The 53,828-nt window shown below is 38.3% G+C and overlaps 3 protein-coding genes and 1 pseudogene across 8 annotated transcripts; 2 read left to right on the top strand and 2 right to left on the bottom strand.

The window, feature by feature from the left end:
* Nucleotides 1–4,760: 4,760 nt before the first annotated feature.
* On the bottom strand, nt 4,761–10,660 carry LOC148847656 (uncharacterized). The gene is made up of 4 exons (XM_088948717.1): nt 10,532–10,660; nt 10,007–10,108; nt 8,881–9,041; nt 4,761–5,124 (listed from the first exon to the last, which is right to left on the bottom strand). Exons 1-4 carry the CDS (start codon nt 10,623–10,625, stop codon nt 5,017–5,019), a joined length of 465 nt encoding a protein of 154 aa, XP_088804843.1. The 5' UTR covers nt 10,626–10,660; the 3' UTR covers nt 4,761–5,016.
* Nucleotides 10,661–16,776: 6,116 nt separating this feature from the next.
* LOC148847655 (uncharacterized) lies at nt 16,777–17,298 on the top strand. Its single transcript, XM_088951278.1, has one exon. The coding sequence runs from the start codon at nt 16,777–16,779 to the stop codon at nt 17,296–17,298; it is 522 nt and encodes a 173-aa protein (XP_088807404.1).
* Nucleotides 17,299–39,844: 22,546 nt separating this feature from the next.
* Nucleotides 39,845–41,051, top strand: LOC148847654 (RING-H2 finger protein ATL70 pseudogene; annotated as a pseudogene). Its single transcript, XR_016101278.1, has one exon. The product of XR_016101278.1 is annotated as an RING-H2 finger protein ATL70 pseudogene (transcript).
* Nucleotides 41,052–42,572: 1,521 nt separating this feature from the next.
* On the bottom strand, nt 42,573–50,392 carry LOC148847653 (Protein kinase superfamily protein). Of its 5 annotated transcripts, XM_088950524.1 has the most exons (9): nt 50,103–50,236; nt 48,145–48,437; nt 47,787–47,866; nt 47,045–47,300; nt 46,615–46,667; nt 46,467–46,534; nt 44,177–44,266; nt 43,966–44,035; nt 42,573–43,872 (listed from the first exon to the last, which is right to left on the bottom strand). In XM_088950524.1, exons 4-9 carry the CDS (start codon nt 47,167–47,169, stop codon nt 43,562–43,564), a joined length of 717 nt encoding a protein of 238 aa, XP_088806650.1. In that variant the 5' UTR covers nt 47,170–47,300; nt 47,787–47,866; nt 48,145–48,437; nt 50,103–50,236; the 3' UTR covers nt 42,573–43,561. The 5 variants fall into 5 exon arrangements, with proteins under 5 accessions (XP_088806650.1, XP_088806649.1, XP_088806652.1 ...); XM_088950523.1 differs by having other exon boundaries at nt 47,787–48,437; nt 50,103–50,259; XM_088950526.1 differs by lacking the exon at nt 48,145–48,437 and having other exon boundaries at nt 50,103–50,247.
* Nucleotides 50,393–53,828: the final 3,436 nt, after the last annotated feature.

Raw genomic sequence — 53,828 nt, 5'->3', positions numbered from 1 at the left:
AAGCCTATTCACTAGTACATAGTAAAGAGAGTAAAAGGAAAGTTATGTTACAAATTCCACCCATGGAATCAGCATTGGCAGTAGTTAAATCAAAGCCTGTTGGTGAAGGAGAGGGAAATGAAAAGGGAAGACAAGAGGGATATGGTGTGTCATTATTAAAGAAGCCAAAACACACTAGAAATACTTGTTGGAAGTTGTATCCTCATCTAATTCCAACAAGACTCAAGAATAAGAAGGGGAATGCCAATGCAACAATTCCTACTGATTATGCATCTTCCTCTGCTATAGATGCATTAGCTACAGTAAGAGTTGCCTTAACTTAGTTAGAGTATGAAGTTGGAGCCTTAGGATCATCTCAACCTTCCTCTGCTACATCTACTACTACTCCCACTCCGGCTTTTGCTCACTTAGGTACAAGAGCTACTGTATATCATGCTTCAGCCCCAATTAACACTAGCATTTTTTGGATTGTTGATTCAGGTGCTTTTAACCATATGACTAGTTTATCCTCCATATTACTTCATACTTCTTATCTTTTGGTAGAGACAAAGTTTTTATCATTGATGGCTCCCTTGTACCTACTTCAGGCAAGGGAGATATTAGAGTGTCTAATACCATCTCATTATCCTTTGTCTTGTATGTCCCTAAACTTAGTACAAATATGATTTTAATTAATAGCATTACTAAAAATCAGAATTACTCAATAACTTTTTTCCCTGATCATTATGACTTTCAGGATCTGATGACAAGGAGGGTGCAAATATTTCCTAATATTTGTTGATGACTATTCTCGTTTTTTATGGGTTTATCTTATGCATTCTTGAGATGAGGTATCTACTATGACTCATGCATTCCACCACATTGCTTTAACTCACTTTGGAGTCAAAATCAAAATTCCAAGATCTGATAATGCCAATGAGTATTTTGTAAAGCCCTTGGCCTCATATCTACTTGACTATGGAGTTATTCATTAGAATAGTTGTCCTTATACACCTCAATGGAATGGAGTAGCTGAGAGAAAGAATAGACACATTCTTGAAATTGCTAGGAACATCATGCTAAATTCTAATGCTCTTATTTGTTTTTGGGGGGATTACATCCACACAGCTGTCTACCTTATCAATAGAGTTCCTTAATGGGTTTTAGACATGAAAGCACCTTTTAACCTATTGTACCCCGATAAATACTAGTTCACCATTCCCCTTAAAACCTTTAAGTGCATTTGCTTTGTACAAATCCTTGGGACTCATCATTTTATATTTGATCCTAAGCCACCCAAGTGTATTTTTCTTAGGTATGCACAAAATCAAAAGGGGTATTGTTATGGTCTAGTCTCCACGACTGGGTTTGTGTCTATGGATATTACATTCTTTGAGGATGTCCCTTATTACTCCAGGATTTCACCCCAAGGTGAAAGTGGTGAGAAGGGTGTTTTTGCTTAGGAAGCTCCATTGTCTAATCCTATTAATGAAGGGGAGTGTAGTGAGGGGGTTGTCTGAAGTGTAAGGAGTTGAGATTGTTCCATAGATGATGGTGAAAGCATGTTGGTTCCAATAATGAACAGTCCGAGCTACATCCAATCTCCTCTGTGGCACCGAATTCAAGTATTTCATTCTTGTTACCTACAACTATTGTAGATGAACAACTACTATAGATGATATGTCTACTACCACCATTGAACATCAACCTCCCACAGATGATCTTAACATTACTATTACAATACGCAAAGGAAAGTGCCGCTGCACCTCATTTACTACCCATTGCATTTCTCAGTTTCTTTCTTTTGACCATCTCTCACCATCATATAAATCCTTTTTGGTGTCCATTACTTCCATACCTATCCCTACAACTGTGCAAGATGCCTTGGTAGTACCTGAGTGGAAGGAAGCAATGAAGGTTGAGATTGATGCACTTATAAAAAATGATACTTGGGAGTTTGTAAATCAATCAAAAAGGAAGAAACTGGTTGGGTGTAGGTGGGTATTTACAGTTACAATGCAGATGAGTCAATTGAAAGATACAAAGTTCGACTGGTTGTAAGGGATACATACAGACTTATGGTATTGATTATGTAGAAACCTTTGCACTAGTTGCCAAAATGAACACAATCGGAGTGTTGTTGTCTCTTGCTGCAAATTTCTCATGGTTGTTGTTCTAGATGGATGTTAAAAATGATTTTTTGAATGGCGATCTACAGGAAGAAGTGTATATAGAGTTCCCCCCATGCTTCTATAATGAAGATAGTGGAAAAGTTTGTCGATTGAAGAAGGCCTTGTATGGCTTTAAATAGTCTCCAAGGGCGTGGTTTGACAAGTTTAGATATACCTTAGAAAATTTTGGCTATGTACAACTCAATCTAATAATACTCTTTTTCAAGAAAGTAGGTTCAACTTTAACTCTCTTAGTTGTATATGTTGATGATACTGTGGTGACAGGCAATGATAATAATGAGATTAATTCTCTCAAGAAGTTACTTAGTAAGGAGCTTGAAATAAATGATCTAGGGGATTTAAGATTTTTTTGGGAATTGAAGTGACTAGATCAAAGCATGGTATATTTGAAAGGAAATATGCCATTGATTTCTTAAAAGAAATGGGAAAATTGAGAATTCAGCTAGCAAACACACCAATTGAGCCAAACCATAAGATAAATGTAGAAGGGGGTGAACTACTTAAAGATAAAGCCATGTATCAAGACTAGTTGGAAAGCTTCTCTACCTCTGTCTAACACGTTCAAATATTTCTTATGCTGTTAGTGTTGTTAGTCAATATATGCAATCTCTCAGAACATCCCATCTTCTTGCAGTTGAGAGGATATTTGCTTATTTAGAAAATGTGTCTAGGCAAAAGGTATACTCTTCAAGAATAATGGTCATATGAAGATAGAAGTATACACTGATACAGACTAGGTTGGATGTGTGGATGATAGGAGATCTACCTCAGGGTACTATGCTCTTGTTGGATGCAACTTTATTTCTTAGAAGAGTAAGAAACAAATTATTGTTGCTCGCTCCAATGCTGATGTAGAATACAGATCTATGGCTAATGGGGTGGCTGAAGTGTTATGGTTAAAATTACTATTTGAGGAATTGGAAGTTGAATATAAGAAGCCCCTAATGTTGTATTGTGATAATCAGACCGCTATTAATATAGCTCATAATCCAATACAACATGATAGAACCAAACATATTGAAATGGATCGACAGTTTATCAGAGAAAGAGTTGACTCCAAAGAAGTGTGCCTTCCTTATGTTGCCTCCGTTATGCATCTTGCTAATCTCTTCACCAATGCAGTTACAAAGGGTCAAGTTAGAGATGGACTTATACAATTTGGGAATAACTAATATCTATTCCCAACTTGAGGGGGAGTGTGGAGAAACAGCCTAGTAATTTAGTGAAGTCCTTGCCATATTAATTGTCTTTTTTATTTACCTGCTATTAGTATTTTGGGCCTTGTTATTAGTTATTTTGGGCCTTGTTATTAGTTTTTTTGGGCCTTACTGGGCCTACTATAGTTGCAATTACTATTGCTGTTATTGTTTATTAAGGAGTGTGTTGGGAGGCAGGGTCATAGATGTCATTGTAAATCTTGTTATAATAGAAACATATATTGGTATCTGGGCGGCAGAAACTGATTGAGATCTGCTCTCTTTCTCTTCTCATTCTTCTTCCCTTCTCTTCCTCTCTTCTTTCTTCTTGTTTTTCTCTTATTTCTCTTATGGTTTTCTTGCTAAAACTACATCAGAATACTGATTGACTGTGAACAACACCAGCCATCTAAAAGTAACTTTGTTGAGACTCGAGAGAAAGAAACAAAAGAAGAAGCTAAAGATTTTAGGCCCATTGGGTTAAGCACTACAAAATTGTAGCGAAAATTATCACTTCTAGGCTTTGGGCTTTACTTCCAGATATTATCTACCCCCTACCAATTTGCCTTCACATCGAGCAAATAGATTAGTGACAACTCAGTAATCTACCATGAAGTGTTGGACACCATGGAAAAGCAAAAGGGTAAGGTGGGTTATTTTATACTAAAACTTGAACTATCCTAAGTAAAGCCTATGACAGGATTGAATGGAAATTTGTCGCATTGTTCTGTTTCTCCACCACCTTTAGCGATTTGATCTATCAGCGCATCTCCACTACAAGTATTGCAGTCATATTAAATGGTTGTGTGGGGCATTATTTCACCTCTTCTAGGGCCCTTACCTCTTACGTAGGTCTGTCCACTCTCCCCTTGTTTATTTTCTGTATTTAGGTACTTTCGACTTTCTCACTTGCTCTCTTTAAAGCAACAAAATAGAGAACTACATGGTATCAAGTTCGGCAGAACTGGGCTCAGATTAAATCACCTTCTCTTTGTAGATAATGTGCTTATTTTTGGGAATTGCTCGATGTCTGAAGCGAAGTGCCTCCGATAACAGTTCAGTGCATTCTGCAGATGATTTGGCCAAGAAATCGTGCAGTCGGCTTTTCTCTGACCATTGTAAAGTGGCCAATTGGAAATTTCTAATTGATAAGATCAAAGGAAGATTGCAGGGTTGGCAAACAAGCAGGTCTAACGGTTTTACTCAAAACTACTGGTGTATCACCTCACACCTCATGGTAGATACTAGATGCACACCATAGTTTCAGGGCTAAAACTCCTGAAATCTCTCGGGCTCCTCAAACTACTAGTTACAGGAGTCGTAATAAGAAGGCATTTGAGCAGAAGAATTTTGATGTGCTCTCAATCATTATTTGCATCATGGATCGATTGGGTTTTCAGAACTAGGCATTTATACAGCTGATATGTATGCAACGTACAAAGTAAAAGTTTCAAGAATTGCTTTCTCAGGATTCAACAATTAACGGATAGGTCCAGTTTGTGAATTTAAAACAATCCTAGGAATCCAATCCTGAACTGCAATAATCATGCATGTTTTCAAACCACCATAGAAAACTAAGTTGTGCATGCATGAACCTAGCAAAGTTGAGAAGGGGCGTGGTATAAGGCTAGAAGGGGAGATCTAGTTTCTCAACTATCAGCCACAACAGCTCCTACCCCGATGTTGAAATCAAAGGCAATGCATGTCAACTGGTGCCCACTTTTGTCGGTCATCTTCATCTTAAGAGTATAGGATCCCTGAAAATGCATCAAATGTTTGTTAATCATATGAAAAATCTGAATATGATCGATAGATGTCACTACCAAAAAGAAAATTAAGCGGACATTAGAAGAGAGAGGAATGCTATGTGTATGGGTTGGTCAGACTGATTTTTATATGTGATGCCTTGAACACCGGATACGGTTTAATGTGTGGGATCAAGTGTTTGAATGAAATCTAAAAATACACTAGATCCATGATGTTCTAGTAACTGTACGTTTGACAGTTTGATCAATCTATATGCTTAGTATTGCTCTAGAAAATAGCAAGGCAATAGAGATTGGGGAAGAATAACTTCATCCATGGTTATCATATTTGAAGATTATCACACTTAAAGCTTTGGATAGCATAGAAAGTTGGTGTTGAAATCACACAAAACAGAAAACAGTTAAAGTGGTTAAAAGAATGCAAATGAAAACACACAAATAGAAGGCAACTTATATAAAATGATACAACAAAAGTTAAAATCACAAAATAGTTGCTGCAAGTATGATAAAATCACAAAACAGGTCAAAAACAGAGGTAATAGAAGGCGACTTATATAAAATGATACAACAAAAGTTGAGAAATAATTAAAGAAATAAAACTTGTGGAAAGTATCTAAAAAATTGAGAGGATGTAAGCAGCAAATATGTGATTGTTAAAGTGACTTTGAGGTATTAAAACAATAGTAATAATTATATAAGAAGCACCACAAACAGATTACTAACAGAGATAGCAGCTACACCTGAAACAAACCAATGAATAGATTTAACCTAAAATGAAAGGTGATAAAATAGAATTCTACAAATAGTCTAACCTGAAATGATAAAAAATAAATCATAAATTTGCCAAACTCTGTAACACAACAATATGAATGATGAGTTGAAAAAAATAAAAAGATTTAATAATCTACAAATCAGATAATTGAGTTCTGGACTAAAGAAACGAATAGATTTAATAAATAAATTACTAATTTCAGATTGTATAATTCTAATAATCAGAAAACTACAGAATCTGAATTAAAAGAAATTCCACAAAATCTTGAAATGTCAATAGCACACTGAAATGTACAATGATTTGAAACTAAACCAGATTCCAAATGGGTAACATGCAAGTCTTAAGTGCTCTATGATTTAAAAGAGAAAAAAAAAAGGTTCTAAATAAAAAAATCCCAACAAAAGGAGGTATCCAACTAACAAATGAACCTGAAATCTTAAAAAAAAAAAAGGCTAAACAAAAGTAAGACAAATGGGTAATATGTGCAGAACCAAATTACAGCAGGGATGGAATCATTCAAAATTAGAATTGAAATTTTAGATGTTGACTACGAGTATCTAAGGGGAATTACCAAAAAAGGCAATCAAATTGTGGGAGCATATTTGAAAAGTTAAATGCTTATAGTCAAGAGATCTCAGTAAGTCACAAGACACAAAATAGCAGTAATCAATATACAGACAGAAATTTCCAGAGAGATCCCCAGTAAATCACAGAACACACAATAACAGTAATTACAGGACACAAAAATCCAAGGGTTTGAGTATTTCAGGTCTTTGGATTCTAAAATAAATAGAGTATGAATACAAGGTTGTTGAGAACGGTTTCACAATCCACATGTCACTAGACCTAAACAAAGTTAACAATAATTATAATAAGCAGTTCAATGGTTCAATGATCAAAATAAAATGAGAATATTAAATTAAACAGGTATAGGTCTACCCTGTTAATTGGAGATGGACTGTTGCTTGTGTCAATAGGGGCTTTTTCTCCCACATATGACATCTGCAAGTGTAAGGGGTTGAAGGTGGGCTGCAAGAGCCCAATTGTGAAGCTACATGAATAGTTAGAACTATTGTTATCCCAATGAGATCAAATGAAAGAGAACATATGGGAGATAAAACTGTATTTCACTGGGTTGAATTAGAGAAGAAAATCTGCTGAGTTTATTGAGTAGATGCTGATCTGTCCAATGGAATCCTTACAAAAGGTTTTTAGCTAGGTTTTTAATAGAGATTCAAGGAAGAATGTGGGGGCTTGGCTCCAAAAAGAGGGGAGAAAAACAAGGGAGCGATTATGGAGGGAGGGAGAGAGAAAAGGGGAGAAGAAGGAAAAGTTGAAAGAGAAAGAGGAAAGGAGAAGAAAGGAAAGAAAAGAAAGAGAAAAAAAAGAAAAAAAAAAAGGAAAAGAGGGGAGGAAAAAAGAAGAGATGGTTTTCACTATATATTTGTAAATTGAGATTTATCTGTATATTTGTAATAGTCAATGTACCCTCATATCAGTAATGAATGTTTAACATTCAGTGACATTTTCATTGATTTATTTTAATATTTACCCCCCCCCCCCCATCAAATGAGAACAAGAATTAAGTCGAAAGTAACCCTCTTAGTTCCCAAATTCTGTTTATCAAGCTTGTTGAGTTTGCCATCTAGTACTCTCACGCTGGATTCTGATAATTGTTCCCAGACCTGGAGAACAAGGCAGCTATTTTTTCATGTCATCGCTTCTTGGGACTAGTGTTTTCAACCTGCTGTTGACCTGGGGAGTTGAACCGTTCAACCTGTCACCTGGAGGTGAAGGTGGTTCAGTCCAATGCCAAACCTGTCATATGGGGAAAACCCACCAGTTGATTTGGTCAAAGAACCGCTGACCTGGATGGGTTGCATGGGTTGCATCATTGAACCGTTTAATGGGTCATGGTTTAACCAAACCCATACTTTGTTTACATTTTTTAGGCAAAGAAAAAAAATGGAAAATAAAAACAACAAAGAAGCAATTTAGAACAAGTGCAGAGTTCAACACGTGCAGCAAATAAGTAAAGATAGCCACCAGAAAAAGGGGTTGCCAGCAATGGAGAAGAATAGACATACATGTGTTCTTCATTAGTTTCTATTGGTACCAACATCCCTGATCACCCATGCCATTCAATGGCCAGATGCTCATTGCTGCTACCATCTTCTTGCCACCCACTTTCTCAGTTCGCCCCCTCCCCAAACACTCTGCCAATCTCTTGCCTCCCACCTCATCTCTCTGGATATCCTCCCCACCACCCTTTCTCCCTCCCTCCCCCCTCCCCTCTAGATCTCTTCTCCCCACCAGCCTCCCTCTCTCTCTCTCTGCCCTTGTTCTCAATCTCTGCACTCTCCCCCCTCCCTTAAGTTTTATTATCATTTTTTAATTATATTACGGTCAAACCATTTGACTTCCCAGTTGAACCGGTGAACTGTCACCTGGAATGGGAAGCAGATTGTTCACCAGTTCAGGTTTCAAAACACTGCTTGGGACTATGATTTTTGGGAAAAAAAAATATTTCAACCATGTGTCATGCTCTATAGGTTATATCTTCCTTCCTCTTAATACTTGTGGGCTCCAATGTTATAAGTCTAGTTTAAAATTTTGTCCAATCACGAGAAGGAAAATATTAGTTAATTATTTATTTCTTTGTGCATTCTATCAAAAGAAAGGAATTCTAATTTATATATTGGGATTATATTAGCAGATTAAAACATAGCCTATTTTATAGTAAATGTACAGACAATTAGCTTTTGGGTCTAACTAATATTGTAACACATTTTTTTCATACTGCAATTATCATCAGATAAGTAAAAAAAGAATAAAAAAGAAAAAACTAAGCAATTTCATGCATTAGAAGTTCATATCAGCTAGTTGATGGGTGAACAAGCAGATCAGAACATACATAAGTGGAGAGGTTGGAGATCCAAGGTTGACATTGAAATATAGGGGGAAGGATGACTTACTGGGGGAGTGAACGCTGGTAATGTCTGGGTGTGTGCAAGAACAAAGTCACCAATTGCCACAGGGCAAGAAGTTTCTGCACAGAGATCATGGTTCTCAGTGTGGATGTGCACCCCAAAGTATGAGACCTCAATCACAAGTTTCCCTCCATTGATATTTTGACCTGCATGGAAAAGAAAAACAAAATATTGTAATTCATCCAAAAACCATGAGCATGTGAGAATTCTCTATGTTCATTCATGATGACCTCACAGTCTACTTGTGAGAATTGTTATGAGTTGAATTAGACATGTCCTTGTATGCAATATCAAAAAGACAATGGCTAACAATCATCAGACAGTGCCTACTGTCTCCATTCAATAATTTTGATGGTTCTAAAGCCTGGGAAACAAAAAGGGAGAGAAAACTCCAATCCAATCCAATCAACTAATCCATAAAAAATTATAAATATTTCCGACTCAATTATAAGTAGCAGAAATTTTAATATGCTATGTAAAACAGGAACATGTACAAAATACACAAGACGAGCTAATTATCTAAAATCCTTCAATGAGAAAATAAAGGAAACTTATGTCTATGCTTAAAAGTATTTACATTTGACACATGTTTTTCCAATGCTTTCTGTCTATTATAAATGCAAAATTAATAAATAACAATTATGAAAACAATAAACTCAAACTAGTAGAATCATGGCAACTTCTACAGGCTAAGACAAGGAGAAGGCACCATAAAAGAAAAATGTAGAATTTGCTTAAAAGACATGGAAACTCATTTATCTAATGTGATAAAAGGATCTAGATTATTTAGTTAATGTTTGGATCTTTGACAGAACCATAGTTTTCAAGGCACCTAGGCAATTATGGGCAACACTAGGGCGCCTAATCACCTAGGCATCGCCTAGGCAATAAAAAATTTATAATATAAAAAACTAACTTTTGGCTAGTTCCCTAGTTTTCAGAGGATGCTTCTTTAATTACAGGTATGACCATATAATTTCTTGGTTGCTCTCCCACCCATAATCAACGAAAGAGATTATAAAAGAAAACAAATATTAAGCCTAACCGGGGGGAAAAAAGATGTATCTGTAGTCCAAGAAAAGTACAGATAACATATAAACCGAGAATTCACCTGTGGTAGCGGCGAGACTGAACGTAGCAGGTTTGCCTCTCACCACTGGATCCGGGGACATCTCGACTCCATTAACCTTAACAGCATAGTTACCCTTCTTATCTGCATTTGTTTAAGAAAGCCAATATAAGACATCAGCTAACCATCCATCTTACCACCCAAAACCTAACTTTACATTAATCCGACGCAAGTAAATCCAGGTCAAATTCAATAGAAAACACAGTTTCTACAATTAAGCCGACACAGAGCTAATAAAATCACTGGAAAAATTCAACTCAAACGTCCTTCATGAGAATCTTCCCAACTAAACCAACCGAGTATTGGATTCTTTAAACTCCTCCATTATTAGAATCGCATTTACTAAATCCCCTTATGTTCAAACGAACCGAGTAAAGTTTCAATTTTCAAGGAAGTAAATGATCGATTTTAACCGAGCGGCCAGAACAAATCCAATTCAAGCTTCAATATTCTCGATTAAACTGAAGAAAGAAACCCTGGATTAAAAAATAAAATAAAATAACTCACCGCAGTACTTGATTTCCATGGCTCGAATTGAAGGAACGAGCAAAAAAGCCACGAAAAAGAGTGGCGGAACGAGCTTGAACTGGACTCTCTCCATGAATACACCGACCGGACAGAAACTCGGAAAAGCAGAGACGAAATTAGTTTTCTTTTTCTTTGTTGTTTGGTTCAGTCCAGCGTTGAAAGCAAGAATTTCCGTCAGTTGGCACTTGGCGGGGAAACGTCAGCTGGGAAGAAAGAGAGAGAATTTGATATGGAATTATGCTTTCTCACTTCTGATTTACTTTTACCTACTCAATTTCATATATCCGAATATACCCCTATAAATTTCAGAAAATGGCATCCATGTCCCAAAAGGTGATAATGATAAATTGATAATGACGTACTGAAATAATAGTCTCAGTAAACGATTTAAGGATGCCGATAGATCTGGGCCGTTCAAGCATAACGAACTTAAGAGGAAAGGGACATTTTTGGGTTGGTAGTGTTGGAGTTGGGTTCGCTTGTCGTTTTCGTTTGGTGGAGCATCATCATGACAAAAGTTGATGTACGGTTAGGATGGAAGAACAAAGATGGTGTATAGATATAGGGCCCGTTTGGAAGGGCTTTAGCTTTTGAAGAAGCTTCATCGAGAGGCAAGTGGCTGAAAAATAGATGGTTTGGGCTGTTTTGGACCTTTCGTCAAAACAATAAAATCCCTAGATTTTTTGGATGGGCCCCATCTACCCTAAACATAAACAAAAACATTGATGTGAAAGTATTTACTGTTGTGTTTTTGGGTTGATCCATAATGGTTGAAATAATTGCAATGGTTTTGTTTTTGGGTCATTTTAAAACCTGGATTTTATGTTATTGGAACTTGAAGAATTGGATATAGATTTAGTAGAATTTATTTGTGAGAAAAATGACTTTAAAATATGATTTAATGAGATAAAATATCAATTGATACCTTAGATATAAAACTTAATGAAAGAGAATTAAATAATAGGGGTGTTCACATTAAATGTCAAACCGACCAAACTGGCCCAACCCAACCCGAGTTGGCCGGTTTTTCAAAACCACCAATCGGTTTTGATTTGTATGAGAAAATAAACGACAACTCGATCTGGTTTTGGTTTTCATACAAACCAAACTGAACCAATCCTATATATTTAAATAATTATTAATTAGTCCCTACCCTATATGTTAAATGTTGATATATTTTATTTGTGTTTTGTTTGAAATTTGAAAAAAAAATGGTTATTTATGATAAAAACTAAAAACATAAAACCAATACAAATATAATACAATGATACAATATTTAATTCAGTTTTGTATATATTTAAATATATATTGACAAAAAAATCAGTTTTGCATAAAAAACTAATCAATTTAAATATATATTTTGATTTTGCATAAACTAAAAAGAAATAAACTTAAATATAAATAAATATTTAGAAATAGATATTTTAGTTTAAAATATATATAAAAACCGACTAAATCAATAAACTGACCCTTCATGTTTGGGTCGGTTTTGCTTCAAGGTTGGTCGGTTTCAGTTTAATCAATAAGTAAATCAACTAGGTCGGATCAGTTGAAGAAAATGACTCAAACCGACCCAACCCGACCCGTGAACACCCCTATTAAATAAGGTGAGAAGTAGTAAATTAATAATTCAATTACATTTTCAATCCTCATAATTAAAAAAAGGACTAAATTAAAAAACAGGGGAATTTCAAATGTGCATGTGCATTTTATGTGGAAATTTCAAATGATGATGATGAATGATAATAAATGAATAAAAATTGATGATAATAATAATAATAATAATAATAATAATAATAATAATAATAATAATAATAATAATTTCAGTATTCCTATCAAAACCTATGTAATAAAAATAAGCAATTAAAGCATGGTGTGTTGTGGATTTATAGCCCATTCAACGTAAAAAGATTGATTGACATGTCTAGCAAGCAAGTTTCAAAATAAGACAATAATTTTCTTTTTTTCTTTTTTTGGTATTTTAGCCATTTCCATCATTAATAATAATAATCCTCATTCCTTACACATATTTGTGTTTCATATAGTGAATATATAATATTAAAGGCATGCTAATTTTTTCTATAAGTTTTATAATGTTTTCTATATTTTTATTATATTAAATATTTAATTTTTAGAACATTGGTTTGTAATCAATGTTTTTTATCGTGTAGTCAAAGCAATTTTGGGTACTAGATAATCGAACCACTGAGCCGGTAGTTGGGTCACTAGCTAGACATTAATTCTATTTTTCTTTTTGAATTCCATTTTCATCAAAATAAAAAATAAAAAATAAAAAAACTTTTTATAGTTTTGAATATTGAAGCACCTCCGAGTAAAGGGATCGAATACAATTTACGGTCTGAATTTGGAACTGGGCTCACAAACCATATCCTGGTTCCCCTCTTCGTACCCCGTACTAATTTGATCGTTGGAGACTCTGCCTCGAGTTCTCACCCGAGGCCTCTAATATATTCTGTCTTGCTGTACCTCGGCTACCCCCCTTTGGCTTCTACAGTGCTCAGAGCCTCCTCCGCCTCGACCTACATACCTCGGCTTCAGCAGCAACCTCTCCGAACCTCGAAGCGTTCGGTCAGTCTCTAGAGCCTAGGGATGAAATTACTTTGTTGTCCTAGGCCAATCCGAGCATCAACAATTGGCACTGTCTATGGGAAGCGTTGCTAAGATGTTCCCTAAAAAGAACTTTGACAAGCTATCAGGTCCTTAAGCTCCAACCAACCAACATGGTACGAAGAACAAGGAACACACAAAATCTTGTCACCAATGAACAATTCCAGGCCGTGCTCGACCGCCTGGAGTACTTGACACAACGAGTTGAGCAGAACTATCCCTAGGCAGGAGGTCACCCCCAGGGTGATCATCCCGCAGGGGAGTCGACACAGCTGGGCCGGCATGGGTCCACCAGCCAATCGATCCCCAACCTCGGCCATGCACAACTGACCGAGCCCTCTGAGTCTGGTAGCAGTCATCCAGCTGACCCGCTCTCCCAGACCTCCGGACCTCCCAATCGAAGGGAGGACAACTCCAAATCTCCTAGCCGAAGGGAGGAAGAACTGAAACAATCAAAGGATAGCCGCCAGCCCTCTGAGCAACATCACCAATGCCGAAGGACCAAGCCGAGGGACGAAGGCGGACGCCACGGTCACCCTGGCACCCACTCCAGGGCTGAGGGCCGGCGTCGAGCCTCTTCCCCTCACGTCTCGGACCTCCAGGATATCTTGAACGACCGTCATGCTAAGCGTGAAGCACACGGTCTCAACTCCGAGCACTCTAGAATCCACGTCGATTTCCATCATGCCCATGAAGACCGGGATGGCACACGGACCATGCCGGATCCCATGTTCGCCAAACTCCGAGTCGAGCTTGGCGCTGTCAAAGCCGAGCTCTAGTAAGTTAAGGAGGGTCGAATGATACCTCGGCCGGACAGAGCAATTCCCTTGGGAGAATGGATGCCTTCTCCCCCGATATCGTCGCTAAGCCTCTACCCTCGAACTTTAAGGCTCCCACCTTAGAAATGTACGATGGGAACATAGACTCGAACGACCACTTGGAGAGCTTCAGGGCACTCATGATCATGTACGGATACTCCAACGCCTTGACATGCCGGACTTTCCAGGCGATCTCCAAGGGAGCCACTCAGTAGTCATTTTCTAGCCTCCCACCTCGATCAATCACCTAATGGGAGCAGTTTTCCAGCATGTTCCTCGTCCACTTCATCGGTAGCCAGCGCCCCCAAAAAAGCGTTGTCTCGCTAATGATTGTTAAGCAGAAGCGATGAGAGAGTTTGCAGTCATACATCGATCGTTTCAAAAAAGAACTCTAGGTCCGTGACCTCGACCCTTGGTCTCTATGCATGCCACTATCAGCGGGCTCCTCCCCGGCTCGGCTCTTAAGTGCTCTGTTGCCAAAAGCCAAGCAAAGACGAAGATGGAGTTCCTAGAAAGGGCCTAGAAATACATTATCGTCGAAGAGGCTTTGGCTACAGACGCCCATGAGAGAGGCACAGAGCACCGAGACAAAGCTTTCGTGAAGAAGAGGAAGAACAGAGACCAAGGCCACAGCAACAACCACAATAGGAAGTCACTGACCTCGACCTTGGCTTACAATCAGTACACACCACTCAACTCCACCCGCACATAGATTCTGATGCAAATTGGGCAGGAGAAATTTATGAAGTGGCCTAAAAAGTTGAAGAAGAACCCCCACCGGGGGAACCCCAAAAAATACTGCAAGTTCCACAGAGGTACCGGCCACGACACCGAGGATTGTTATGATCTCAAAAACGAGATAGAGTCCCTCATTCGTCGGGGCCACCTCAAGCAATACATCAGAGATGAGGCCGGTGCCTCGTCCTCCCAATAGTAGTAGCACCACCACCAACAAGCAGCAAGCATCATCGACGTCATAGTGGGAGGCACGACCTCGGGTGGAGCCTCGGTCTTGGCTCACAAAGCCTACGCCAGGCAAATGAACATACAGGGGCCGGCCCCCAAGAAGTAGAAGCAAGAACCCCTCTCCTTCACGGACGAGGACCTGGAGGGGGTAGCAGTCCCCCATGATGACGCATTGGTGGTCTCGGCCGTCATTGCAAAGTTCATAGTGAAAAGGATCCTTGTTGACAGTGGCTCCTTAGCTGACATTCTTTTCTACGATGCTTTTGAAAAGAGGAAGATAGCTCCGAAGCACCTGGAGGGGGTAGCAGTCCCCCACTAGTCGGCTTCTCCGACAGCATCGTCAAACAAGAGGGCATGATCTCCCTACCAGTCACAGTAGGGACGGAGCCCCAACAGGTGACAAGGATGACAGAGTTCCTGGTCATGAAGATTGACTCACCCTACAACGCCATCATGGGGAGACCAACTCTTCATGCACTCCGAGTAGCCATCTCCTACCTCACCTTAAAGTTCCCCACCAAGCACGGCATCAGAGTTGTTTGTGGGGACCAGCATGCTGTTCGTCAGTGCTATGTGGCAACGTTGAAGGGCAAGAATAAAGAAGCTCTGCCACTAGAGGGGCTTGACCTCAGGGAGGAGCCAACGAGTCGAGGACTTCGTCTCGGTCCCCCTAGATAAGGACGAGCCCGACAAGACAGTCCGTGTCGGGTCCAACTTTCCCCCCGAGAGTCTATCTGAATTGGTAAGTTTCCTCAGACTCAATGTCGAGATCTTTGCTTGGTCCACCGCTGACATGCCCAGAATTGACCCCTCGGTCATTACACATAGGCTGAGCGTGGACCCGAGCTCTAGGCCAGTTCGACAAAAGAAGATGAACTTTGCATCGGAGTATTGAAAGGCCATAAAGGAGGAAGTTGAAAAGTTACTCGATGTCGGCTTCATCTGAGAGGTACGCTACCCTAACTGGTTGTCAAATGTGGTTATGGTAAAGAAAGCTAAGGGGAAATGACAGATCTGTATTGATTTCACAAACCGTAATCGAGCCTACCCCAAGGACAATTTTCCTTTGCCGAGGATAAACCACCTCATTGACCCCACTGCAGGGTACAAGCTACTTAGCTCTATAGATGCCTTCTCCAGATACAATCAGATAAAGATGGACCCAGATGATGAAGAGAAGACCTCGTTCATCATTGAACAAGGCACATACTGCTACCGTGTGATGCCCTTCGGCCTCAAGAATGTCGGGGCCACCTACCAGCGCCTTATTAACAAGGTGTTCAAAGAGAAGATGGGAAGGAACATCGAAACCTATGTGGATGACATGGTAGTGAAGAGCCTGAAGGCTAGGACCCACATCTCAGACCTCGCCGAGACCTTCGACACCTTGCTGAAGTACAATATGAAGCTCAACCCCAACAAGTATGCCTTCGGTGTCACATCAGGCAAATTCTTAGGTTTCGTTGTCACTCAGAGAGGCATTGAGACTAATCTTGAGAAGATACATGCCATACTAGACATGGCACCCCCGTAGACGGTGAAGGGGACCCAAAAACTCACCAGCCAAATAGCACCCCTCAATCGCTTCATGTCAAAGTCAACCGACCACTGCCTACCCTTCTTCCATGCCATCAAGAAGCTGAAAGAGTTTCAATGGATGGAGGAGTGCCAACGTGCCTTTGACGAGCTCAAGACATACCTTACTTCGCCTCCTCCCTCACCCGGTCGGCCGAAGGGGAAACCTTGTACCTTTACCTCTTGGCCAGAGATAAGGCATTCAGTTCAATCCTCATCAAGGATGATGGCGTGTAGATGCCAATTTACTATGCCAGCAAGGTCCTTTGCGACGACGAAACTAGGTACCCTGAGGTAGAGAAGTTGGTTGTCACCCTTGTGGTTTCAGCAAGGAAACTTCAGTTGTACTTTCAGGCCCACACTATAGTGGTCCTAACGAACCAGCCCCTCAAGGTTGTCCTTGCCAAACCCGAGGTCTCGGGATGCCTAACGAAGTGGGCCATCGAGTTATCTGAGTTTGACATCCAGTACCATCTGAGACCCGCGATCAAGGCACAAGCCCTGGCAGATTTCATTGTAGAATGCACCTTCAGTCGAGCCCTTCGCCAGCCCCCAGAAAATCCTAAGTGGGATCATGTGGACGACGAGGCTCAACCCCGATGGAAGCTTTTTGTTGACGGCTCCTCTAATGCCAAAGGAAGCGAAGTGGGCCTTATCCTCCTCACCCCAGATGATGTTATCCTGGAGTATGCACTAAGGTTTGACTTTCCAGCATCGAACAACGAAGTTGAGTACGAGGCCTTCCTCGCTGGTCTCTAGCTTGCTAGGGACCTCGACTCCTCACACGTCGAAGCCTTCAATGAGTCTCAGCTAGTGGTGAATCAGGTGAACGACGAGTATGCACGTCCAAGTACCTCGCCAAAGTCCAAGATTTAGCCTACCACTTCCAACGCTTCTCCTTGCAATGGGTCCCGTGAACCGAGAATGCACGAGCCGACACTCTCTCCAAGTTGGCAAGTACCTCGAGCGGAACTCCCGGCTAGGCCGTCCACGTCAAGAAGCTACTTCGGCTTTCCAATGAAGAAGTCCAAGTACTCCCCATAAAGGTCGAACCTTCATGGATGGATCCCATCGTCAACTTCCTATCTACTGGATGGTTGCCCGAAGACAGAAATGAGGCAAAACGACTCAAACGACAAGCAACCAACTATACCCTACTAGAAGGGAAGCTGTACCGAAGAACCTTCACCTTGCCTTACCTCCGATGCCTTTGTCCGGAGGAGAGCAGCTATGTGCTACAAGAAATTCATGAAGGCATCTGCGGTAACCACCTCGGCGGGAGATCCCTAGCCCAAAAATCCTTAAGGCAGGGCTACTTCTGGCCTTCCCTCCATAAGGACGGAACTGAATTTATGCAAAAGTGTGATTCATGTTTGAGGCACGCCAACTTATGCCACCGACCGACCACCACTCTCTTAGCCCTCAACAGCCCATGGCCCTTTGCCAAATGGGGCATGGACCTCCTTGGCCCCTTTCCTCCAGTCATGGGGGGCAGAAAGTACATCGTTATTGCAGTAGACTACTTCACCAAGTGGGTAGAGGCCAAGCCTCTGGCCGCCATCACAGCGTGAGTCATCCAAAATTTCTTTTGAAAAAACATTATTTGTCGCTTCGTCCTACCCTACATGCTAGTGATTGACAATGAGAAGCAATTTGATGACACCAAGTTTCGGGAGTGGTGTGCCTCCTTCGGTTTCAGGCAACAGTACACCTCGGTAGGCTATCCCCAAACCAACGGCCTAGTCGAGGTCACCAACAGGACAATACTGGATGGATTGAAGACCAGATTGGACCAAGATAAAGGCCTATGGGCTGAAGAATTGAATAGTGTACTCTAGGCTTACCGAACTATGCCTCGGACAGCCACGGGAGAAACTCTCTTTGGCTTAACTTACGACATAGAAGTTGTAATCCTAGTAGAGATCGGCCAGCCGACACTCTAAATTGAGGCGTATAATGAACTTGAGAATGATGAAGCCCTTAAATCAAACTTAGATTTGCTGGAAGAAGCCCGAGAGCAAGCACAGATACAGGTAGCCTCTTACCAGCAGCGAGTGGTCCGCTACTACATCTCCAGGGTAAAAGAAAGACATTATTAAGAAGGAGACCTTGTCCTTAGAAAAGTCATGGTCCCCGAACCCGGAGTAGGGAAGTTGGGTCCCAACTGGGAAGGCCCCTACAGAATTAAGTGAGTCGTCGACCCCGACACTTTTCACCTGGAACACCTAGATGGAAGACCTGTACCACGGACATGGAACTCAGAGGATCTTCGAATGTACTACAAATGGTTGTAATATCTTTTTGAAACTATTGGATGAATGAAGCAAAGTTCCTCTTCAGCTCAATGCTCAATGCATGTACCTACTAAGTTCCTCCACGGCCCCACGACTGGTAGGGGTGCATGGCCACCTCTAAGGACTGTACCCCCTTGCTATACCGACGCCAAGACTTAGCGAATAAATAGCGAACACCCTAGCTATGACTTAATGCGTCAGAAAACACCAAGACGGTCGAGGGCCTCATGTGCCTCAGCACCCCACCTCAACGGCAGCTAGCCTCCTAAACCTTCACACTTAGCGCTACCAGCAAAGGAAGCCTGCCTTAGAGCGTTGCGCTCGACCTTGCCAAAACAAGTACGCGGGGATATGGGAGTCAGGCGAGCTTCAGCTCTGCCTAGGCCCCACGGATCCAGACGAGCCTTAGCTTTATCTCAGCCACCGGGGCTTTACCAAAGCTAATGCGCAGGGATACGAGAGCAAGGCAAGCCTCAACTCTGCCTAGGCCCCATGGAGCCAAACGGGCCTCAACTCTGTCTCGGCCACCCCTCAATCTGGCAGGCCACTTTGGCCTTGCCAAAGCCAACACTTAGAAAATTGGGAGACAGGCGAGCCTCAGCTTAGCCTCGGCCCCACTCTCACGTCGACAGGTCATCTTGCTATTTACTCGAAGGGAGGAGAGTCAGGTGAGCCTCATGCTCTGCTTCTGCCTACCCCCATCACAGGCCTCTTCGGCCTTGCATAAGTGAACGCTTAAGAAGGGTGGTAGGCCAAGCTTGCCCCGACCCAATCGTGGAGGCTTTGCCTTGACCACACCTCTGCCATCCTCCTAACGCGTAAAGTAAACCAAAGAGAACTATACTTGTCTCGTGCTGTGATTTTTCTCTTGAAGGGGCAAGGACCCTTCGACAACAAAAACATAAGTGCAAAAAGTACAAGGAAAAACAACACAACGAAGCACAAGTACAATATTTGAGGCAAAGATAAAAAATGCCTCCAATTTTCATTATGTACAAAATTTTTGGCTTTACAAAATTGTCTCACGGCCCTCGAGCCGTACTTATGTACAATGTCAAAAAAGAAAGAAAGAGAGAGAGAGATAGAGAGAGAAAGAAAAAAGAGAAAAAGCCTAGCCTAAGTCTTGCCACTAGCCGGAGGAGGAAGTGCAGAACCGGCAACCTCTTCAGGAGAATCAGGGATCACCTTCAAAGATTCGGCATCAAAATCTAGAAGCATCGTCGCAAGTGCCTTCTTGGTGTCCTCAATCCCGTCCAAGTAAGCCTTGGAAGCGAGATCGGCCAACTCATCAGCTCATTTTCCTTCCTCCTGAGCCCTCTTCTCAGCCTCGGGTGCCTTCTGTTTGGCCTCTGCAACCCTCTTAGCTGCCTCCTCGGCCCTCTTTTCTGCCTCAGCCGCCTGCTTGTTCACCTCGACGATGTCTACCTTGGCCTACTGGAGACACCATACGGCCTCAGAAATGAGGCTCTCTGCACGAGCTCCCTCCATTTGCTCTTGGGAAAGCAGATCCTGCATCTTCTTCAGCTTCTCTTAGGCCTCCATGTGAAGCTTTTGTTTATCGCCGAAGTATTGCTGGAACTTGCAGCTCTACAACCCCTGCTCGTACAACCTGTTTGGGGCCATCCCTAGCATCTAGAAGCAGTCTCATGCCAGGAGAGCCCCAATCACCAACATCGGGCCAACTCTTGCATTGCGGATAGAGTCCCTCTCATGGATCTCCTACTTAGGGCAGAAGATTTGATCAGACCGATGGAGTTCCTCCAACGGCGTGAGAGTAGAAAATGGCCCCATTCACTTCTTGTGGAGCCTCCTCGAGGTGTCATTTGCAGAACTCCCAGTGCGGGCCACCTTCTACTGCGGATGACCCCCTACGACCTCCTCGGTCGGCCTCTTTCTCCCTGACTGGTCCTATTGACACCTCGATCGGCTGTTGCGGCACTTGCTCCTCGCACCGCAGTTGGCCCTCCTCAATGGGCCCCTTCCCCTTTGCGGGGATCTGTGGAGTGGCTCCCTTCGGGGGAGCTGTTGAAGAAGTCCCTTTGGTAGGGACTTGTGCTCTCATCCCCTTGGCAGGGACCCGGTGGGAAGAACCCCCTTTGCAGGGGCTGTTGCCTTCTCCTTCTGGGGCTGGCGTGCCCCTGGTGGGCCTCTGAGGCATCTGTTTACCAGCCTTCGCCCGCTCCTTCTGTATCACACGGGCATAGTCAAATATGGCTTTCTGAGCATCCATCGGCACTTCTGCAAGCAAAACAATAGTTAGTACCATTACACAAAGATGGAGGCCAGGAAAACGTGAAAAGGAGTTGCATGGTCTATCTTACCGAGGGGGTAGGGCTAAGTCCCACGAAAACCAATAGGATCTCCTCCTCCACTAAGGGATGGGCTCGGACTCTCCCCAGGTTGAGCAACCACGCAAGATCGTCACTTTCCTCACTCATAAGCAAGGGGACACTTTTCTCTGCAGACAAGCTAGTCTCTCCCCACCCCGACTTAAAAGGATCAGTCCTCGGGACAAGACAAAAAAAAAATATTTACTCTTCCAGTTGTGCATGGAAGAGGGGTTATCTAGGGGCTTGGACTTGCGGGGTTAGAAGTAGAAGACACCAGCTTCGGAAGAGTGTATCCTCAACACGAAGATCACTCGGAAGAGCTTCGGCGTCAGCTCCACCCCCTAGAGTCGAGCCGCCACCAGCATCGCCACAATGGATCCTATCGCATTGGGCATCAGTTGGCTAAGGTTAATCCCATACACCCTTAGCAGCTCAGAGATCAACGGATGAAGGGGGAACCGAAGACCAAATTGGAGAAAGTGCTGATAAACACAGATCTCCCCCTCCTTGGGAGTCTACAGCCGATCACCCACCTCAGGCGCCCTCATCCCATAGGAAGAAGGGGTGAAGTATTCCCTCGTTAGGGCCTTGACCTGATCCCACTCCAAAAAACCTTCAAACTCTGGGCGAGAAGGATCAGCCCCAGCCACCAGCCTGACAACACTCTCAACCCTCATCCCGGGGATAAGGTCCAGGTCCTACTTCCCCTTGGCCTCCCTCGGTGTCACATATGCGGCACTCTCACAGGGAGGGCCATTGCCTCTACGGATGCCTTTGGCTCCCCCGGAGGTTACCCTCTCCCAGAGCACCTCCACCTCATACCGAATGGGAACGAAAACAGAAGGGCTTAAAGGGGAAAGGGGAGAAGGGGTTCGAATGGAGCTCCCCTCCGATACATTCGGAAGTTCATAGCACTCTAGTCCAGAATCTGATAAAGACATCATTGGAAATTACCTAAAAAGGGGAGTGGAAGGAAAAGAAGTGAAGGTAGAGTGTTGAAGACTGGAGAATCTAGGAGCTGAGTTCACTCAAAGGCGAAAGCACTTGGAGGCAAAATGACAAGAATTATGTTGTCGAAGCACCTATTTAAAGATGAACGAATGACCCAGATTTCTCGAGATCCAACGGCTGAGAAGCTACCACCTCCACAACCCAATCATGGCATGTCGCGTGACGCTTAGCCTCGGAAGGCGAAGCGACGCACTAATAACGGCTCAAATCATCTCAAATCTAATAGATGAGAAGTACCTTCGCACCTGCGAACCAGCCGTGCCGCATTCTTGAGCGCCCACCCTCGGAAGATGAAACAATGCTCAAGATAGACCAACGCATCTGCCCAAAGAGACCTGTCAGTCCGGGTGACCCGCTCCTGCGAGCGCGCACACCGGTTCAACTGAAAAACCATCCTGCACACGAATCCTCTAGCCCCACAGGCCCTCGGCCTAAATGGCCTTCAGCTTCACGGGGCCTCGACCTAAATGGTCTTTGGCTTCACAGGCCCTCGGCCTAAATAACCTTCAGCTTCACAAGCCCTCGGCCTAAACAGCCTTCGGCTCCATAGGTCCTCAACCCAAATGATGGCACTAGAGCATCTGCACTGAGTGTGCCTCCCGAGTCCCTTGTCCAAAGCAACAGTGCCATAGACCACTCGCAGCCTCAGCCCAACTTATAAAGATGAACCAGGCATAGACGAGAAAGAGGACGCCATTGCAGGGTACACCTCGGCTACCAAGCCCAGTGGCACTCACCCTTACTACTTCCATCAGCTAAAGCCAAATTTTTCTCTCGGCCTCGAGAGTAGGGGGCAAGTGATGTGGGGTGACCCAACCCAGGCCATTTGAGGCTAGGAGGCCCAGCCCACGAGCGCCAGATTCAGGAACGAGATCTACTACAGTAGGGGTTACCCTGCTCCCCTTGTACGGAGCCAATCGCGGGGCCCCTACACGTCCCTGTAGAGCTCTTTGATTGCCCTCGTACAACACCCATCTCAGGTATTCATCTCCACCTACCTCTAGGTAGCTCAAGTATAAATAGGGGAGCCCCCCTCCAAGTATAGGGATCGAATACAATTTACAATTTGAATTTGGAACTGGGCTCACAAACCATATCTTGGTTCCCCACTTCGTACCCCGTACTAACTTGACCGTCGAAGACTCTGCCTCGGGTTCTCACCCGGGGCCTCTGACGTATTCTATCTTGTAGTACCTCAGCCACCCACCTTTGGATTCTACAGTGCTCGGAGCCTCCTCCGCCTCGGCCTCGACAACAACCTCTTCAAACCCTCGAAGCCTTTGGTCAGCCTCCGGAGCCTAAGGACAAAATTACTTTGTTGTCCTTGGCCAATCCAAGCATCAACAACCACCTAGAAAACCAATTTTGTTTTGAATTTAGGTTTTTATACTTTTTAATTATTATTTTGAGATTTAATTCGTATAAATTAATGTTGAGAAACAAAAATACCTTAAATATGGGATTTAATGAGAGAGAATATGGGGGGAGGGGGATTAATACCTTTAATATGGGAACTAAAGAGAGGGAATATAATGCATTAAATAATAGTATTCGAATTACAATTTCTTTCCTCACAATAGAGAGGGATCAATTTAAAAAAGAGGGATATTTTAGTCTAAAAATAGTTATATAAGCGCTAAATAACCAAAGGAATCAAAAGTGATACTAAAAAACCGAAAAAGGGGCATATTAGCACTTATCATTTTATCAACACCTCATCACTTTAACGCGTAAGCTGCTTATACGTAAGGCTCAGTTTGTAATGAGTACAAATACAAATACAAAAATATAAGGTTTTGCACTCTACATATTTGTATTTTATACTCCTTCCAAATTGAGCTAAAGATTGTTTGTAACCTATCAAAATGATTGTTGCGCTACATCAATCATAAAACCTCTGTTGAGTTTTGAAAAATATTTTAAAATCAACCATCAATCTTTTTATTCTTTATTTTTTATTTTTTTGAATTCCAAACCAATTCAACTTCAATTTTCATCAAACATTAAAATCCAATAAAAAGAACTAGTCTAACAAGTTCATCAAATAATGAATTTCAAACCTCATCAACTTTGTAAATCACAAAAACATCAAAACCATCAAATCAAAAGCCTCAATTAAGAGAATCAATGAGTTCAAACGATGATAGATGATAGGGGTTGTCCCAATTTTGAAAACACTAGTAGCCTAGTAGGTGATAGGTTGATCAGTACTAGATGTAGTCATTCCCTCTAAGAACCATTAGGCTGTGTTTGGAAACAGTGCAAATGGAGTGTAAATCCCGGTTCAGGGTAAATATGTACTCTGGTTCATTTTTGCCTGTGTTTGGCAACATTACATTTATGCATTAACAAATGACAGACCAATGCATATTTACATTGATAATAAGATGTAAAAGTACATCAATGAAAAAGAAGTAAATTTGCATTCAAGTGGATTTTTTATTTAAAAAAAGCATATGCTTTATTGGAATTCATTTTTGCATCCATTACAACTAAAAATATGTTTGATAAGAAGGTAAACTTATCGGTGCAAAACTAACCCAATTTTGCAATTTATATGAATCGTTTTATACTCTACATATTTACATTCACACTTATTTGCATTGTTTCCAAACGCAGCATTAGAGAATTTTGGAAAAGATGTTAGTGTGTGGAAAGTGTGTGTATGTAATGAGAAAGAGATGATGCAATGGATGTCTTAGATGGTTAGGGGTTCTAAGGTAGTGGTCCAATGAGGTTGGAGAAGCCGAAGGTTGGAAGATAACTTTTGATAAGGAAGGTGGTTTTTTTTTTTTCATTTTATTATATATCCAGTTTGTACCCAGGCGCCATTGCCGAGATTGCCTACTTTCATGAGAGATTAGACCAGTTGTAGTTCAAACTACATTTTGATTATAACTCAAATATCAATGGTGTGATTTTGATTAAGTTTCTTGCTATGGTTGGTATATTCCTACATCAATGGGATTTTGGATGGCGGGCCACAGTGTGTTGTAATGATTTGTAGAATGCCCTGCATTTTGATAATAACTGTAGAAAACATTGGGTTGGAATCCTTGTGAGTTAGATTTGGAATTGGCTTCAGTGGTAGAGGAGTCAAGTGTCCCTTCTCAATTAGGTGTAAGAGGATATATGATAATGGAGCTAAAAAAGGAGTAAGTTGTTGGGATTCATGTATGAATAGTAGAAGAGAATCCCGCATTGGAAAGGAACAAGAGGTGCAAAGGACTTGTATATGTACAAGAGTGGCGCATAACCCAATAGGTTAAGCTTTTGGGTTGTATGTAGTGTCCATTTCTTGTTTGCAAGTCCCTCTCAAATGTACAACATAAGCTTCCTTCTCTTTTGTGATTATATGTAAGGCTGTCAATGGACTGGATATTAGTCCAATTTGATCCGGTCCAATGTAAGTTCATTACAAATTGACTAGGTCTAATCCAATCTAATGAATACTTTGGACCATTCTGTAACACCCCCTCTCTTTAGCCTCTTTATCATCATGGAGGAGGTCTTGCTGCAATTTATGGTAACAAGGAGGTAGATTATTACAATATGTCAAGATGTATGATTCCTTTGTCCCATAGTCGGTTTTCCGTTTGCTGATGATAGCAGAATTTTTGCTTGGGGTCTTAAGAAAGGTTTGGAAAATTAGAAGAAATCTTTGTCTTGCTATGAAGATTTCTTGGGCCAAGAAATCAATAATAAAAAATCATGTTTTATTGTGGCTAATTACTTTCTGAATAGGAAGAAACCACTGTTCTTAAAACCGGGCCAGACCAGGCGGTTGGATCAGAAAAATCGGGAACTGGTCACTTGATTGGTCCCGTTTTTCTCCAAAACCTCTTTTTCCCCAAAACTGTTGATTTTGGTCAGTAAATCGTTGAATCGGCTGGTTAATTGTTCGAACGGTTTTGACCGTTTTTCAAATTTTTATTTTTTTTTAATTTTTTTGTCAGAACGGGCCAATCATTCGGGTCGAAAGGTCAGACCGTTCGAACTGGTACCTGGACCCTTGACCAGTTCGGTCACCGGTTCGTTTTTAAAAACCATGGAAGAAACTTCCATTTACTTATCTTGGGGCTCCTATATATAAAAAAGAAATATCCAAGGAGTAAAGATTTTGAAAACCTAATTGGGAAAATTAGACAGAAACTGGATGACTAGAAATCCAAATTATTGTCATTAGATGGAAATATCATTTTAGTTAATCATATTCTACAGAGCACGGATTTATGTAGAAGCCAGTGTGTGCAATTGTCCTCACTGAGAATTGAAAATGTTTTTATATGTATGTGAAGATTTTTTTTTTTTTTTACAATTGCCTTCACTCAAATAAAATAATAGAGGTCAAATAAAATTTGACTTCTTAAATGAGATATTTTTTTCCTGGTTTTAAAAGGCTTAATTAAGGCTTGTTTTAGGCTGCTAAAGATGGACACTTTATGGGCTAGCTTGATTCATGAGACCAAGATCTTAAAGTCTTTACATTTGTTACATTTTAGCCTTGCCCTTCTCGACTTTAATTTGGAAAGAAACCCTCCAAATGAGAGAAATACAACAAATATAAATAATGGATTTTGTCTGGAGGTTGGATTCAGTCGGTGCAAGGCCCGCTCGAACAGCCTTTACAATCTCGCATCGGAAACATTTCCGTACTTTTATGTTTTATTTCATGGGGAGATATTCTCAATTGAAAGGCTGTAATGGCTGTTGAAACTTGAAGCGGGCTTTGCATGACTGAATCCGGATTCTTTTGTCTGTGGACTGTGGTGACCTTTCTGTGGATTGTAGACAGCATCTCTTCAAGCGCTTCTCACACTTTAGTTTCACAAAACCAGAGGACGTCTGACCAGCAGGTACATTCTTGAACTCTTTTCTTTGGTCTGTGTTATCTTTTGTAGATTAAGAGGCAAATCAGTTTCAGTTGCAAAGAATGTCTCATGCTTCTCACCTTTTCAGTTGCAGAAAATTGTTTCAGTAGAAACAAAACTTTACAACTTTTCTAACTTTGTTTCTACGCATTTTTTTTTTTCCATTTAGAAGTAAGAAGGCAAACAAGCTTACAAAGAGAAAACATAAGACCAGTACAAGAAGTCAACATATACTATTGCGAAAAGCAAAAGAAAACAGATTCGAATAGCACCCAACCTGAAAGTAAAAGTAGAGATAAAGACAAACAAGTGCAGAGAATACAGACAGATTTATGCAGTTCAGCTTATAACCCACGTCCACGGGCGGAGGAACAGAAATCCACTGTGAAGTTGGCAATGGAGAAGAAATACAGAGTTGTGTCATCATAGAAAAAACTCTAAGCTTCAAATACACCCAATGCCTCACATGTCTCTCACACACGACTAAGACTCTGTATACAAGAGAGAAAACCCCCCAAAAATACATAACTCTTCGTATTCGGTTCATACCTATAAGATGAATATGAATCAGGTCTATACTGCCGCTACACATCCACTACAAACCATTATGAAAATTTGCCTTCAGATTTTTCTCAAATTAATTTGAAGCAGATTCATGAAGTGGATCGTCACAAAGAATTCAAGGCACAAACATAACATATAGAGAAGCACATAGAGCTATCAGATAGACCTCTTTTCTCCAAAAATAGAGAAAATAGGTTAAACAAGCCTGGAAAAAGATGGAAACGATTTGAGATTGAGAAAGGGTAGAAACAATCAAAAAGGAAAAACATTTGCATTGAGATGGGTTCTGCATAGGGGTGCTCACGGTTCGGTTAGGGAATTTTTTGGACCGAATCGATATGTTCGGTTTTTACATTTAATCGAACCGAAACTGAACTGATATAGTCGATTAACCACGGTTCAGTTTTTTGGTTTTTTTATGCCCTTAAAATTAAAAAGAAAAAAAAAAAAGAAAAAACACAGTCATCACCAATGTCGCCAAGATGTAGTAGCCTCTAACCCGCAGTCGAGCCTCCATCACCAATGTCGGATTCTGTTGGTGAATGGGTCGGAGGGCAGAGCGCCAAAGGCCAAAACCCAAAGAGAGTTCGAGAGGCAAGAGAGAGAGAGAGATCAAAGAGAAACAAAGAGGCGAGAGAGAGTGAGTTTAGAGAGAGACCGAGAGGCAAGAGAGAGAGAGGGAAAGAAAGGGATCCGTGTGGTGGGTGTGATGACTCAAATTGTTAGTGTCATATAGGCTGTTCGCCAGTCTGGTGAACCTGAAAGTCTTAGGTTCTCAATTTAGCAGTCTGAACACTCTTAGGTCGAACGATTTTATTAGATTTTTTTAAAAATAAAATATAATATTAATATATATATATATATATAATGTTATATAAAAATATATCGTTACGATTTTTTTTAAATGGTTAACCGAAACCGAATCAAAACTTTCAGTTTTTTGAAAATATCAAACCGAAATCGAACCGTGGTTCGATTAACTGATTATTCAGTTTGGTTTCGATGGGCTTTTTCGGTAGATTCGATTTTTTGGTTTTTTTTGCTCACCCTAATTCTGCACATCCTGAATATATTTGTCGGCTGAAGAAGGGGGACTAATGGGTCATTCTTTACCTATTTAAAGAGCCCATATTGAGCATGTGGTATTTGACCCGCTAGGCACTTGGATTAATTTTAATAGACCCGAATGTGGTAAAGGGGTTTGATGCACAAGTCGTGTAGGTTACAGTTATATGATAAAATTAATACATCAAACAAATTCATATTAATTTATTAGTTCGTAATTTATAAAAATTACTTAGTTTGTTATAAAAACTTATTCATAAGTCCATTTTAAACAAATTATGAGATTATTATATTCTAATTAAATAATACTATTTTTAAATAACAATAGTAGGATTATAAAACGAAAACAATAATAAAATTAACAAAAAACGTAAAAAATAATAATAAAAATAAAAATAAATAGCTAATAGGTAAATAACAAAAAAGTAATAGATTATAAAATAATAAATAACGAACTAAAAATAATAAGTTAAACTTTAATAATAACTATTAAGATTGAATTAATAATCATAGTAACAAATATAGTGATAATAAAAATCAAAGAACAAATATAACACCAGGAAAAATTACAATAAATAACTACTAGTAAAATGATAAAAACCGTAACAGATTATAAATAATAAATAATGAAATATTAAACTATTAAAATCATTAAATTTAAAAGGACGATAATAAGTAACTAATAAAACAATACAGATAATAATAGTTATTACAATAATGGATTATAAGTAACAACAAATAAAAAATAACAATGCCAATGAATAGAAGTAATGATTATAATTTAATAATAATAATAATAATAATAATAATAATAATAATAATAATAATAATAATAATAATAATGATGATGATGATGATGGTGATGGTTTATGTTAATAATTTAATAATTAATAATAACTTAATTATTCACTAAAGTTATCAATAAAAATTAAACAAATATGCAAAATAAGGGTAAATAACCTCTCCTACCTTTTTATTACTTAAACCTCTCCTATGTTTTAAGTCTTGCAAAAACTTCCTTTGAACTTTCCTATATCATATACATTAAAATTATTATGTCTCTCCACTTATGACCATTAATAATAGTAATATAATCAATGGCAGAGCGAGGAAATTTATTTATTTATGTAGGGTTTGGGGAAAATTGGATTGAGAAGGTTTGGGTCTATTACATATTTTTTATAGAAAAAATAAATAAATATATATATATATATATATATATATTTTTTTTTTTTTCTTTTATTTTGGGAGTTCGGAGGAGCATTAAGAGTGATCTATGCGGAGAAGACTAGGTGTGAGCATTATTTGGTTAAAACTGAAAAATCAAATCAAAAATTTTGGTTTTGGTTTTTTTGGTTCAATTTTTTTGATTTTTAGTTATTTCGGTTTTAAAAAAATTCAATTTGGGTTTTAGTTTTCAAGTTTAGAAATTCGGTTAACCAAATTAACTAGACTTTATTGTCTATAATATATATATATATATATAATATAAACATAGAATACATATATAATATGTATAAAATATACTATATTGTATTATATTATGTATTAAAATATATAATTTATTATATACATTGCATAATGTATATTTTTAATATATATAATATATTAAAAAATATATAGTATTGAAATTTGGTTTTAATCGAAAATTGTGGTTTCGGTTTCGATTTTTCATTTAAAATTTTTATTTTAAAATTTTTTATTTATTCAATTCAGTTTTTAACCGAATAAACCATTTGCTCACCCCTACCAATGGACCATTTCATTATATATGTTTTGACCTTGCCTTCTCTTAATTACCATGTATAACAATTTCACCAAAAAGTTTTGGGGGGCAAGGATCCCCCACCAATATACTTGGCCCTGTCCCTGAAGATAATAAAAACAATGATAGATAATAAATATAAAGAATTAACAAAATTATCAATATCCATCATCCACGCCTTAGCCCAACTATATGGGGTTGGTTGCATGAATCCTGTTTTGCCAAACACTCCACTTGTAACAAATCACTTCTTCTAATTGTAGCAATTGGTGTTCTTCTATGTACGTGACCAACCATCTTACTTTACTTTCTCATTTTATTACTTATTAAAATTATTCCTATGATTCTATGGATTGCTTCATTCATAATCCTATCCTTTCTACTTTTTCCACTCATCCTGCCTAGTGTTCATATTTTTTTCTACTCGTTTTGTAAACATGTTTCTTGAATGCCCAACATTTTGCTCCATACAACATAGTTGGCCTTACAACCATTTTATAGAATTTTGCCTTCTAATCTGAATGGTATTCTCCTATCACACAAATTAAAAGTCTAGATACACCCCTCCATTTTTTCCATCTTATTCTAACCCTTTGGGTGACATCCTCCTCAATCCCTCACTTATTATGAATTAATGAACCAAAATACCAAAAATGGTCACATTGAGTTATATCTTGGTCTTTAGTCCTAAGTGTAACCTAATTTACACTCATATTATTACTACTTAAAATTAAATGTCATATACTCCATTTTAGTCCTATTTATTTTAAAGCCACTTGTTTCTAGGGCATTTTTATAAGTTTAACTTGCATTTAATCATTCATTAGTTTCATTAATTAAAACAATGTCATCGGCAAACAACATGCACCATTAAACTCCTTCTAAATATATTTAGTCAATTCATCATATATGATCAATGCCAATAAATAAGGGTTAAGTGCTAAACCTTGGTGAAGATTCATTGTCACTATATAATATGAAGTCTCTACCATGTTCTACCATTGGTTGTTGCCCCTTCATACATAGCCTTAATTATGTCTATGTATCTATTTTAAACCCCTTTCTTTTCTAAGACCCAACTTATTATCTCTCTAAAAACCTTATAATAAGTGTTTATAAAACTAGACTGGACTAGCCGGTCATACTAGTTGAATCGTGACCCAGGGCTCTGACGAGTTTGGTCACACCCCAATAACCGTATTTACTAAAAACCCAATGAAAATTGGTTGACCATCTAGTTTAATTGAAAAATCAATGAACCGGTGCCAGTTTCATGAAACCACCTGGGCCATTAAATACTTGAAATTTTAGAATGAGTTTAAGACTTAAACCTATGACCTCTTATTTACATACATTGCTTAGTTACCACTAATCCACCTCTTTGCTTATGTTATCTAATGACTCTTTATTGTATATATTATTTTAGTGCACATGCATTTTAAAGGAAATGTAAATTACGAGACTTGAACTTTGGTCATTCGTTTTAAAAATGAAAGAACTTGCCAGCCATATATATTTAAGTATCTTAAAAGTTGTAAAATATATTATATATAGTTTTTATATAACTTATAGTATATATACATATATGCCACGTCATTATGGTTCAACACCGGTTCTCTGAACATTGATTATAAGCCTTTTTAAATCAATAAATATCATATGAAGATCTTTCTTATTCTCTCCAAATTTTTCTATTAATTGTCTCAAAAGAATTATAGTTTCTAAGATTGATTTCTCTGCCACAAAGCTAAATTGGTTGTTTGATAAACTTGTTTTAAGTTGTAATCTTTGTTCAATTATTTTCTCCTAATAGTGTGGATCAGGAGTTTAATCCTTCGATGGTTATTACAACTTTGTATATCACCTTTGTTCTTAAATATAGGCACCATACTTTTATTTTTCAATCATTAAATGTCATTTTTTTTATTTTTCTATCTTATTGAATAGTGTAGTTGGCCATAAACAAGCCTACATCTCCCATACCTTTCCACACTTCTATTGGAATCCCATCATCTCCAAAAGCCTTTCCCTTTTTTCATCTTATATTAGTGCTTTTTTTTTTATCTTAGTAGGTTTAACTCTATGAAATTATGTATTATTTTTAAGACTACTAAGACTTCCGGTTTCTCCATTAACACCCTCTTATTGTTATTCATTTAATAATTTTTCAAAATAGTTTTTCCATCTTTGTTTGATTTTCTTATGTTTTATCAAGGCTCTTTGATTTTCATCTTTGGTGCACCTAACTTGGATTAAATCTCTATCTTTCCTTTCTCTCAACTTTATTAATTTAATTTATACATCTCTCTCTAATGCCTAATTTATGATGAAGCTAAAACTCATAACTAGCCCTACATTTAGTTTCATTCACTTTGTTTTTTAACTTCATTTCTTATGGTTTTATATTTTGTCATTCTTTGTAACATGCTCATTTTAATCAGATTAATTATATTCTGAACCTCTTTATTTAACCACTTTCTTTAGTATTTTTCATTTCCTTTTAAATTTTTCTGTGACCATTACTACTTTTTTTATGTTGTTTGTCATTTCAAGCCAAATATTATTAATCTTTTCACCAAAATTCTAATTCCCTTCTATTATCAACTTTTTTTCTAAATTGAGCTATCTTTTAGATTTTTCCACCTAATTATTGGATACTTATTTTCTTCCCTATTTGTCTTATATTTCCTAATGAACAAAATTAAATTATTTATAAAAAATTATTAAATTATTACTATTAAAAGTATTAAATTTAAATTTATTAATTAGAAATGCCATAAGCTTTTGTTTCGTCACTTTTGCTTAACAAAGACCATATATCCATGCAAAACAATTAAGACTATTAAGCTACTCTCTCTCTCTCTCTCTCTCTCTCTCTCTCAGAGATGGGTTCACAGATTTGCATAGTGTCTGTAATCGTGATTGCACGGTCGAGGAGCTCCCATGGGTTGCAATACATGGTAGGGGACTCTCCATGGACTATCCCACCCAACAAAGAGTTTTACAACGACTGGTCCGATCATCTGTTCTTCCAGATTGGCGACGTTCTAGGTACTTGTATATCTATCTCAACCTCATCCCCCACCCTCATTAGATTTAAGCAACTACTATTTCAATTCCTTCTAATCCATTTCTCTTTTACTTTAATTTAGTTTTCGAATTCCAATCGGAGTTCCACAACTTGATGCAAGTATCAAGAAGAGAATACGAGAATTGCAGCGCTGAGAATCCATTTCGAGCTTTCTGGGTTGGCCCTGCAGCCATTCCCTTGATCGAACAACGCGTCTACTACTTCATCTGCAGCTCTGCAAACTACTGTCTTCTCGGACAAAAGGTCTCCGTCACCGTCCACCATCACTCTTCAGTCCCGCCTCCACTCCCACCGTCGCCGCCGCCTCTGTAGCCACCACAGCCCCAGCCTTCGTTGAGCCCCACTTTGCTACCTAGGCCTTATCCATGTGCACCTCAAACACGGTCCTGTGCTGGCCATTCGTCGCCACCGTCGCTTGTTGTTGACCATTCGCCGGGAATTCCTTCGTCTTCGTCACCGATGTGAATGAGGAACTTAGTGTTCGTTCCATGCGTTTTGCTTTCGGTTGGGTTTCCTTTACTGGTTTGATCTTTTACGTTTCTGTGGTGTTAACGAAACAATGAGAAGTTTGGAATTAATGGTGACATCTTCATAAGCGGTTCAATTATCCCTCAAAGCCAGCAACTCTATTCCCGTTTGGGAGGGCTTTTCAGTGGCCACTTTTCGCTTTGTAGAGTAGGCCCCATCTGAACAGACTATGAGAAATTAGTTGTATTTTAGCCAAAAATGGATTTCCCATTAAGCTTCTTTTAGTGCCGATTTGTGAGGGCTTTCAAGTGGTTTTGTGAGATGGGCTTCACCTGGGCAGCCTATAAGTAATGTTTGGTGAAAAATACCAGAAAGCCCAATGAAAGCAACTCTACCAAAGTTCCTATACTCCCAAATGGGCCCTTTTTCGAGTAGGACCCTTGTGTGGTAGTAAGTTTGATGGGTTGGCCCAATAGAGGGAATTGTTTCATGTTCAAGATCAATTAATGCAAAGCTCAACCAATAGGATGTTACGTTAATGGGACATCTGTCATAGACTAAATACAAGTGCAAAACAAGTTCAGCACAAACAAATGCAGCAAATCCTTACTCCTCTATTATACAAAGTTAGAAGCTAGAGGTGATCATTGGTTGAGATGGGCCAGGCTTCCATGCCCATTAAAACACCTGTGATCAATATATATGAAATTTGTACACACACATATATGGATAAATTATGATGCCAAAAACCCTTTATAATTTTTGATTGAAGCCAGAAAACCACCTGATTGGTTTCCACGTTCGTGTTATCGGTGGATTGGTTATAAGTTTTTTCAGCTTGAAAGCTCATGTTTGAGTTCCTATTATTAATATTCTTTATTATGGATCTGAATTTTTAGTCCTTTCAATCATGGTTTTCAAAATCGGATTGGACCAGATGGTTGGACCAGAAAAACTGAGAATTAGTCACTTGATCGGTTTTGTTTTTCCCTAAAATCGTTGATTTTGGTCAGTAAACCGCTGAACTGGCTGATTAACCGTTCGAACGATTTTGACTGTTTTTCATTTTTTTTTGTCAGAATGGGCCAACCATTCAGGTTCATACCGTTCAACCTGATAACCGAACCCCTGACCAGTTCGGTCACCGGGTCGGTTTTAAAAGCCATGCTTTCAATCCAATCATAATAGGGCCAGGATTGGTCTTAAGGCTCGGTTTGGAAGGAGTATAAGAATATGAATAATATAAATGATATACATAATAATACAAAAGATAAGGTTTTGTACTTTACATATTTATATTTATAATTTGAAAATTCCAAACTGAGCTTAATTGTTTGGACCTGATTATACATACAACATACAAAAAAAGATATTCCAAACATCCTATACGTATTTCCAATAGTTTATTTGCAACAATTTCATTGAAGATGTCTAAAATTATTATTTTTGTGGGGATATATAAGATGTTTAGAGAAGAGAGAACAAAAAAACAGCAGGTTAATTTATTGTCAAAACAATAAGTTAAAAAAGGTTTGCCAAGCTCAAGCATAATTGGGGTCAGTTCTGGGTCTTACAAACCCTATTATAGGGTCTAAGTGTTTTCTTGTTAGGTGGGGGACTGCTCTGCCCTGACCTGGTCCATATCTGACCCATTGGCAAACCTAACCCAAACGCAGGTTTGTCCCTGTCTAGGTTTCATTAGGTCAGCGCATACCATCTTTGGTGCAGAAAATAGCTATGACCCCATGCCATTTTTGGCACAGAGCACTTCTTATTTGGGATCTATCATCCACTCCATATGTATTAGAAGCCTTTCAATTAGGTTTTTATTTGAGTTTAAAAATTAAGGCTGTGTTTGGTTTACAGGAATAGGGGTCTGGAATCGGTATTGGAATAGGCTATTCTGATTCCAACTATTTAGTTGGGCATCATTCTAATTCCTGCTGGAATGACATCCTCCTATTTGAGAAAATATCAATTTCCTACCCTTCTCTTGGGAATGAAATCTCATTCCTGTTTATTCTAATTCCCATTTGCATTCCTGTCTGAATCAAACAGACTATGGAAATAGGCCATTCCGATTCAGATTCTGAAAGATTCTGATTGTGATTCCAATTGTAAACCAAATGGACCTTAAGATTTTGTTTGAATAAGCAGGATTTGTGCCTTCAAAACCCAAATTTTAGGTTTAGAAGTGTTTTGACTTTAGATTATTATATTTTTAAAATCATGTCTTACCAATTGCTCAAAACACTTTTTCACTCATTTTTATTTCCCACAATCCAAAAGCTAAAATGTAGAATCTTATCAAACAAGAGCCAAAGTTAGATTTAATTTGTGATTAAAAGATATGGTAGATGCATTTTTATTTTGAATCAAAGCCTATTTAGACCCTTTCTCTGAAATTGTGAACTCTTCTCTCCATGGTTATGTGATAGCATAGCTATTCTGCAAAAGATAGAAATTGTCAATATTGTGAACACAAGGTTAAGGATACAAACGGTATCAATTTGCCCAACTTTGAATTGAATAATATAATCCATTTGTAATTGCAATCCATTTATGCTTGGTTGAATTGAATACGGATACACCCTAATTTTACTAATCCGGACCTACGGGAGATATTTTCAATGTGCCGCTGTAGTAATATATGGGTAGGGTTCTTGTGGATAGATCTGAGAATGTTTTATCAGACCTTATGATATATAGTTCTTTTTCTTTTAATCCATCATGAAATCCTCATTCAAAAACTAACGGCTGTGTTTGGATAAGCTTTAGGATTTATGCTTCTAAAGTTTGGCCTAAATACCCAAAAAATAGTTTGACCATAAATTGCCATGATTTTTTTTATTGAATGTTTTCAAAACATTTTTTGGCTCATTTTTGTTCTTTGCATATTCAAATGGAGCTTAAATTAAAATAAAATAAAGCCAAACATTACATTAAATATCACTTTTCGAAACGAAAAAAAAAAAAGAGAAATTAAAGCATTAGAAGATTTTTCTATATTAAAATAGAAATGTATTTATTATATATATAAAACTCTTCCACATAGTCATTGACAGAAATAAACAATCATAAAAACACAAGAAGAAACAACCAACAAGAGCTACATCAAGAAGAGCTCTAGTTCTCCTACTCTTTCTTAGGCCACCATCAATCTCAACTTTTTTTCATCAATAAGCTGATTGAATGATCTTTATTAATGAACAGGCCCACCTGTCTGGTGGAAGGAGGGTAAGCTGATTATGTTTAGATGACAAGTTTGAATTGTTCTATACTTTACCTACCTAAATATGTCGTGTTTTTGTTAGCTTTCTACGATCATGACTCATGAGCACCCCTTCTAGTCTTGTCACTTGTCAGCCTCATCTATTTTCACACTCACTCCATATATATATTGAGCATGAGTCAGTTGGATGGAGACAAAGGTTTTAAATTTTTGAAATTTGGTCATCTGGGTGGAAAAAAAATTCCAAATTACAGATTTTGGACAATTTTTTATAAATTTTAATTATTTTTATAGTATTTCTATATTTATATGACTGATTCTTTAGTAAGTTAATATTATATCCAAATTTTGGGCAAAAGAAGTGGCAGAAATAAATCCACTTGATATTTTTTCATATTTAATTCTGGTGGCTGTGTCCAAAACTGAAATTTTGTGAAATTACCCCTGAGCATAACATTTATATATTCGGTATGAATAAATTAATGTGTTTTTTTCTAATTTATTGGCTTTTAAAATCACCGTGCCAATCAACCATTGCTTAGTGTAATGATAAAATCTCAAGCTGACAAGCATGGAAGGTAGGTTCTAAGTTTGAGAGCAGTCACTTGTGTGGAAAAAAATGCCAACAGTTAGGTTTATATTTGGTGTGTGTTTTGTTCTATGAGTGTTTCGTGATAAGCGTTTATCAAAACATCGTTATGTCATCGTCAAATCGGTATTTTTTTTCATCATATTCATCTGTGTGCATTAATATTCACAAAAGTGGGTTTTAATTTATGTATGCATCAACTATTGGGGGAAGGTTTATTTTAATTCTTCCCCCAACGGTTAAGCGTTTATTCACTGTTCCACTGATGTGGTGCTTAACGATGCTAGTTGTCTATAAATGGTTTATCAAGTACTTTTCTTGGTTTTAAACATAAATCAAATACAAACGTTTATTTAATAAATGAAAGCTATACCAAACACATACCCAATCTACCCCTCCCAAGATCGCAAATATTTAACTAGGACAAACATTGGGTAAGGGTGCAACTTAGATAGGCTTGAGTTGAGAATTTCTCATAACTTGAATTGACATGGCTTAAAAACTCAAGCCCAACACAATATAAATTCTTCAAATGGAGTATCCAACTTGCATTAGGGCTGACATGGCTTGATTATTCAACATGAGAGCTCCAGATGGGTCATCATTGTACATGTATAAGAAATTAAGAACACATACACTGTCTTGGCCAGCCTAGCATGAGCAAAATGAAGGGAATGATCAATGATGATGAATAAATACATCAAAGATTTCACATGTCAAACTGGATCGTCCCAAAGTTCTAATCATGAGCTGGATCAACTTCCGGCCCAGCCCAATAGGATAAATTAATCAGGTAGGAGTAGCTGTCAGAAAAAGGGGCCCTCACAGCCACCCAATTCATTCACACTGATGATGACAGAGATAGCATATTAGAGTCCTTGGATGAAGCTTTACCCAAGGGTCCTAAACTACAGGCTCATATGTTGAATTGGTTTTCTTTTTTTTTTATTTTTGCCTATAATATATATAATATATAAATATTATATATATCCTTTCCTTGTGCTCTAAACAAGTGTCGTTACCTAATCTCTAGTCCAACTCTATGTATATTTCCACCACAGAAAACCCATCGTCAGCAATGAGGCTTGCTAGTTTTTTTAGGGATAACTGGACTGTGATCTCTGTCAGAAATCTGAAATTGCAGTCCCCTTCTAGTTTACTAGTAATCTCCTATAAATCACATCCTGCTCGTAAATTTGGCATTAATCCAGGGCAGGATTCATCTGACTTGTATGATAGGGCCAGATTTCTGAGGTGGAGTGAACTATAAACCCCCCCCCCTTTTTTTAATTCAGTGCCATGCATCATTAATAACTTTCTCAATCCTTTTTCCCCAAAGTATTGATTGGGTATTAGATTCCTCGTCAATATTGGAATAAACCAGTTAATACACTAACGAGTTAGCCCTCAGTTGATGAGGCTTGCTAGTTGCTGCCTATTTTAGATACAACTCCCCCCCCTCCCCCCCCCCCCCCCCCTTTCTCTTTCTCGGGCTGTAATTGGATCGGATTTAAGTCAAAATATGTTAAAATTGATGCTGAACTAACAATAAATATCAAGGTCCTGAAAATGAATTAGGCTCTATAGGGTCTATATATATATGTATCGTTTTGAATTTGAACCAATAATAATCAGGACAATACCAATCTATTGATACAGATCCTGGAACCAGAACCGGAACCAGCCCAATTTATTTTATCAATTCGGGTCCATCAGGTCAGACCCGATCCATTGATATATCTCTCTCAAGCAGCCAATGTGTGTTGCTTGGAAGAACTCCAATAAATGAGCTTTAGTAGATTGGAGATGCCCTATTATTGGCCAATCCAGAAGGCCCCTTTTATGATATTTCTCTCTCTAGATCCCATGGTGATGGGTGATTAGGATATAATACAAATTTATAAATCTAGGGGCTGCATAGCAGGTCTGCAACTACACCTACATCTCTATCTAGCTGTGTATTTAAGCTGTCTATTTAAATGGTTTCTTCTGTAGCCAAGTCATATAAACCTCCCTTCTCCAACTCCAAGTTTTAAATTAATTAATATCTAAGCATCAAGGTGACCTTCTTTCCTCGATTCTTATTCAAAGATGAACGTTACTCGTCTAATGAAACACTCGAGAGAGAGAAAGATTGACTTCTAAACCCTCCACCTCCACCTCCAGGCTCAGATGCACAAACGAGAAAACTTGCAGACAAAACCTTCTTTTATTATACAAATAAATAGATTTATTAATAAAAAGGTGACCTCCGCCTACCTTCTCTTTCCTTCACCTCAAATGCATCTCTCTCTCTCTCAAGGCGGCAAAGCCATGTTACCGTTGACATTCCAAAGCTTTGACTATCCAAATAAACACCGCCCCTCAACTTAGCCATGGCTGACCAAAATGCTTTTAATCTGATCCCTCTCTCACAGTTGAGAACTTCTGCAGTGACCCCTTCAGCTCAATCCCATCACCATCTGGAGATGAACAACAGCACTGTAGAACCTCCTAGTAGTGGGCTGCTAGACAGCAAGAACATTGGTGGGTTCGGCTATGGAATTGGAGTCTCCGTCGGCATCCTCCTCCTCATCACCACCATCACGCTTGCTTCCTACTTCTGTACCCGCAATCAGATGCCCTCCGACCAGCCCCAACAGAGCTCCGCTCAACCCTCCAACCAACACACGGTCGTCACCATCGAAGAAGGCGTCGACGAGGCCACCCTCCTCAGCTACCCCAAGCTCCTCTACTCCCAAGCCAAGCTTCGCAACAAGGATACCACGGCCTCCTGCTGTTCCATCTGCTTAGCAGATTACAAGAACACCGACGTGCTCCGGCTTCTTCCCGGCTGCAGCCACCTCTTTCATCTCAAGTGCGTCGACCCATGGTTACGGCTGCACCCCACCTGTCCTGTCTGTCGTACATCACCGATCCCAACTCCCCTCTCGACTCCTCTTGCCGAGGTAGTCCCGTTGGCCGGCAGCCGGCGTTGAATAGAATCAATATAGGTATACATACATATACAGGTTCAAACTTCAAACCCAAGGTTTGCTTGCTATCATCTGTGCACTCCCTGCAATTAATCTCTACCAATTCCTGGGGCTATAACCTTCTGGTAGAGATCCAATTAACAATTCTTTTTTCTTTTGGTTTTCTTTTTCTCTTTTTTTTTCCTTTACATTCATGTAAGTTTTGCATCTGTTTTACTATCAAATACAATCAATGGGAATTGGTGCATTTCATTTAAGAATATGATGAGGTTCTGAAGCAGCTAGAGCACTTTGTAGAGATTGACCATATGTTATGATGAAAGAAATGAAAGAGGATAGAAATTAGATATATATTCATCTACGCATGTTTCCATTCAAGAAAGATTTCCCAAGGAATAAGATAGAAAGAAGATCTATCAATCCATGAACTCAGGAAGATGATCCAAGAAAGGGGCTGAGGGGTGTTCTGTAGCAATATATTGGCCAAACCAGATGTCCCCCAAATCGTAGAAGCTTCAATGGAGAGAAAAGGTCATAGTTGCAGCATCATCTCAAGTCTCACTGGACTAATGGTGGAAAGAGAAATCTTTTAAGATTGATGAAGTCCAACCAAACTGAAAATCTAGACCCAGAAACCGCTAACAGGTTGGATCCCATATTAAAATTTAAAAGCTCAATAATTATCAAAGGGCTAAGTGGGTCCAGTACACATTAAGACAGCTCCATATGCTGCTGCTCCAAGCTTTCATGACTTAAATAGTATATATGGACTACCCTATAACCAAAGTTCGTGGACATGATTGCCATATGCAACAACTGGAAGCCATAAAATATAGTTCCAGCTGGAAAGGGTTGAAAATCTACAGGCAAGAGAATCCGAATATAATGAATCTCTTACTGGGGAGAACCATAATGGGCCAAATTGCTAATTCATGGTTCATTCATGCTTCACCATGTCCATTTTGAAACGAAATTATTCTCAGAAACATACATTTTCCCTTCTTTTGAAATGGAATTATTAGTGGTTGGTACAAATTGAAGATGGGACCAAACCCAGGTCCAGAAACTTCTACCAGTTTCACTTGAAGAGGTTGCTCGATCAATGTTTTGAAAATGAGGCTGATAGTCGACCCAAATCTGTAACCAAAATAGTCACGCGCTAAGAGGAATTATGAATTTGTGGATTCTTAGACTTAGGTGTTCTTTTAAATATAAAAGTGGAATAGAGGAGCTATCTTCGAGAAATTATGCTTTAAACTCTTGCCAAGAGGCTCAAACATGAAACTAATCATCCTCGTTTTAAAGGAGTGTTTTAATTTTTCCCATATTCAAACTATTTGCTGATAACTAGGGGCTGCTTTGTCATTTCGCTTTTACAACACCAGAGATTTGAATGGTCCAATTTCCAATTTCAGGTTCAGGAAGAGGTGATTTTCTTGAAAAAACATATGGTTTAATACAGCTACAATTGTGTTTCTAAAGCTTTTGGTTAAAATCGGGCACCATTTTTATGATATCAGGCCTCCGAGGACTTCATCAGAGATCAGACTCAAAAATACTAGGAGCCAAGGTGATGCAGTAGAGGCCTCTAGGGCTCTCAGAGTTACCAGCCTACAGTTCTGCTCCTGATGCTTGCAATACATTTGATTAACTCAACTGCATATAATGTTCGTTAATGGTGTAGTTGAAAAACACAAATTGTAACCAGACCTTCTTCACAGGTACAAGTATGGCGAGATACATGTATTTATTTGTTGCAGTAAGTCCTGCAAAAGCAGTTATTGTTGAAACTGAGAAAAGTTCTTTCTTAATCATATGAGGACAAATAAAGTGAAGTACAAACCTCATGATTAAACCATAAGATCTAAGTCCAAGTGTGAAGAGACAGTAAAAGGAAAAAAAAAATAGATTACAGAATAAGTTGCATGCCGACCATGGTGTTGGTTACATGAATCTTGCTCTACATTCCACCTTGTACGGGGTCATATCCTATGTTAAGTCACAAATCTTTGCATCATTTCTTGTTACTTCATCTTTGGTATTCCCTTGTCTTTCAAGTCCCAAATCCTTTGTTGATGGCTGCTGAATGGAACTTTCAATTTTTACAGAAGTGGAGCTTAAGCTACAAATATGCTTACTTCAGAAACACATGCAGGATCAATTTCTCATCTCTCGGTTGGAATGCGATAGAGCCAAAATAGTTATTTTTCACGAAACCCTGGACTCTCTGGGTTCTTTCTGGAGAACTGGCAATCTTGTGATGTGGTACCCAAGTACAAGAATTCTTAACATGATTTCTGATTCAAAATGAAGGATTTTCCTCCAAAATCTTGTAATAAGGGAGATAAACTACAGGATTATAATTCTTTCCAGTTTCCTCTTCTAGCCAACTGATTGATAGGATTCCTCATCCATCAAGTTAGAACTTTTGAGTAGATAAACTGTCAAATGTGCATCAAGTGTAACAAATCTCCTCCTTTCCAGCATCAGAATGTTATCCATCTAATCTGTACTAGGAGAATTGGATTAAACAAGTAAAACAATAAGAAGCTTTTTGAAGTGTTAATTCATAAGGGATCCCCCCAAGTTCCACAAGTCCACAAGGACAGTTGCCAGTAAGGAGCAAAAATCGTGGATTCATCCAGGGCATATTTCAAGTGAGGGAGCCCTAAAATGTAGTTTCTTTCTGTTACCTTCACTCCCCAATAATTTGAACATTTCCATCACCAACAAACAATTGAAACTATTTTTCGGTAAATAAATCATGCTAAGCAAGTTTAATAGAGGGTTCTATCCTCCTTTGGAGATACCAAAGTATCTGTGGAACAGTTATTTTTGGCTTATCTCCAGTTTTGGTACACAATCTTGCTACATTTAAAAGAGTTTTAAGCTCCCTAGAATCATAATTATTTCCTAGATCAGGATCCACCATCATATGCATAGAACTTGCAAAGTTAGATCCTTGGATCCACTGGACTAAGTTGGTACCTTCCTTTTCTGATGATTGACCAGTTATCAGTTCAAGAATTAGCACACCAAGCTGGAAAACAACATTTTTCCACTCTTGGTCCATGCATCCTGCAAATCAGTGGAAGAGAATAAAAACATAAATGAATAAACATATACATAATAACAAAAGAATTGGCTAAAAGTGTCACAGAACAAGTTTACCTCTTGAACACGAAACATGTGGTTTCGCAATCTGGCTTTCATGAGAACCAAGACGGCCAATATCAAAAAGCTGAAATAAGGAGAGGAAATGTCATTGTTTGAAGTCTAATGATTTATGATAGCATATGAGACATCAAATAAACATTTTACAGTGAAAAAGAAAAAGATGATGAAATAGAGTAAACAGGGGGCATGTACTAAGAATCTTTACCTTGGCAACAAAATTATCATCCAGCAAAATATTACTTGAATTGATGGACACATGATATACAGGTGGGTCACAGAAGAAATACAAATATTCCTGCACAGTGCATTTAACAAGAACTTAGATAAGATCATAATTACAGAGTATCCAAGCAAGCTCATAAAGGAAACTTTTATATGCTTATAGATAACAAGTTTACATACTACATAAGATGCATTTTAAAAGTGCAGAAAGTAGGAGTTGCAAATTCTATAGATTACCCAGTCAAGAGGCCTGTATTAGATTGTGTCTAAGCGTAATATAATTATACTAAAAATTCTGAAAAAAAAAATGGCATTCGTTTACACGTTAAATGAAGTTCTGGAGCATGTTTCCCAGGCCAATTATGGACAAACCAGAAGTCCTGATAAATGCAGTTTGGCTCAATAGGTGGCCCGTCCATTTGTTATCCAAATTCAAGCAAACAACTCTATCAAACACATGAAATGCAATTCTAGCATACAAAGTTTTCATTTATCTAATAATGTGGATACATCATCCTATACCCCACCTTTTCTTGGGATGTCCCCAAGTGTGCCATCCAGAATTTCAATATCTTGACTTTAGAAAATTCCCACAAAGGAGGGGCACACAGCAAGGGAATTTAAAGCTGAAACTTGTACCATGAATAGAGGAAGACAAGGGGAACACTCAGGATGCATTTGGGCTCTCAACCATATTATCATGTGAAAATATTTGTGGCTTATTTAGATCCCAGGATTCATACTAGAAAACTTATTCTATAATGTGTATTTGTTTGTGGAAATTTTAACCATATCTCCAGAGGCAACCTGAACCTAACAGGAAAAAAGGGTTGGGTTGGGTTACAAATTTTATTAGGATTTTGGTTGAAATATGTCAACCCAAATTTAAAATATAGCCAAAGTGGAGTCAATGTCCCTGGCAACCTGAGCCAACTCAAATCCATTTTTTTGTATATGCATGTACTTAGTATTGTAAGAGGAGGGAGGAAGGGAGCAAAGGCTTTTGTGGGCTGGTTAAAAAGTTTCTGTCCATGTATTATCTGCATGTTATCTGTATGCGAATTTGGCTAGTGATGTCCCAACCCGACCAACTTGATTTCTTGATTCAATTAGGCTATGATTGAGTAACTAGTAGTAAGAACAGGTTGGATTATAGCTTGGCTTGAAGGATTCATGTACAAACATTATTAGATTTATCCATCCTAGTCTTATTTATCCGTCAAAAATGTATATATTTCATACCTTAAGATACATGTGCTCAGTTATAGACATGAGACTGATATGTGAAACGTGGATTTGGGTCTTCATTTGCAAAAACTTGCAACGGATACATATTCTAATATTCTATCCATTTCCATTGATGTGTATGCTATCCATTGGATATACCAATAACACGTCTTAATTTTTCATCCCTTTATATTCTTGCTAATATCGGAATCTCCTTATAGTACTTAAGCCAAAAGTCCATAAAACTTCTAGTGTTCAGAAAGTTTCATACAACAAAATTTGCTACTATGTACATATGTGGTTAGCTTTCACATTATCCAATCAAGATTCTGTAAATGTATTCATGTAGAATGAATCCCATGATCAAATTAGCATCTGAAGTATCAAGTGTGGGGTACACAGTTTCCCACTTAAATGGAAAGAAAAATATGTATTATACTACATTATACAGGAACTTTCTTAGTTTCTCAGCTGCACTATTTATCCTGAATGTTATATAAAAGGAACAAGAAAAAAGAGTCGAAATGAGATTGCAAAATTTCAGATGAGGCAATAGATGATTGAACAAAAATAAGGCCTATGTGAAAGGCTTTGCCTAGAATGGATATCAAACTAAGATCAAAACCACAGAAAAGCATTTATGATAACAACAATAATAAGTAGAAACAATGATAACCACCATCATCATCATCTAAGCCTTATCCCAACTATATGGGTTTGGCTACATGAATCCTGTTTTGCCATTCCGTTCTGTTTAATTCCATATCCATTGTTAAATTATGAGCATTTAAATTATTTCTTACTACTTAAACCCATGTCATCAGATTGCAATAGCTGATAGGGTTACTTCCATACAAATTAAAACAAGGACTATCCACAAGTTCATCATCTATTTAGATAATGAATGAAACCTGAACCATAAATAACTGATTGTGCACATATATATGTCTGTGTGTATGCAGATGTATAGGTAGGAAGACAAAAAATACATGTGATCTGCAAGTATAAATTTTTCTTTAAATTTAAGATGGGACTAAGCCACTAACCAATGCAGCTGCTACACCAATGGCAATTTCCAGCCTTGTCCGCCAATTCAAGGGGGTCTTAAGGGGGTCTGCAAACAGAAACTCTTGTCAAATTTTTTTAAACAAAATATCAAGTCCCAAGAAACATATTTTTTTTTCTTTGAAATACCATTAAGATGCTCCTTCAAGGTTCCATTTTCAGTGTATTCAAACACAAGAAACCTGAAAAAAAAGTATAAAGAAAAAAGTATAGAAAGACAAAAGTCAATGGCTTTGACAACATCAACAGCATTATTGTTTTTAAGGAGGATATACTTAACAAATATTTAAAGATGTATATAATCAATCCATGGGAAACTCTGCCAGGAAACTTGGGAGGTTTCAAGCAGCTATTGCTATTATCTTTTATCATGATACTATTAAAGTTTTATATGAATTACACAATGTAAGCATCAAAATCACATGAATTTTTAAGAGAACTTTAATACGAGTCATCATCTGACAGATACCTAATTTCTCATGAGAAACTCGTTTTCTATTTAGAGGAACAAGAATACTAAATTCACTTGAAACAGAGGCTTAAAAAGTTAGACAAAGACCTCTCACGTCCTGTGGAAAAACCTCTGAGTCGAACAAGGTGGCGGTGATGCAAGCGCCCCAAGAGTTGCACTTCCTTATAGAAGGCATCCTTTCCTTGAGGAAAAGCTCTTACTTCTTTTACCATAGCTACAAGACCATCTTGAAACTTGGCTTTATACACAGAACCATGAGAAAGGGTAGAAATGGTTCTGCCAAACCGATCAGTCGCCCTCCTTACATCCTTGTACTTGAAGCGTCTAACAAAAGGAAATGGACCTGAAATAAATTCATGACAAGAAATTCAAGTTCCAAATTTATTTAGATAGAGATTATTTTCAGGATACAAATGGAAATGATCAATGTTCACCAGAAGGGCGACAATCTAATTAAATCAGAGTTAGCAGATTGTTAATTGAAGAGGGTTTGCTTTGTTAATATTAAAAAATATATATACAGAACTTTCGATAAGATGAAAATATTGCCTAGAACTTTTCTTCAACTTTTTTTGCCTTTGGGTTCCATATGAAATTAAGAGAACATGTATATGGACCAGTTTCCCACTGGTTGGGAATTTACCAGATCTGAATGATTGCACAAAAGGAGAGGAATCTAAGAAGAGGATTACTCTTTTGAGTCCAATTCTTTCCAATAATAGTAACATTTAGAAGCATCAAGAAACTAAGACACTATGTAGAAATTTCAGGTTCAAAATGTTCACAGATAATGTCATATAAACCAAAATAAAAGCAAATGCAGAAGCACCTGAAGAATATGTAAGAGTGAATTTCGCTTGTTGATATGGGGTAGAGAATGATTATACAAGCATGCAATGGAAGATCAACCTGGCAATTCTTAGCTGTTAATGAATTGTGAGGATTATAAGAAGATCCCACTCTAAATAATTGTGTGATAAGTGCATAAATTTGATGAGAAATTCACAAGTCAAAATAGGAGGATCAAAAACATGCATATTTTTATTCATTGCACAGGACTAGGGGTTGGCACAAACTTATCCACCCTCAATCAGACGGCCCTACTATCAAAATTTTCTTGGATAGAACTTATATGATCTTATGAAATTAACCACCCAATCCATAGCCTTTCTGTAGCATGTTCAAACCTTAAAATTACCCCTTTTTATTTGAGATCAACAGATAAGCTTGGTAGGCTACAATTCTCCCCCCTGCCCCCTAACCAGAAGTGTCCTGTGTTAATGGTATAGACACAAAAAAGGTCACTAGGTAGTCTTCACCCTTCAATGGTCATTGCAGTTGATTCAAGTTTATTCTAATACACAAAAATGGGACACTTGAGTGAAAATAAATTAATAGCCATCCAGAGAATCTGTAAACAACAGGAGTTCAGGCCAGTATTCCACATGCAAGCAGATTTTGCATGTGGCACCCAGAGCATCTGCAAGCAACAGTGAAAATAAATTAGTAGCCATTTTTGGCACCCAGAGCATCTGTAAGCAACAGGACTTAAGGTCAGTATTCTACATGCAAGCAGGTTTTGGTTCTATAGACAGTTTGACATCATGTCTCTAAGTAAATTCTATAATTTGGAAGAACTTGAAATTGCCCTGTTTTATTTAACATAGATGGAACTGTCGAACACTTTTGCATCAACTCAACTAGAGAAGTTACTCTGAAATAAAGTTCATAGTTAACACAGCCCCCACCCAAAACTCTCCCTTTCGTTACAGAAGTTTTGTAGGCTTAGCTTACATCTTCAGAGTTCAGAGGGGTAAAACCTGATCCAACTCAAGTGCAGCAATGGAGTCTTCAATTCTTACAAGAAGGCAGTGCAGATAGATAAAATCAGTACAAACGAAACCCATCCAAATATCTTTGGAAATGTTATTTTTCTCTATATTTACTGATGGGTCATTTGTTAATGTTAACAATGAGGCAGCTGCTGGTTATGTACTACTAATTATCTTTGTTGCAGTAGTAGGAACAAACTGCAAGGCTCAGAATGCTGATCATACTGAATGATGGGCTATTCTCTATGTGTTAAAGTGAACTCTAGACTTTGGGATCAGAAAAGTTAGAGTTTATATGGATACCCAACATATTGCAAATGCTTTCACAAATATGAATGGTAGGTTAAACCGGGATGAACAGGGTCTGTTTGATGAAGTCAGATATCTGGTGCAGTCTTTTGCTTTTTGTTAAGTAATATATGTATCAAGAGTGAAGAATCAAGTAGCTCATGAAATAGCTAATAGAGCTAGAATTGTAAAGGGAGATAAGGAATTTTCAGAGTTGAACCTCCAGATGTGCACTCTTCTTAGCTAATAGAGCTAGAATAGTAAAGGGAGATAAGGAATTCAAGGTTGAACCTCCAGATTGGATGAGATGTCTTTTTTGCACTCTTCTAATCCAGGGGATCCAAGTAAATGAGCACCAATTACTAAAATATGGAACTAAGTTCAATATAATTTACTAAAAACACAGCGGGAACTACTCACGTACGAAAAGGAAACCAAACTAATATTGGGCAAGTTTTTACCAAAGTTTCCAACCCCAAGATCCATCAGCAAACTTCACCAACTAACTGCCCATCAAAAAATAAAATAAAAATAAAAATCACCTACTAACCCACTATTATTAACCCGCGAACCCAGACATACCTATATATAATATTAACCACATAGAGGCTTCAATATCGGTTCTGATCACAAATACTGCTCCACAATTCGCATAGAATTATCAAGAAACACACTCTAACCGTGAAAAGTTAATAAATTCGAGTTCGAATTTGTTGATATCCACAAAATATGAAGCAATTATCTTTTGTTTATGATCATGCACGCATGAAACATCTCTTATCTCTCCATCAGATTCATACTTAAGTGTTTTCTCAAAAATTAAACTCAACTGTCAAGAACCAGACTAAAAAAATCTGTGTACATGCAGAATTCAAGTTCAGGCACCTAGTATTCTTCAAAAAATCAAATCACATTACTGCGATCTAGTAGGAAAGTCAGTAAGAATAAGTCAAAAAAAAAAGAAAATTCATAACAGATCAAGGAATGCAGAGTGATGACAAATTGAATTAGACGACTCTCCATACCTGAACGAGTTCGTCGAGTCCATGGGAACAGGGAAACCCTAAATTTACTAAGAAGATGACGCATTCTCAAAGAATTTTGGGGTTCCGCGCAGAAGCTTTTCTGCTTACAGAGCATCTTGTCCAACCGATCTCCATGGCTTCTTTTTAATCCAACCTTATTTAATTCAGTCACCTTTACCGGTTTTTTACTCTTTCGGTAAAAACGAGAGATTAGAAGGGCACAATAGTCCGGTAAAAGATAATGATACGGTACGGCGTGGAGAAGAAGATTGTTTTTTATTTCTACAATCTCTGACCATCGTTTTGTGATCATGAAGCAATTAATAGGTTCCCAGAATTAACAATGTGGACGAATAAGTAGGCCCAACCTGAGCCCGACATGATCTTAACGGCCAGCCTGACTCATCTCGTTTTCATCACGTGGACGTAGAGGAAAGTGAGCGTAGAACATCAAGTTGGGTAACTTTTTCCTACGAAGTAATAAATAGGCAGGTAACATGCTGGGGCGGGACGAAAGGGAGCATGGGACTCACAAGTCACGACGAAGAGGGAAAAGAATAGAAATGTCCAAGGGAATACAAGAAAGGGACCGGACCGGATGGCTGGACCACTAGACCATGCCTTATGGTTCACAGTGAATTCAAGTTTTTCTTTTTTTTTTCTAATTTTATATTTTTCTCCATGGGCTACAAAATGGGATACCCCATTCCCCAAACCCATAAAACCCCCCAAGTATGGCTGTAATCGGATCTAAATCCCATCCGATCTGAATCCTAAAATCTGATTCGAAATCAGATTGGATTTGAGACCTCATATTTGAATTTGAATCTTTACAGAGTCAGATATATAATACAATTTTTATATAACAAATTAATGTAAATATAACCTACTGAATTTATTATATATAAATTCATATATAATATATATTTTTTATAATATCAAATACAATTATATAAATTTTATATATTAAAAACAATGAATATTATAATATATAATCGGATTCGGATTTTAATCGAATTGGATGGAGTCAAATCTAAATCCAATCCAATTAAATAAATACATCCTCTAAATTCGAGATAATCAGATCGAATATCAGATTAAATCTCAGATTTTCGGATATTATTGACAAGCCTATGCACAACCATGATGCAAGTCTGGATACGATCCTAAATCTCTGTTACAACCAACAAGAGACCTTATTACCAACAAGCCAATTGGCACCTTGCACAGTATATCCAGCCCTAAATCTCTGTTACAATCAACAAGAGACGCTATTACCAACAAGCCAATTGGCACCTTGCACAGTAAGCTCAAGTTTCTTGGTTAGATTAATGTTCGAAACATTGGAAACATATAAATCTGTCAATAGGTCGTGTATACGTGAGAAAATCAAACCAAACCAAAGCCGGTTCTATGATTTTGTCTCTATTGGAACCAACTGTTCCAAATCGATTCAGACACCAAGCGATTGTATAGTCAATAATATATAAAGATCTGCTTCTTTTTTTGAATTTTTTGTTATATTTTTATGTGTGAAACGATATTAAAAGCACACATTTTATCAAACATATAAACAATTTACAAAATTAATAATCGGAATGAGATTTATAAAATTGTACATATAAACAGTATCGGATCTTACTGATTCAGACCCATTATTTCCGTTAATTATTGGTTCAAATTTGGGTCTTTCTTGTAGTCCTAATTAATAATCAGAATGAGATTAATACACCCTCTCCCAAATCAGACCCGACCCATTGACAACTTAGAGAAGAAGAGCTACATAAACTATGCGACCTTGGTAGGGTGTTGGTGAACCAATCGGGCGGGTCAACCAGATGGTTCATGAACCGGCCAATTGGGTTGATTCGTTATCGTTAATTACAAGGTGGAATGAAAATCGTAAAGCATCTTATCCTCTCTGTCTGATGCCTTGTCAGAGATCCATTTTTTAAACCGAGCTATCGGTGAATGAAATACGCCTGGGCCAAAAACAGCAATATACTAAAATAAGCAAGAAATGGAAAGTCATAGGAAAGTTCGCTGATTCTCTTTTCTTACTAATTCATTAATAGGCCAAAAACAGCCTAAAGAATAATATTTGACCCCTCTGTCTAGTCTAGGGCTGTCCATGGATTTCCAAAATTTGATATCGGATTAAACTCTATTTCGGATTTGGATGATAAAACTTGCATTTGATTAATAATTCGATGGATGTAGATTTAATCTATCTAATTTGATTAAAATTCTAGCTTGATAAAAAATATTATTTTATGTACGCATATAGTATAATTTTGTATAATTATATAATTTTTATATTTGATAAATTTAATATTTTATATGTATATGTCTTTATTATGCATATATAAGTTAAAATAATAATTTTTTTAACTTTTCTTGTCATTTTACATATAATAAGATGGTTGTGAATTAAATCTCTGAAATCCGACATGATAATTAGATGTGGATGCAAATCTATAAATTTTATAATCAGATATCAATGCAGCTAGATCCAAACAGAATCTGAACTATTTACAGCCCTATGTGTGTATAGCATTGGATCTACCACCCTCATTTTTTTTCCTTTTTTTCCTTTTTCTACAATGCCCGTCTACCACCCTCTGTCCTTTAACCATATAACTGAAATTATCTTCATCTAAATTTCCTTCTTTTACATGGTGCCAATTAGCTGGATGGTAAGGTCTCCTATTTTTCTAGTAGAAATTTGGGATCAAATCCCGCCTACACCTGGATTGGAGGATGAACTACCCCGTTGTATAGCCCTTCACAAGATATCAGAAAAAAAAAAAAACTTTTTTCTGATATTTGGAGAGACATGAAGTAACCATCTCTGATTCATCAGTTGTTTTGCTGAAAAGTGATTATACTTCAGCTATGACTTACGAGTAGGTTTGATCGACTAAATGACTATACATGACAAGCATAGTAGCTGATGACCCACTAGTTCAGATGGTCACTTGGCACCCCTACATTTGGGAGGCATAGTATCTGAAGCCGCAGGAGAAATGAAATGGAAAAACACAACCGTGGAATCAGATTCTCTCTTGAATGTTCAAGCCTTCCAATTTTTTTATATGGTTTTCTAGGGCTGCAACTATGTTTTGAATGAGAGCCCAGGTCTCCTGCAAGCAAAAATTCTGCTCACATAGCATCCAGCTGCATATTGGAATTATTTCCCATACTGTTTCTAATGTATGGCTGAATTTGGTAGAATTCCCATGCTTTTCCAGTGTTTGCAGAGTATATAATCGAGTCGGGCTTGGGTTGGGATAAGATTAGGTCGGGTTTGGAATTATCTAAGAGCTAGGCTTGAGTCCGGCTCAGAAAATTAAAAGCCCAAACTTTTAGGCCCAGACCCAATCTAAAGACCAAAAATCCAAACCCAAACTGTGCAAAATTGCAATTGGGTCAGCCCGGGTCAGGTTAGGCCCGCCCAAATTACACCCCTGTTCTTCGTTAAACATAACTAGTAACCAACTAAGCAACAATTTGTCTTGAGTGCCATTGTGAATACTTGGGATCAAGTGTGGCAATGGCAAGAGTGATATTCTTTTCTAGGTAGGGAATCAACCCATCCAGATAACCAAACAACTCAAAAACCTTGAATATGCTATCAGGTTTACAAGATTTCCAAAGGCACTCTGAATATGCTATCCACAAATTGTTTCCACATCCCTATCCACAGAGCACCACCATCATGTATTG

Source organism: Nelumbo lutea, chromosome 6 (assembly GCF_056320005.1).
Source record: "Nelumbo lutea isolate HS-2025 chromosome 6, American lotus-T2T, whole genome shotgun sequence".
NCBI lineage: Eukaryota > Viridiplantae > Streptophyta > Magnoliopsida > Proteales > Nelumbonaceae > Nelumbo > Nelumbo lutea.
This window is presented reverse-complemented; position numbering and strand designations above follow the sequence as displayed.

What these genes read in the sequence shown, in the direction of transcription:
- LOC148847656 (XM_088948717.1), bottom strand. Translation starts at nt 10,625, where the DNA reads ATGGAGAGAGTCCAGTTCAAGCTCGTTCCGCCACTCTTTTTCGTGGCT. An exon ending in CAGTCTCGCCGCTACCACAG is followed by an intron (nt 9,042 to 10,006) that starts GTGAATTCTCGG and finishes TTTTCCATGCAG; the next exon opens with GTCAAAATATCAATGGAGGG. An exon ending in TACCAGCGTTCACTCCCCCA is followed by an intron (nt 5,125 to 8,880) that starts GTAAGTCATCCT and finishes ATGCATTTTCAG; the next exon opens with GGATCCTATACTCTTAAGAT.
- LOC148847655 (XM_088951278.1), top strand. Translation starts at nt 16,777, where the DNA reads ATGCCAATTTACTATGCCAGCAAGGTCCTTTGCGACGACGAAACTAGG.
- LOC148847653 (XM_088950522.1), bottom strand. Translation starts at nt 50,217, where the DNA reads ATGCTCTGTAAGCAGAAAAGCTTCTGCGCGGAACCCCAAAATTCTTTG. An exon ending in GACTCGACGAACTCGTTCAG is followed by an intron (nt 47,301 to 50,102) that starts GTATGGAGAGTC and finishes AATTTATTTCAG; the next exon opens with GTCCATTTCCTTTTGTTAGA. An exon ending in CTTGAAGGAGCATCTTAATG is followed by an intron (nt 46,535 to 46,614) that starts GTATTTCAAAGA and finishes TTCTGTTTGCAG; the next exon opens with ACCCCCTTAAGACCCCCTTG.